General features: G+C 32.1%; 2 protein-coding genes and 1 long non-coding RNA gene across 4 annotated transcripts; 1 reads left to right on the top strand and 2 right to left on the bottom strand.

Annotated features, from left to right (window-relative positions):
- Window positions 1-19,912: 19,912 nt before the first annotated feature.
- Window positions 19,913-55,402, top strand: LOC134238395 (prion-like-(Q/N-rich) domain-bearing protein 25). Its single transcript, XM_062720526.1, has 7 exons — window positions 19,913-20,005; window positions 20,821-21,039; window positions 25,262-25,402; window positions 25,524-25,655; window positions 32,103-32,243; window positions 32,345-32,476; window positions 55,289-55,402. Exons 3-7 carry the CDS (start codon window positions 25,279-25,281, stop codon window positions 55,360-55,362), a joined length of 603 nt encoding a protein of 200 aa, XP_062576510.1. The 5' UTR covers window positions 19,913-20,005; window positions 20,821-21,039; window positions 25,262-25,278; the 3' UTR covers window positions 55,363-55,402.
- On the bottom strand, window positions 48,213-50,636 carry LOC134238394 (uncharacterized). Of its 2 annotated transcripts, none has more exons than XR_009986006.1 (4): window positions 50,586-50,636; window positions 49,191-49,296; window positions 48,423-48,505; window positions 48,213-48,346 (listed from the first exon to the last, which is right to left on the bottom strand). It is a non-coding gene; the product is annotated as an uncharacterized LOC134238394 (long non-coding RNA). The 2 variants fall into 2 exon arrangements; XR_009986005.1 differs by lacking the exon at window positions 50,586-50,636 and adding an exon at window positions 50,322-50,565 and having other exon boundaries at window positions 48,214-48,346.
- LOC134238396 (uncharacterized) lies at window positions 52,252-54,918 on the bottom strand. Its single transcript, XM_062720527.1, has 4 exons — window positions 54,878-54,918; window positions 54,513-54,781; window positions 53,870-54,014; window positions 52,252-52,483 (listed from the first exon to the last, which is right to left on the bottom strand). Exons 1-4 carry the CDS (start codon window positions 54,916-54,918, stop codon window positions 52,252-52,254), a joined length of 687 nt encoding a protein of 228 aa, XP_062576511.1.
- Window positions 55,403-55,832: the final 430 nt, after the last annotated feature.

Below are 55,832 nucleotides of genomic sequence, written 5' to 3'. Positions count from 1 at the left end.
CATCTTGCTTTGCATTTTTGAAATTGTGAATCCCGAAAGAAAAACGGACGATGCAGATGATTCGATTCCCGTTTCAACTATAACTGTTGGGAATCATCACCATTTTTACAGATGCGTTATGGAAAAATCAAGTAGGGTTTATCTCTAAAAATATTTATTTAGACTTTAACATTTCTATTTCAACAGTTTATTCTCAAAACATTGTTTCTAAGGTTAATTGTTATAAACCGAGATACCTTTTTTATAATCCACTTTCTTCTTTTGTTTTGCTTGTATACACGGCGTGTAATTTAAATTACTTCCCTTTTTGTTGCCAGATTACAACGACAGATTTTAGTGCGAAATTTTTGTTTTGTTTTTTGTTATAACATTTATTAAGAAACATTCTGTATTTCAAAAATTCGCGAAACATTAAAAATATTAATTTTAAAAGAAAGAAATTGAGAAGTATTTTGTACGCAACAAAAACATGCTTTGATTCATGCATTTCAATTCTTGGGTTACATATGAAAAAACGGTTTCGTTTTACAATGTCGTAGGAAATTTACACTCAGGTAACATCCTGTGTATATAGGTAGCTATTATTTACACCTTTAATTCAAGTACCCAGTTTCGTGTTTTCTAAGGAAACAATATATCACTATGCCTTACATGAGTTGCCTTTATATAAGATGCAAATTGTTTTCAATTACACATCCTTTCTCACTATCTACATAAATGTTGTAACTACTGTTCATATTACTAAGGTAATATCAAAAGTATTTAATCATTTAAAATCGGCACATCACAAATTCTATGTATGATTCAATGATCTTTGTTGACTATTTTGGATGTAATACAAATTGTAATGTCAGTTTACTTATTACAGTGCTTATACGATTTAGACATAAGGATCACGGCTGGTCTTATCAATTTCCGGGGATGTCTGATCCACTATGACACCGGATCAAACCTCTGATCTTTTTGGAGTATGTGTTTCCTCTTCTCTTAATTTGAAAGTGTATTTTTGAACGTGACCAATTAGCGTTATTTGAGCACATAAACGCAACAATATGCCATATGGTGAATGCGATATGAATTAAAATCAGTGAAATATATACGTTATCAATTTGCCAAAAAATATCCGAGTTTCAAGATTTACAAGTACAAATATTGAAACAATTTAAGTTTTCAACTAATAAATGGTTGATTAATATTAAGCTTTCTCTTTGTTAATTCAGATCTAAGGAAAATGTCTAAAACAACCCATATTTCATACTAATGTTATCATTGCGTTAATATGAACTTGTATTTTACGATCGATAAAAAAAAGTGAAAATCGAAGTTTTATGCAGGGTCATTGCTGAAACCAGGAACAAAATAAAACCCCATGTTCACAGATATTGTGTATAGTAGAGTGTGTCTTACTATAAGATTTTCTATTTCATATAAAAGTTTTTTAAAAATGAGACTAAGTGAGTAACAATAATGAAACATTCTTTATATATTAGGTACATTTAATTATGAAAACTACAGTCATTACAAAAAGGTTTTTCATTTCTTAGTTTTATATCGATCCATCTTGTTTTATTAGCAAAGAAATGTCATTACCCGATGAAACAGAATCTATATTATGCATAATCAAAATTAAAATTTGCTTTAAGATTACGTATTTTATAAATGACTCAAATGTTTAAAAATTGAACTCCAATTCTTGTACACAAGTATGAATGATTATTAATGCCAACATATAAGTTAAACACACTCCAAATGATAATTTTTTTCCGATTTCAACATATTAAAAGAGATGAAGTACAATGAAGCGCATCGAAGTGGTAAAATTTTCCATTTGGACGAAACGGTCTAAGTTTTGTTTTGGACGTCAATTATAACACAACGACACGCCCATTTTCTTAGAAACGAGAAAGGAATATTCGTCGTAATGTTTTAGGACACTACACTTTCCGCGAAAAGCAACATGAGTTACACTGAAATGAAGATTTTTAAATAAGAAAGAGCTATGTATAGAGTTCCCGCTTATGTAAAACACGCATTGCAATGGATTTGTACATAATTATGATGTTATCATGATGATCTGAGTTACTATAACACATGTATCAGTCGAACACTTGCATACTCGGTGTTTAAGTAGACCGTCAATTTCATTGGCTAATATATTTATGAAATACCTGTTCTACAGGTATTCGATTGAATCATTTGACCGAATTTTCCTTTCTAAAGAAATGGGCGTGTCTAAAGAAAGCTCAAAACGTTCAATCCAAACAGAAAATTTTACCACTTCAATGCGCTTCATTGTAAGTTTGTATATTTATTCAAATGTACACGCCTTTCAACATATCCCTATCACATGCATATGGGGTTTATGTCTCACGTGATTCGATACTCAAAATCTTGCTCTTCGTGCGAACAATTTATAGAGTAAGCCAAGCTATTGACAAAAACAAAAATAAATTGATGAAAAAGAATATCAACTGTATTGGTAAGAGTCTTCATTTCGCAAGGTCTATGGTCGATACAATTATTTGTTAGCTAAAACAATCCATCATTAAATTTATTCCAGACAGACATGTTTTATTAGTTGTTAGAGCATTATTTATATAGTAATTGGTCAACAGATTTTTTAGTTGACCCGATCATGACGACAATCAATTGACAGGGGATCCTTACTTCCCCATGACACCTGATCCCATGCAACACTGATGGTCTATTATGGCACTATGGCACTTTTCCCGATTTGTTTGGTTTAAAAAGGACTTTAATAGCTTGGTAACAGTTCATTATCTCTTTATTTCTAGTACAGGGGTAATTTAAACAATACATATACAATATTCCTCTTCATCATGTTTTTTAAAAAGTAAATTTCAATCCATTTCCATATGTTACAAAAATTTCAATGTGTGTACATGTATTTAATTTTATTTAATAAGAATAAATTAAGGAATTCATGACATCTCGCTTAACCCAAAATTAAAGTGTTTTAATAAATCTTATCATACAATTTCAAAACTGTCAACAGCAACAGGATAAGGGCAGGAAGTGGAATTGATAACTGGAAATATTTTTGTCAGTGGGAAGTTAAACGTATTGATCATATTTTGATAATTGAGAAGTGTAATTTCCATATTTTGTAAACAGAGTAAAAAGTGAATTTTTCAATTTTGTAAAGTGGTTTTCCTTTCATAATATTGTCTACCCTTAATGCAACAATGTTGTCTTCACTCAAGCCTAGACATTGGTAGAAAGGCATAAATGTCTACGAACTTTTTGAATGACCTTCGTTCAATTGCAAAGTAGTGTTCAATTATTATAATCAACATTTAAGATATAATATGAATATGACAATTTTTTTTATATTTATCACTTCCTGTTCAACGGGTTATCATTCAGTGTTTAATTCTTTTTCATTAAAGACATACACAATATATCTTATCTGCTGAAATTATTTCTAGGTATTATTAATTTGAAATTATAGAATCATCTCATCTTCGTTGATAAAATTAAGCGTACATTACCACGGGTTTGAAAAGAAAATCTGACTGAAATAATTCCAAACGTACTCTGTAATCCATCAAGTTACAGAACGAGAAACTCGCATAACTATAACATACCCAAATAGCAGATTTCATGCTTAAAAATCAACTTTCGTTCCCTTTGTTAATGATAAACGGAACTCATTACCTCTTGATGTAAAAATTTCTTTATCGATATCATTTACTTCAATAAATGACAATTTTTCACTTTCACTACTGTTGTTATTTTAATTTTAATCCATCAAAAAACTAGCTCAGTTGACTTGGCTTCGGTCTTGCATAATAACAGAGAAACATAAATAAGTTATTATTATTACAATAATAATATCCTTTATGTGACAGAGTTATATTAACTATAATTGTTTTATTTGTTATAATTTATTTCTAAGGTATCATGTTTTACTTGGTAATTGTAAAGTTGTTTCATATTTATAACTTTTTAGATCGGGATCAATTACCTAATTTTAATCTATGACACTATTGTCTTTATTTACAGCCAATCAGCGTGGCTTCTCCTAATCACGTGACCATTGTTTTATTTTTTACCAAAGGAGAAAGCCACACAAATTTACAAGGAAATTTTTTATCGAAAACCCCTCCATCCATCCCCCTCTCTTCCACCGTCTTATATTATATTTGTTATATACTTATATTAGTGTTCATATTTATTTGTTTGGCGTTTATTTTCTTTTTACCCACGCTTTTTTGATGACAGGCATATCAGTGCCTGCTTTATGATATATGTAATTTTAGGGGGTCAGATTGCATAATATGTTACCAAAGATTTTTGTATTCTTTCAAAGTTTGTTCTAGTCTTGTCTGACCCCCTTATTATATGTTTATGTTTTGTTTTGCGTCATTTACTTCAATAAATGACAATTTTTCACTTTCACCACTGTTGTTATTTTAATTTTAATCCATCAAAAAACTAGCTCAGTTGACTTGGCTTCGGTCTTGCATAATAACAGAGGAACATAAAGTCTATTTCTTACAATAAACAAATGCCACCCTCTTACTTCATGCAGTTACAGAATTCGACGCTTAAACATAATACATACAAGGCTTCGGCACAATTGTGTGCTTTATAGCGATCATTTTCCATGTATTGTAATTTTGAGTCCCCTGTGTTCTTGTGGCAGAGTGGAGGATCCCATCAATATTTCTTCTCATGCAAAAAATATAAAGAAGCTAGAAAAGATTTTTTGACAAATTTTTGCGAATGGGTAAATTACATACTGTCGATACTCACACTTTACTGTAGGGAGATGAAACCTAAAATAATGTTGAAAATGAATACATAATTTCTATTGTATAAACTTTTAATAAGAATTCAGGAGGATTAGGTTGATACATTAATTATTTCTTGTAAATATTATACAACATGTGTATTACATAAGGAATTTATTCTATTGAATGTGTGTTGCTCTGATTTTATATTATTCTCTTCTGTGTTATTCATTTAAGATGAAATCCATGTATGTAAATATGTTTGGTATATTGCATATGTAGGAAAGTTAAAAACTTTTGTCCAATCCCGATTGAAAAGTACATACTAGTAGACAATAAAAATATGTCAAATCAAAGGAAAGCAATTGACGAAAATTCTTTTTTTATTCAAATAAAAATACACAAAATTACTTAACAGCCCGAGGGTTGTTAGAGGGCTCATACAGGATTTGAAGTGGGAAAGGGTATGTTTTCTCATGTATATTACATACATTTAGTAATAAAATACAGTACACATCAACTGGATTCCCACGGTTTCGGTATTTTCTATTTTTATTTCGAATGTGTCCGATCCATAGTTTGAAACAATGTGTTGTCAATAAGATGATCCACACAATCAAATTATAAAAATTAAGAGAATATTTACCAAAAATTGTGCTTTATCACAAGTACTGATTTTGAGGTTTAGTTTAGTAAAATTGTGATAATGAGGTTTAGTTTAGTAAAATTGTGATATTGATCCCTATCAACCCTACAGTTCCATAAACCTGTAGGGCTGGCACGCCTATTGTGACGTCAGAAAAATCATGTATTCATTACAAAGTATGCTATAATGTATTTTGGAAAAAAAAAATTAGTGATAATACAGAATTTCCACGAATCATAATATCAAGATTTTAAAGTCCTTAAAAACTTAATGATAGGACAAGGACGTTATATTATAAGTCGGGCACGTTATCCACAGTGATAAAAAAACCAGGAAGTTATATCTGTTCGAAAATGGCAATATGGAATTATGTATTCGTAATTCAGTGTAAGTAAATATTTTATATCTTCTTTTAGGTTATTTATTTTATATAAATTCAAATTTTAACAAATCAGACCCTTTAAGTTCTAGAACTATTTAATGTGAATCTTTTATTTGGTTGGTAGATACCGTGTATATAATAAAATCCACAAGACGGTAGTGTTTACATTCTCGTGTAATTTGAATATTTTCACTTTCCTTACCTCACCATCGATCATCTACACGTGTTGAAAACATCGCTTTTATAACTTACAATTCTCACATTTTCATACTCTGTCATTGGTTTATAAAGCATATTGAGATCGTTGCTAGTGAAGACTGTCTGAAGTTAAATTCTAAGTTCGGTTGAGGATTAACTTTTTTGGTTTCATGATATGATCTATCTAGTGGTTTGCATGATAAATTGTATAAACGCCGAAGTAGATTTATGTAGAGATAAAGTCTTTTTACTATTTGTTATTTTATCCTGGACAAAGACGATGGAAATGTAAAAATTCTGCAACAAACGCGTTCATGAAAAGCAATTAAGATTTTATGTAAGAGATTCTTAAGCTCAAAATTCATAATCATTATTTTGGAGGAATTATCTACTGTATAAATGTGCGCAATCAAATTCATTAATTTCCTTCTATGTTTCTGTTCTTCCCAAATGAAAATAATTTGTTGGAAATTAACTACTCGTAGAATTATTCAAAAGAAACAAATTTTGCTAGTTTAAAATAATTTCAAATATCCTTTTTTGAAAAAAAGAGAAAATGAATGTTTTGTTCATTTTTTCACCACATAAATAGTTCCAAAATTCTTCTAATTTTTATGAATTAGTGAGACATAGGAACAAACGGATCGCAGCATACAAACCTTTTTGATATAACTTTGTATCATGTTTTAACAATGAAATGCTTTCTTGGTTGTCAATACGGAAATTAATTTCGCAGTAAGCGGATTAGGTAATTTTTCCTGCAATAACTGCGACGTCAATTCACGTTCTAACAAACAAAGATGACATTTTTCTGTTTTTATTAATATCTGTATAAATAATCAGTGTACTGTAGATTTTTTCATGCGAGTACTCTTGATGGTTATTATTGCCAGAATATTAATTCACACATTGCCAGTAATTCAAGAGATTTCATGTGCATTAAAAAAAACTGTTTTTATTCTCATACATATAGATAAGGTAGATAAAGATGGAATCTCCATCTTCATTAATCAGTAATATTTTATCATAAAATAACAAATTTAATATTTCATATTCAAGAAGAGTTTCTAGTTTATTTTTTTATTTCTACATTTTGGTCAGTGATGCAATTCTTTAAAATTCTTAATACTGGTCGATAATGCAAAAATCATTTAATTCTTGTGACTGAAATTGTCTCTACCCCTTTATATACATTGCCAATTTGTATGTTTTTATCATTAAACGTTGTATCTGTATGTCTGATATCTTTAAAAAAATCTTTTGAGCAAAAAACTTTAAAACCACCTGTTTTATTAATTTTCTCATGGGTTTGTTTGAATGCTGTTATTTGACGGGTCAAAAGGACTATTACTTTGTTTATTCTGTGTAATTCACGGTTATCGTTCTTGACTCCCTTATTTGGAAATCGTTCAAGGACTATGAGTGGTTTGCTTATACATGTTTTAATATATAATAATGTTTTATGTATTGAAGAAAATCCTGTAAAGTCGCATGCAAATGTTCCATGTCACAGGAATATATTAATCAACAGATAATTATAAGATATTTTAATAACAGATCAAGATTTCCAGTTTCAAATTGTTTCAATGAAAGGACCAGTTGGTTTGCGGCCGATTTTTGTCGCTTGCGTCAATATATGTTTCTTGTAGACATCTTGTACAGATAATTTCTGGCCAACTGTAAAATGTTCGAGATACGATACATTGACAATATCGTGTTTGCAGCACAAGGATTCTCAATTTGCGGAAATCATTTACGTAATTATTTGCACTGGAAAAAACAAACGTTTTTCAGTAACTGTGTTTTAACGTTCAGTAATTGTATTTCAACATTTAAGGAATGTTTTTAGGTTTTATTTGATTCACTGGTGTCTAAATCACATAGACCTGTCACATAGAGATAGGCGCTAGCGCGCTTCATGAAAAATATGCCTATGTGACAGGTCTTTGAGATTAACACACCAATGAATCACAAAAAAACATTCTATTTACATTCAAAATGTTTAAAAGCATAAAAATATACCCAATGTTTGAATTTCTGCTTGCCCTATGTTGTTGCATTTTAACTAACGTCGCTGTAGCCTTATTGTGACGTCACGTTAGCGCACGTATCTCTCTATATTTCTACGCGTGAGTATACATGATGATGGTTTTCATATCAATTTCACAGTTTTCTTAGTAGAAAACTCGGCGAATATAAATATTCACCTTTAAAACAAACATTATTTTACTGTGTATGCGATTTTTATCCACTCCTTAGAGAAAAACTCGCTGAAGTATTAAAGAGTAAAAGGATTAAAACATTTTTTAATAATTTGCTTATTTCAGGGTTGTTTATTTTCATGGTTTTACATTATTGTTGTCCAGAAGATTTTGTCAGGTATGTATTAAAATCGAAAGTCTATATACATGTATTAATTACAGTTCTCTATTCTTTGTTTTCTTGGCATTGAGAACAGATGATACAAGCAAACTTTTGTAAAAAAATTGAAATGAGCAACTTGAATCATGTTTTAATGAGTAAAATATAAAAGTTTCACCGCGTAATTTTCAATTCTTTATATATTTTTTTTTTTACAAAAATGGAATTTGGAGTGAAAAACATTTGACAATGTATATATTAATAAGGATGGTTTCAGTTAGGCAGAATTTTGAACATCAAAGAAGGTTTACAATTTCTTCATATTCTAGAAAGTTATTATTTGCATCATTTTCAATGAAATTTGACCAAACATCATATACCAATCCAGGCATTAATTGTTTGACTATATCATCTGTTCTTAAAATGTGACGGTTTTTCGTTACATGTTTAATAAACATACTGTTTATTTTTCTTCTTTATTGGTTAAATATTTGAAACAAAGTTTATATATATATCATATTATAGTTATAGTGATAACAAAGTCTGTGGCGTAATCGATAGCGCGTCAAACTGACAATATTTTGGGGTCGTGAGTTCGATCCCCAATATTTGCGTTGTCGGATTTTCTACAGATGTGGAAGCCGTGCACTACGCTATATAAAACCTTTGAACATTATGCGAGAATAGTTGGGTATGGGTTATATAGAGAGATATTCTTCCTGGCTGAGGATAGGATATCCTTAAAAAATATTTTGTGTAAAAAGTCCTCTTTAAAGAGTTATCTTTCCTTATCACCCAAAAATCAAAACACTAGCGAATGTTAAAACATTACATATAAAATTCAGAATAAAGCTGTAAACTTCCAGAACAGATATTTAAATCAATAAAGCAAATATATAAATCCACACCAACAAAGTAGATAGTGCAAGTAAATAACTTTTTTAAATTTCAACAGGACTGTAGATTTTAACTCAAATTTCCTCCATACAAACATGTCATTGGTTGATAGAGCTCACTGCTTCGCTATGAAATTGCACATAAGTCATTACTTGTTTGGCGAAGATTTGGCTGTTGTTTTCTTATGTTTGAGCCTAAAGTAATCCTTAGTTTATGCATAATGAGTCCTTAGAGGAAAATGGCCGAAACAACGGAGGTTTATTTTTTGTGTAGTACGTCACCAAAAAGTGCTGAATGAGCCTCCTAAATTAAGAGTGCTTTTGTGTACAATCAGAGTGTTTTTTTTAAATAATTCTGCAAATGACCAATTACAAGAAAATAAATTTATGATTTCCATTTTTAATTCAAAAGCAGTTGTCAATGATAACAAAAAGCCTACACTTCATCGTGGGGAATGGAAGTGTATGAAGTTGAAAAGTAAATTTTTAAAGAAGGACCCAACTATTACGGATCCAATTTTAATTTTATATACTATTGCCTATTATAAAACTCTGATTGTCACTTTTCCATTGGTTGGTTGGTTGATTGTATATTGTTTAACGTCACTATCGAAAAATTTTCTCTCATATGGAGACGCCACCACTTGCCGATTAAGAGCAGCAAATTTTATCCTATACTCAGCAATTACGGCCATTGAGCAGTGAGGGATCTTTACGTGCCAGCACTTACTGCCATAAGGTACCGAGGTTTATACAGTCTTATCCGAAGGTCCGGTCAACACGGTTCAGTGTGGGATTGGAACCCGCCACATTATTTTTGAATATCTTCAATTTTTTAAAAAATAAATTTTAATCTAAATCTAGCGTGTTTTATCCATTACGAGGGCTGATCAATAAATAATGTCCTCCATGCTTGGAGCGGAAAAAAAAGTAGAAGAAACTTTTCAATAATTTAGTCCTGATGATTTAACTTAATATTCTCTTTTAATTAAAACACATGTCCGTGTCATTTTTATCCAATTTCTGATTGTTTTTAGCTCACCTGAGCCAAAGGCTCAAGTGAGCTTTTCTGATCACAATTTGTCCGTTGTCTGTCGTCGTCTTTGTTGTCGTTGTTGTTGTTGTCGTCGTCGTTGTCGTCATCGTCGTTGTAAATTTTTCACATTTTCGACTTCTTCTCAAGAACCGCTGGGCCAATTTCAACCAAACTTGCCACAAAGCATCCTTTGGTAAAGGGGATTCAAGTTTGTTCAAATGAAGGGCAACGCCGTTATTCAAGGGGAGATAATTGGGAATTAATGAAAATTTGGTGGTATGTTTTAAAAATCTTCTTCTCAAGAACCACTGTGCCAGGAAAGATGAAACTTTTGGGGAAACATCTTCAGGTAGTGTAGATTCAAGTTTGTTCAAATCATGACTCCCGGGGGCAGGGCGGGGCCAAAATGGCCGACCAAAGTTTTACATTGAAATATATAGGAAAATTCTTAAAAAAATCTTCTTCTCAAGAATAACAAAGGCATGATTGATCATATTTATATTGAAGCATCCTCAGGTTGTGTAGATTCAAGTTTTTTTCAAATCATGACCCCTGGGGGTAGGGCGGGGCCACAATGGCCGACCAAATTTTTACATAGAAATATATAGGAAAATTCTTTAAAAATCATCTTATCAAGAATTGCAAAGCAATGATTGGTCTTGGGAATACTTCCGGATTTAATCTATTCAATAATAAATCAATTTCTACATTTTCTTAGCCACAGTGCTCAGGTGAGCGATGTGGACCACGGGCCTCTTGTTAGAAATTATTTTTGAGTATGACCCTTCGTATAGTGGAATATGGCAGATCGTATCATTTCCTGGATTTGTTCCTTCTTTCTGAAAGGTTTTTTTTTCAGTTTTGGAAAATTAAACAAGACAAAGGGTGACAGATATGGGGAATATGATTGTGTGGCAAAATATTACATTTCTGTTTATCCCAAAATCTCCTTTACTCTTCATGGCATGTTGGTTTGGGATCTGTCATGAAGAAATATAAAGAAGTTGATTCCTGATTATAGTTCCTTACTCTCAAAAACCTTTCGATTTTTTGCCCAAAAAAATTTGCTTTCTAGACTCCAATAGAAAATAAACTGCCTTCCCCTTGTCATATAACATATTGAACCTCGCGATATTTTAAACTCGGGTTGAAAATATCGCTGCGAAATATTGAACCCCTATAAAATATTGAACACAGGGTTCAAATATTATGGCCATAAAGTATCGAGACCCCCTGCCCTTCTTTTTTCAAAGAGAAGGGGGTTCAAAATATTATGGCCAAAAAATATCCAGTCCCCTGTCTCTTTATAATAAAACTGTATTTTTCACATTCATACAATTCTTAAAGAATGGGGGGTGGGGGTATGGTAATATAATTATAATATTAAAGTGTACAATTGTTACCAAGGAAATAAAAATAATTGTTTCTTTTTTCCTATTAAACCCACAATATTCTAAATCAAATAACTATAATTATACACATGTATCATGATGTCTGAGAGAAAATACAGATACTATACAATTATTGCTGTTTTTTGAGGTCAATACAATGATTTAGCCATCTGAGGAGTGCAATATTCACTGAGCCCGAAGGGCGAGGTGAATATTATACTTCGAAGATGGCTAAATCATTGTCTTGACCGAAAAAAACAGCAATAATTGATTTATGATATGATTCACTGATAAAATAATACATCTCATTACTTGTTTGCATTTAATTAAGTCCTAGCCAAATACAAGAGAGAAGCAGAATTAAAATGTGAATAAACCTTACCAGTCGTATCAATTTGAAATGGATTTTTTTTATCAATTTTAGTTGCCATGAAAAAATATATAATGTCAGTCTTTTTTATAGGATAGATTTTGAAAGGAAGGAGTATTATCAGGAAAAAATGACTGCCAAAAAATTTTAAAAAATTGTTGTTCAGTAAAAGTGTTGGAGGGGGGTCCCTGCATCCCCTCTTACCACCCTCACCCTAAAATATATATTTGTTTATGTTTTGTTCACATGAAAAAAAAAAACATAGTCGTTTAAATAGCTTTCCAAAATAATTTGTATCAATTTGGAATTTCCCAATTTATTTTTAGATCAATGTAGAGGAAATAAATCCTTGTATTGACCTGGAACGTCACGTGCAGGTCAATACAACCGTAGTATTTTTCTAACATAGTTGGATCTCAGCCAATCAGAGAAATGGAAATTATTCAATCATATAATAAATTATTTTATTTCTGTGTCTTTCATTGCATTCCATGAGGTATTTTTTTCTTTTTAAAGAAAAATGTATATACATGTAATTTACAATTTGATAAAAGAAAATTTAAGGAGCAATGCTATTGAAAAAGAAAGATATCTCTCCATTGAGGAGGTAACTTGGGTATAGCACCTGTGTATTGTGTGTACACAGGGAGGTGTCACGGGAGGTCAACAATCCCCCCTGTCTTGTTGCTTCCCCTTTATGGTTTCTATCACTATATTATGCAATACAAGTGTTTAAATAGAGATAATAAAAGTAATTGCAATCATTACAACATCATCCTCAAGAGGAGATGGAGGTGTAAATGTGTGTAAATCAATTTGAAGAAAATTTTGCCCCTAGACATGCAAATATATATAATCAATAGAGCCTTGCCCCATCATAATCCTGAGATAATATATCGACTAAGACAGGACAATAATATTAACTATTTTGGATGAGGCATCCTTTTTGCTTTCGCAAAAGCAAGGGAACATTAAATCTCATTCGTCTGTCCGTCAGTCTGTCCATCACAAAAACTTTAACCTTGCCTATAACTTTTGATTCATTGGAGCTATGACATATTTCACATGTGTATTTCTTGTAACAAGACCTTTCTTTGGGTACCACCAAATTAGACCTTTGACCTTGACCTTGGAGTTTGACCCACTTTAACACAAAAATTCAAAACTTTTACTTTGGCCTTAACTTATGACTTGTAGGTACTAGGACTTTCATATTTTCACATATGTATTCTTTGTGGTAAGACTTTGTTTTGAATACCAACAATCCTGACCTTTTGACCTTGATCTTGGAGGTTTACGTACTTATGAAAAAACTTCAACCTTGACCAAAATTTTTGAACGGTGAGGGCTAGGGCTTTTGTACATCACATATTTAATTCTAGTAAGAAGACCTTTCATCGGATACCAAGAACTTTTACGCTTTGACCTTGATCTTGGAGTTTTTACTACTATTAAAAAAATTAAACCTTGGTCACAACTTTTAAACATTAAATACTAGGACTTTCATATTTCGCATATGTATTCTTTGTGGCAAGACCTTTCAATGGATACCACCAACTTTGACCTTTTCACATTGACCTTGGAGATTTACGTAATTATGAAAAAACTTTAACCTTGGTCATAAGATTTGAACTGTAAGGGCTAGGGCTTTCATACTTCACATATGCAATCCTTGTGAGAAGACCTTACATTGGTTATCAACAACTTTGACTCTTTGATCTTTACCTTGGAGTTGACCTAGTTAAAAAACTTTAACTTTGGCCTAACTTTTTAATGATTAGGATTAGGGTTTTCATCCTTCACATATGTATTACTTGTGACAAGACCTTTTTTAAAAACACAACAATTCAGATACTTTCAAGTTGGAGTTTGACCTACATGTACCTTTCAAATGTTTATCTTCGACTATATTTTTTGAACAGGTGGTGCTAGGGATTTCGTATTTCACAATCATATTTCGTGTGAGAAAACCCTACTTTGGGTAATAATATATTTAATTTGCACTAAAAAAAATAATTTTTCGTTATGTTGCCATTCAGGGTCATAAGTGTTTCACAAACACATCTTATTCCTTATATTGAGAAGAGATAGGGTTTTCTATAATAAATGACATGTGCATTGCCTATGACAAGATAATTCCGAGTATGCTATGATTTCTTACCTCTTGACCTTGACCTTCACGATTGACCTTATTTAAAATAAAAATCAACTTCAATGATTATTTCTATATAAATGATACATATTAGACACAATATGTCATAAAAAATAACATCTCACCCATTAAGACACTGAAAGCGAGGGACCACAATTCTTTGAATTTTTGTAATAGCCATGCAATTAGTTTGTTACTAAGCACTCCTGAACATTGGATAAAGATTCTTTAAAAAAATAATTTATTTTCATTACATGTTCTATAAAGTCCCTGCCCTGGGGTACTCGATATTTTACGGCCCTAATATTTTGAACTCCCTCTCAGTAAAATTTAAAGGACAGGTGCACTCAAAATTATATGGCCATAATATTTTGAAACTCTACCTCTTAAATGAAAAAGGTAGGGGTTCAATATTTTAAAAGGGGGTTCAATATATCGCAGCAATAATGTGAATCCGGGTTCAAAATATTTATAAGAGTGTTGTGTCTTGCGTACACTATGCCTAAATAGTCGTCAGGGTTTGGCACATGGTGCACGAGCCGGAGGCGACTGCACTATGTGTCAAACCCTATTTAGGGATTAATGCACGCAAAACAAAACACTATCGTTATTATTATGCTGACTGTTTTTACTGTATAAAAACGGCAATATTTTTTCCATTCCTAACGTTTCATCACCTTTTACATTCGTCGACTCTATTATGACGTCACTTTGTGCAATATGTACGTCATAATCTTTTTCTTTAATTTTGAACCATGCTATACGTAAATCTACAGATAGTTTAATTAAGGGAATAATATTTGAGTGAAGGAAGGGGGGTTGCAAGAAACTATTTTAGAAGAATTATTTTGTTTATTTGAAATCTTAGGTGTAAAATATTTGAAACTAAGTATATATCATAGTACAATACTTTAGATAACGGTGTCTTTGGCACAATCGGTAACGCGTCAGACAGGTAATCTCGGGGTCGTGAGTTCGGTCCCCGGTATTGGCGTTGTCGGATTTTCTTCAAAAATGGACGCCGTGCACTATTTCGGCATATTATGCTTACGCTATATAAATCCTTAGAACACCATGCGAGAATAGTAGGGTATGAGCTGTATAGAGACAAACTGACAGGAAGTATAATAATATTCAATATATTGAACCAGGGTTCAAAATATAAAGCTACACCGGATATTTGAACAACAAGACCACTAATATTTGATAAAATGGCATATTAAACTGTCTTTGTGCTCTGGTAATGCTTTGCTCTTTTCAGACATTTGCTACTTTTTTCAATTGCATCTTACTGTAATAATGTTTTGAGGGTAATAAAGTAATGTATACATGTTTCATTATCTGTTTGCATTTCAGACAAACATGGATAAGTACAATTTTTGATTTTTAAACATAATTGTTAAGATATTCTCACACGATGTCGTTTTCACTCATTTTTCAAAACATAGGATGACCATTGAGTACTTAGCTTTTTTACTGTCAAGTATTTCTTTACAATGGTGTGAACTATCCCCAAATTGATGCCTTTTAAATTTGTAAAGTGTTTTAAAGTCAATCAAACATCATAGGTTATTAATTTTGAATTTTAGCAAATGGAACATAGGTTGTTGTAAGTCCTTGTTGCCAAGGACGGTACCCATTTTTGATACCCATTATATTATTATTGTTCATTGAAATTCATCTGCACATGTGTCTATGAAACAGGCATTTCACAAATGGCAATGCATATATCTTTGTGATTCTTATAAAGTTCTTAAGCAGCTATATAAGCATTCAATTTTACTCTGCTTTATTGATTCTTTACCGTTCATTTTTAATGCAGTGTCTCGAATACCCTTGATTGACAGCTTTTCACAATTTATGAGATGAAAAGTGGTCACATTATCTCAAATACATTTATTAAAGATTAAATCATGAGAGAAAATCAACCATTATGTCATAAGATATCTGTGTTGTATGTCATAGAGTTCAGGACATTATTTATTGAACAGCCCTTGAACTATAATATATGATAGTTAACTGTTAAATATCTGATATTTAATAATATATACATTTGTGGTATCTTTCCATTATATAAACATACAGAGAGAAAATATCTTCAATTCTGTATGAAGTTTGTCAGAGGTCAGAGGTCAATACGTGACCTTATCACACGGCGCAATAATATCTACCGGTACATAAATTATAAAATGACCTGCTCTACTTGCTTTTCATGTATAAAAAATGAACAAAATAAGCAAGTAATATGATAATTATATTATTTACATTGTAAACAAGTATTTCATACATGCAGTTTGTTGGCTATCGATTCAACCTGCGTACATAGAGAAAACCCCGTAGCGTTTGTTTACATTTTTTCTCACTTTTGTCAGATCAGCTGCACAGTCTCTAACGTTCATCCTTATTTTTTGGGTAGAACCTTTCATTAAATTTTCATGATAAACTATAAATTATCTTTAAATTCTACTCACGATAAATGTGCATGTGCAAATCTGTTGGAAAATGTATTATTGCATAATGCCATAAACAGCTGCCAAACTCCTCGGCGTTTTCGTATTTCAATGTAAAGCTGTCGCCAGTGTCTCCGTGTTTATCAGTGTTTTACGATAAGTTAAAGTATGCCTTTAGTTACTGAAATCGTAGAATGTTTTTTTTTTAATGAAATTGCAAATTAACTGGCACGGAAAAGTGTCTCAATCCATCGGATCCATCCATCCCTTTCCGGCGACCGAAATTCCTCCAACTTTTTATCATCAAACTTCGGACGTTTTTCCTGTGTCTTTTCAGCACCGATTATCAATTTTCACAAATAAAAATATTCCCAGACAACAATCTGTTCACTATCACTGATCACAAGTAGTCCTTCACAAAATATTTCCTGCAAAATAGATTCCTTAGCCAAGTAAATTCGAAGCGTAGCCGCCATGCAAGCCGATTTACACCCTTGCGTCATTTTTCAAAATCTACGACGGACAGTTAGTGCAATAATTAAATTCGAAAATATTCAATTGTCTGTCTCAAATGTATATATAAGTATAAAATAACAAGTTTATAAACTTCAATGGGAATTGAAGTGGCTCGGTACGTGATCAAATCTTCTGAGAAGGCCTTCGGCCTTCACAGGATTTGATCACGTGACCGACCCACTTCAATTCCCATGGAAGTTTATAAACTTGTTAATTATATCTTAATTGAAGGTCTATGCACTCTGAGTCATGTTGTATGAAAAAAGCATACAAAGGTATGTCTTTTATCGGCGTTTTAGTTAGTTTATGAGTTATTTAAGGTATTCCAATGAAAAAAGTATGAGTTTGACAGAATGTTTTAAAAGCCCTGATCTACATCAGATCTGTAAAAAGGTCAAGAATATTAGCATCCGTAAATACCCTATCTCTCATTCGTTAGAGGGGAAAGGTATATACGAGGGTTGATCCAAAAGTAATGTCACAACTTCTATAAAATTACTACTAGTCAACGTAAGTTAACAAAATTATACATGATGGTAGCTACGTATATTTCAAATCAGTCCTGAAAAATTCAAATTGAAATGATTTATACTTTTCAAAATATCGAATTATATACAAAATGCAATTATGGTAGTCGCCGCACCCCAATAACGTCATGTGACGGATATGCGCCATGACACAATTTCAAAAACTCTTCCCTCTCGTTTCATTAAAATAATTGATATTCAAAAACACATTCACACATTTTACTTTATTTAAGAATTATTGTCACTTATTGTACACTCTATCAGTAATATAGTCCTTCATAAAAAATCTTTGAATAGTACCATAAGTCAAACTTAAAAGTTTCTCTTACAATGTATCACTCAAACCGCGTTACACGAATCTCTTTTTTTTGACACCATCGACGTCATTGGACGTTTCCATCCGACCTCATATCTTTCGGTCTTTCTGTCCTCAGCTGATCAGTTTTTTACCCACGACCCGCCCAAAATGTTTGAAACCATCTATGAACAAGTCTCGTTTTCACATTATTTCCTCTGCGTGTCTGATTTACCTTTGTAACTGTCTCTACTGGCGATTTCCTGATTTTATAGGAAAAAGCGTTAAAACTCAGGCGTTTTATTCCATTTCGACATTTCCTTTTTTCAATACATCAGATATAAACAACAATGTTTATGATAAAAAAAAAACAATGTCGCCATTTTATTTTCAAATATTTACATTTCAAATGTCTTTGTCCGAGATAAAATTACCAATAGAAAATGTAATTTTTTCCTCATGAATGTCTTGGCGCGGTACCAAAAAAACCACGTGCAGGGCGGGACAACACCTAGAGGGAAGCAGGCTTGGACCCCGTGGATTTGTGGAATCAAAGCATGTAAATATAAGGAATAACTGTCAGATTTTTCGAATTCATGAAGATGATCAATGGATTGGCTTGTGTGATAATTTTATGCATAAACGCCTTCGGCATTTATGCAAATTATCACACAAGCCAATCCATTGATCACTTCATGAATTCGAAAAATAAGACAGTTATTCCTAAAATAAAGACTAGAAATTGTCGTCAATTTTGTCTTTTTTAAAATATTGTGCGATTAGACGCTTTTTTATGCTTTTTTTTTTAAACGTGTTTGTCTTTTTTATTCAACAATATACACTTTAAAACGTGACGTTTAGTTTGACGCGGCGACACCCCCTATGTTTAATGTTTTAAACGTCTATAAAATGAATTCCATTTAACATTATCAAATAAAACTTTCAATTTTGATTAGATTTCTTTTTCTGCATCTTTTGGTGCATTATATTTGATAAAGTGACGCCAAATATAAATATATGGACACAGTGACATTACTTTTGGATCAACCCTCGTATTTTAATCACTTTTTGTAATCATTTGGGTAACTATGTTCTTCATCATATTAAAGATTGAAAACATTGACAAGACTTCGAAAAAATATTTACAAATGTAGGTTGTAAAATTGACTTTAAAAAATAGACTTCATTTGCCTATTTTTCTTTAAATGTGGACTTATCTTTTATGTCAATTGAATAAAAATATAATTATTGTTGAGAAATATTGTTTAATATTGTTCAGTTAGTAAAGTCTATAAACGATGATGTTTGAGGAGTTATTTTTGTGATCTTTCTTTTTCTCTTCTTGATAAGTACCCCTAAAATGTGAAGTCGCAGTATGTGATTACCATACCATGTTTCACAGGCTATACTAGATTTAAAAACAAGAAAACATATCATGATATTTTAACTGATTGATAAGCAAATACCAATTTATCATTTTGAAAAGTTTGAGACTTTTCCAACATAGGTTCTACCTTAAATATAAAACCCGGAAAATCCCTTCGGGACACATGAATTCACACAGAATTCAATGATAATTAATAAAAATATGCAATTTAGTTCGCATTTAGATCACATAAATTCCTTTATATACATAGATACACTCTCGACTAGAAGAATTAAATCCAAGTTTTTCTAAAATAATTTTATATTATGTACCTTACAAAGACAATGTTGTTATCTGCTTTGTCCTAAGGGACCAGTACAATTGTACATACTGACCATGTATTATAATAGTATCTAATTCTTTTACACTTCAGGATTATTGAATACAGAAAGATAGATGGTTTTCAATCGCTTAATGCACGGTTTTAACACACTTCTGACACATTTAATCCATTCTTACAGAGTGTCAAGTAAAGAAGTTTTATTTATAAAAATGTCTTTTGATTTTTAGTAATGTTTGCTTGGAAACGGCGATCGATTTTGCATGGAGGAAAATTGCGTGCGGGTTTACATTAGAAAATGCAAAATCATGGCTTGAGTCTGGTAATTTTATATAAAAATATCTACATATTTAAAAAAAAAATCTGTTAATTTTGCTATTATTTTGTATTTACTTGTTACATAACATTTACGTTCAATAAGACTAGTTTGTTTGTTAATTTACGTCCCTCTTGAGAATTTTACAGTGACGTCATTAAATATCAGAAAATGAAACTCTTGAGAGGATATGGCTGCAGGCACCTGATCAAACTTCTGATGTGTGTAGAGGCCAATGTTTGCTCTCCTGTAGCTAACTGTTGTTTTAATTTAAAGCTTGATACCTGTTTGATATCCGAACATCCCATGCCTACTCCTACTTGAGACCTACTACAAGTTCTGAAATTCTTTTTCAAAATAGGCCAATTCAAAATAACTAGAAGATCATAAAATACTGGTGTATTAAATATGCTGATATTCCATGTATTGTATTTTCAAAATGCAAATGATTATCTTATTCAGATATCAATTTTGTATTTTCATTAAAGACTGAAGTACGTATTCGACAATTTATTTCATTGTCCAATAATCACAATTGTTCGCCTTTGAAATAAACAGTTTTTTTATGATCTTTCATGACATAAAGTTAGCTATATGCCAATCTAAACTCCAGATTTTTTCCATCTAATATTCAATTCAATTTTGAAATAATGAGAATAAATAGTATGTCCCTTTTCAAGAATAGTTTATGTGAAAAAAAATACAGAAGGAGTTATAATTCTAGTCCACTCTTGATATAATTGTCATTGTAAAATTTGGAATTGATGGTATGTATGGTTCCCGATTTCTAAAAAATCGTCCCTATTTATTTTTTTTCTCAGAAACACCTACCTGTTCACAGACATGTCAAGGAAAAATAAATGACTTAGAGGAAGCAACTTGGAGTTATCGATACGGGTATCAACCTAAGTATCGACTTAAATCCTTAATTCTTCGATTTGATGGTTTAATAAAAAATCTGAGGACGATCAACATAAGGTGTGATAACTCAAATCAAGAGAGATCTTTAGTAATCATCTGCAAAACGGACTTTGAGAACGGTAAGTTATCATGACGCACGAAGGTTTTAAAATATGTTGTAAACTATTTTTTGCTTTTGTTTCACCATATCTACATGTATAGTGGCACATAAATACAAAAAAAGATTCATTATGAAATTGTCATTCTGTATCATATCTTTTTATGAATCTTTCAGACTAACCATGCATGCTTTTCTTAAAAGCATAGACAATTACATAATGACCCTTTAAGTTCTAGTTTAAATTCAGAATTTAAAACAAATATTTTTTTTTGTTTTTTATTATACTCATGATCAGTTTCAGTGTTTATATATATACGAGGTCTGTTCTGAAATTATTGAATTATTGTGTATATATTTCATTTTAGTAAACATATTTTGGTGAAAATTTGCATACACATTTAACAAACATAAAGAATTCATAAAAGTAAGAAAAGTTTTACAAATGATAAATATAAAATATTTCACAAATATTGAATTTCTTCTCTTCAATTGTGTTTAAAAGCGTCAATAGCAGAGGAACCAAATCAAATATTGAAAATATGTAACTCCAACGTTGGGACTCCTTTCGGACCCGTAAAAAGAGCAAAAATAATTCAATTTATGTGTATAATTTTTCAATTTAATTTTGTCTTGCGAGTTTGCAAAAACTAGACATGAGTTTCAATATCTCATAACTGTTACAAAATTTACCAAGTTTCTGATAAAAATTAGAAATCAATGTAACAAACGAAAACAAAATAATTTAATTATGATTTTATTTTAGTCTCTCATTAGTTGATTACCAAAAAGGAACTGGAACGCAAATTATTTCTTAAAAACCTGGTTTGGTATGGGGACACACCCCCTTGACGACTAGCTGAATCATCTGTATCCATACAATCCCCCACATTAGACGAATTTTCACATTGTGAAATTATCTCCCGTTGTCGATGTTACATTCAGTTATTGAAGATCCAGAATTTATTTTTTCGGGAGGAGGGTTCACACCTCAGACAAAAAAAAAATCCAGCCCAGAATTTCCTGACAAGCAAGGAAAAAAAAAACTGAAAACAAATATACAAAAGAAAAACAATGATCGTGGGGTCAATGTTTTTATTAAGGGGGAGGATGTCCAAGTCATTTTTATTTGCTTCAGTATATAGTCTTATTTAATTACATAACAAAGCAGATTCCAAGGGGGCAGGGGTCCAATCTCCCTAGCCATTCCCTGTCCCTGAAGTTACAAATGATTTTGTGACTCCAAAATAGTAGAATTTTTTTTTCAATTTGACTTTGTACATATTTTGTTTCTTGTGTTTATATAATGTCTGTTTGTCAGCAGAAACTTAAACCTTGCCCATAAGTTTTAAGTGGGATGGGCTATAAACATGGCTTCCACATTCCATAGTTAACAAGACAAGACCTTTTATTTGGCTACCACCGATTTTGACGTTTTGATCTATTGACCTTAGATTTTTATCCATTTTTACAAGAAAAATACGAAGATGTTTTCACATCCCTCCCTTGAATCAGAAATGATGATATTAATGTTTCAAAAATAATTATTACAAGAGTTGAAAAGGTTGTGCATCATAAATTTGAGTAGGTTTTGTGGTTGCATTAGCTATAAAAGTTTTCTAGCTTTATTTTGATACTCAGAATATCTTGATTAACTATTTTCAATCATACTGTTTTCTAAAATGTTAAGATTTATCAACAGTGGATACATGTCATACATTTTCAGCTTCTCAAAACATTGCACGGGATAAAAAGCTTTTCAAACATAGTAACCATTATAGTAACCCTTTCAAAATACTTTTGAATCATACTTTTTAGCTCATTTGAGCTTTTCTGATTTCCTGATCACATTACATCTGTCGTCCATCTGTTTGTCTGGAAACAGACCTTTTATATTTTTAATTTTTTCTCTATAACCACTAGACCAATTTTAACCGATTCACATAAAAATATGTAAGTTTACATTTGAATGTCAGTCTGTCCATCTGGTTGTTTTTACCTTGAAGTTTAACCTACTTCCAAAAAATTACACTGTTTTACGTTCATCATTTTGAAAGAGAAAAGTTAGGGCATTCATTTAATACATGCATGTGTATTATTACCTGTGATAAGACTATTCCAAATAAATCATGACTTTTGACTCTGTGACCTTGACCTTGAAGCTTAACCCCATTTTCAAAAACGTTGCATTTGCTTCTAACTTGAGAACAGATATGACTTTCACATTTGACATGTATATGTACATTACTCGTAAGAATTCAAGATGTTTCCCAGCATGCTATGACTTTTTACCCCTCATTGTTCATCGCAGTTATGATAAGGCTGTGTGAAGGCTTAAAATGCCTTAACAATATACATTTTATCTTAAGCTAGATTTTATTTTTGATATGTAATCCTTGTTTAAAATTGAAGTCAACTTGACATAAAAGTTTAATCAGGTATTAAAATAAAGCATTTTTGTTACGTCACATGACTGTGTTGATCACTTAACAGAGATTAATGATATTCCTAAATGTTGCACAAAAATCGCTTCGGCACAAGTGCAAAACAAAAATATTGTGCAAAGTTTGTTACAAAGACCAATTCATCGCGATCTCTGGTACATCGAAAATGCCGGGGGCAGGTCTAATTCTTACTTCTTAAGAAAATATTTTACGAGAAATTCAACTTACCAACATAAGAGGGGGTATTTTCCACTCTTTATCGGGATTTATACAAAAATGGATGAACTACACACAATCCCCCAGCAAAATTCAGTTAGACGACATACTTCTTTTGTAGATTCACATAGAATATCTTCAATCTATGCTTGTTTATCACTTGTGCCAGTCCAATATAAACACAATTGTAAAATTCTAACTCTATCCACAGACGTGTAAGGGGAACGTTTCACGTATGATTTTTCTTTTTTATTTGAATATGTGCATATTGGACGAGCAAAAGGAATAGGAATATTTAAATTTCAAATGTTCAACTTCATAACAGCTCATTGGAGCTTAAAACATTCCTAACACTTTAAATAAACAACAATGCCCCAAAATAAGTCTACATGCAATGTACAAATTATGACACTTCCCCCCTCGTGTTATCTCAAGTATGCAGTGACTTGACGTCATATTCTTTTATGACGTCATATCTAGATAGTTCAAAGAAGTTACTACAGTCTGCACAGTTTGATATTTTACGGACAGCCTTATCCTAGCTGCGATGTTTTACCTAATTTTCAAGTATTTAACTCTTCTTAAAGATGATTAAGCCACTGTGTAAAATGTAGGAGGAATTCAGGGAAGACGGGGTTTTTTGTATAAAAACATCATTTTTCGACCCCCATTTGACTCCCCAGGGCAAAATAAAAATTCGAAAACCTTACTGCACATCTACATGACACCACCAACCATCTCCCTAAAGATGATAAGGCTACTGGGTAAAATGTAGGAGGAGTTCATGGAAGACGGGGCTTTTCGCATAAAAACGCCCTTTTTTCGACCCTCAATTGATCCTCCGGGGCAAAATCAAAATTCGCAAACCTTACTGCAAATCTACAAGACACCACCAGCCATCTCCCTAAAGATGATTGTGCTACTTTTAAAAATGACAGACGGACATGAGTAACAACAAAATACGTGAACTTTCTTTAGAAAGTGCGTGTATAAAAATCATTGTAAAATATGTATTGTACCTCATTTCACTTTACTGATCAAAAGAAACGAGGTTCGCGGATATGTCAAGGAAGCATGTAAGTCATTTTTGGGAAATGTAGACTTTTTAAAGAATATTAAGTTTGATAATTTACCAAAACCGCCGATAAACGTAAACTATGATTATCTATTGTATACAGATAAAAGAGTGTCTAACACAACGACGTGCACCACCACCAGGGCATCACATGACTTCTATTAATAGCAAAATTTTCCTTAATAAAAAAGCTAAGGGAACAACAATACCCCGGAGTTTAATAATTTCTTTGAGTAAATAATGTAGTTGAAAAACATCTATTTTGCCTAAAAATGCTCATAGAATCCGACTCTCCCATCAGTAAAATAATTAAACCATACATTCGCACGAAACCTTACCCGATGATTTGAACTTTTTTTTACATATGAACCAAGATTTATCGTAAAACCATGCTTAATTCGGGATTCCATGAATAATTATGAATTTTTTGGAAATAATATAAAATTATTTATTGAAATTTTGTTTCCTTTGTTTCCTTTTTATTTATATGAAACGTTTTCTTTCCTCAGAAAACATCATAAAAGATATGTGCACATCAACTAAGAATTGTGAAGATCCATCCAAGTCATGTTCGCGATCGTATAGAGAAGAAATCGGCGTTTGTAAATGCAGAGATGGATATATAAGATTCGGAAGCAATTGTTTTAAGGGTAAATGATATAGCACGATTCTACTTTAAAATATTTCAATCACTTTCAGTCATACTTGGATCGTTTACAGGCCAGAAACATTTGAATATATAGATAAAAAAAATTTCATTGTGTTTATCAGGAAATTTACAACTAAACGAAAGCTGTCAGCGAAATGTGCAGTGTTCAGGGACAGTTGGTTCGGTCTGTCAGAACAATAAATGTGTCTGTGGGTCAGGATACATCCCACTCAATGATTCCAGCTGTTTTTCACGTAGGTTCATTAAGATATATTATCTTATATGCGTAAATGTATCACTGTATACAAAGTGCTAATCGAAAATCTACTTGATTTGGATCACTTGCTATATTGCTTTGGGTAGTTAAATGCATAATGGGTCAAAAAGAAATTTTAACTGGAAAAATATAGGGTTAATAGTAATTTTAAGAAATAGGAATCTCTTAAACCTTTATAGAATCATTGTAATTTTATTTGAGTATTCTTTTAAATGGAAAACTGTTCGAAATTCGATATCTTTTTCATTTACTAAGTTAATATGGGATTTTCGCTTTTTCGGTTTTTATTTTATTTCAAATGTTCTTAATTTTTTTCAACTATATTCTGTTGTGAAAGTGATTTTCCTGTTATTTCCCGATCATGACAAGGAGCACACGGCGGGTGTGACCGGTTGGCAGAGGATGTTCACTCCTTCATGGCATCTGATCCCACCTCTGATTTTTGGGAGGTCCGTGTTTGCTCTGCTCCAATTTTGTATTGTTTAATTGGCTTTTGAGATTGAATACTGTTTGTTATATACTGGGTATTTCATTAAGAAGATTCATGTTAGTTCACAATGCATGTGAATGAAAAAATAACGAAACATCATCTAAAATCACAACATAAAAAAATTCTTACGGACAACAGGGCGAGTTCCAGTAAATGTTTTATAAAACCAAACCTCTCTCTTTCCTCCTCACTGAAATATACATGTACACTGTAGTATCAAAACCACTCAAAGAAAAAAAACTTCACGGGTACTGTAATACCGCTCAAACAACCCTTTTGTTCATTTTAAAAACAAATAGATCTATGTCAAGTTGAAGTTCAAACCGTAACTCTTACAAAAATATGCATTGACGATTGCTTCGAACTTTTTTATTATTCATGGAATGAACTGAATAGCAACCCAAATTATAATGTATAACCTGGTTTGGGGCAGTTTACGCTTTATAAACCTCGAAGAGGTTTATGATGAAGAGGCCCAGGGGCCACATTGCTCACCTGAGCAAATCGGCTAGGAAAAAGCACAAATCAGATCTATCAGAAATGAAAAGTTTACTGAAGGGGGGGGGGGGGGGCGGCTTGAATTTTAATACTACTTGAGAATGCCTTCATATTAATACAGTGTGACTTTGCTGTTCTTATAAAAAGATTTTTTAAAAACGTTTTCTTCATATATATATATAACTTTAATAATTTGAATTTGATTCCCCATTGTTTCCCTCCCTACCCCAAAAGGGCCATGATTTGAATAAATTTATATCTTCAATACATGAGGATGCATACATGTCAATATGACTAAACATAACTTTTTCTTTCTTGCTATTTTCCCTTTATTTTTCTATGTAAAACTTTGAATCCATAATTGTGGCACACACCCTACCCTAAAATATTATGATTTTTACAAATTTAATTTACACTACCCGAAAATGCTTCCATATAAAAATTAGTATCACTAATCATGGCTTTACTATTCTTGAAAGAAGATTTCTTTCCTAAATATATTTTAATGCAAATTTAAACTTGGATCCCCCATTGTGACCCCATCCTATCTCTTGGGGTTATGATTTGAACAAACTAGAGTCTACACTACATGAGAATGATTCCATATAAATATCACTAATCATGGCTTTGAAATAATTGAGAAGACGATTTTAAAAGATTTCCCTATCTAGTCCTATGTAAAAATTTGATCACCGCAGAATCCCCATCAACAAGGGATGCCTAGAAATTTTTTCCAGAATGGGGGGGGGGGGTTCAGACTCCAAAAAAAAAGACTAATTTTACAACCCAGAAATTTGACACGCAAAAAAAAAAAAAACTTAACAAGTCCAAACTCAAAAATCCTATTTCGTGGGGGCCAATTTATATAAACATGATTTTCCACTAATTCTTTAAAACTCTTTAATTTTCATACCGATTTAACACAAATTTGCGTCAAAATGTGATGGGGGGGGTTACTGACAACATTATTTTTTAAAATAAAACTTTTCTGTCACAGGGTGGGTGGGTCTAAGGTAACTCTCTCTCTCTCTCTCTCTCTCTCTCTCTCTCTCTCTCTCTCTCTCTCTCTCTCTCTCTCTCTCTTATAAAACTATAGCAAGGAGATTCTCATATTTTACCTATTTTCACACTCATCAGATACCAGAACCTAAAATTTAGATTCTGAAACAGAATCTATGAAGGTTAAAGTTTATTTAAAATTTGGCATTATTCTACCTTAGGATGATTTCACATGAGTTTCATCTCTCCTGGCCCAGTGGTTCTTGAGAAGATTTTTTTTTTTTATTCACTATATATTCCTATGTAAAGCTTATAAAAATAACCATTGTGGCCCCACCCCCTCCCAGGGGTCACATTTGAAGAAACTTGAATCTACAATAAAAGGACAAATTCAAAAACTTTCTGGGTTAAGTGGTTTATTTTTTTTAAAAGTGCCATTAATTTTTCATAAAAAAAATCATCTCCCCTTGGAAGAGGGCGTGGCCCTTCTTGTTATTACAAACTTGAAAACTTTTCACCTAAGGATCTCTTGTGGCAAGTTTGGCTGAATTGAAAATTGTAAATGAATGAAGAAGATAAAAATGTGAAAATGCGTGAAAAGTTTATTTCATTTTCCAAAAACATTTAAAAATTTTAGTATATTATAATTCACTATATATTTACAAAACCATGTGTGTATATAAAATCTAAACTGTTGAAACCCAGGTCTTTATAATTGGATTATAGATTTTAAATTTGGCTTGCTATTCATTACTTTGGCATATAACTTTTGTTACAATGGACACATCATAAATTGATAGGAAAATGAAAATATGTAAAATATGAGGACTTATTGTTGGTCCACAAAGTTCCCCCAAATAAAGTAGGTTTTTGTGTTGGCATTATAAAATTTCAAAAATTAATGAACTCTGTCAAAGATTACTCCAGACAAAATATAAAAAAGAAGATATAGACACTGTCAGAGTGGATTAAATGTATCAGATAAATGTTGAAATGCAGAATAGAAACAAGAATTAGATTGATTACACGACACGTACCTAAAAGTGCCAAGCATTTGGCGAAGGATAAGAGGACATTTTAGAAAATTGGAAATTACAAATCTGACCAAAATCAATAATATCAAAACGTACGACTTTTTTACTCTTTGTACAACCGTTCACCACGATATCTACTTTATAAATTAACAAATTTTGCAAATGAACTCCGAAACGGCTGCACAAAAGTTCTTACTTAAGCTTGTAGGAATACACTAGGTATAAGATGATGTCCGTAAACTACATTCAGATTTCAATTGCATAATAATAATCGTAAATTTAATTAAAAGTCTACCTTCATTTTCAGTTAAAAGCCTCGAAATAGCACTTGGCATTTAAAAAAAAAACTTACGACAAGCAAGCGCTTATCTATTTCATAAAACGTCACTAATGAATTATTGAATCAAAACTTGATTTAAGTGATATAAAAGAAATTAGCTCTCATCATTGATTAAAAAACAAAATGTCAAAATCCCTTCCGTTTATGTCCCATCTCGCTATTTGTTGAAAGTTCTAGAAAGTCAGGTGGCATCGAACCCGATTTTAAAAAGAAAATCGAGTAAATTATTTATGAAATTGGTAATACAATGAGTTTGTGAATATATCTTAGTAAAGTTGTGCTAATGTTTAAAAAAAATTGATGAATGGCCATGTTTATTTGTTTAGACATATAAAATAGTACAATTTTGATTTTCAAATATTTCTTTGATGAGTACATTTCAGTGGGTTTTCTACATACGGTATTTTTAAAACACTTATTTATACTTTTATGCCCGTGTGTACATACGGGATGAAATCAAAGCTTTTTTAAAAAATATTTTAGAATGCTGACAAATTTATAGTTAAATTGTTACATTCATTCTCTTATCCATTATGTAAATGGAAACAGATCATCTGAAGTATAATCAGCAATGATTGGTTCAAAATATATTAAAATAAAATTTCTAACATATGATGAAGAGAAAATGCCAATAAGCACCTGTAGTACATAATGTGTAACATAGTACAACCAATTTGAGCGCGGATCCATATTTTTCTTTTACCAAGGGGGGGGGGGGGGAGGGTGTTCCACCCCAGTAAAAAATTCAATTCCAGAAATTTCTTAACAAGCAAAAAAAAAAAAAAAAAAAAACATTGGATGACTTTCAATGATTCTAATGACTTTTCATACCAATACCACATAGATCCGTGTTTTCGAGGAAGGGTTGCTATTTTCTGGGAGGGGTATACAAGATCACTTTAAATTGTTTAGTATATATATGAAATATCTCTGCAAATTCCACGGGGGAGGGGTCGATCCGGACACCCTCTATATCCGTGTATGTACAACGGAATAAAGTTGCTTTATAACATGTACATTGTAAGAAGAAAAGGCCTTTAATGAAAATGATATTTGTAGAAGTAAAGAAAATCAACAAAATATAAAGGAGTGTATTTCTAATGATAATTTATTTCTCCTCCTAAACTAATTGTGGGACTTTGAAGTATTTCGTCATGCTATATAAGCCTATTCCTGTGTAATAAATCTCAGATAGTTTTTAGAAAATAGTTGTGTTATTAGTAAAAAAAAAATGAAATTCCCTCGCGCTTGCGCGGGATTTCAGCTAGAGCATAGATGAATACATATGTATCACACTGAGCATTAAACGCTCAAGATCAGCATACGGCCAATGGACCTTCTATGGACTGGGTCAATGGTGATATGTAAGAGGTGTCTGGGAAAGAAAATATTGTACAAGACTGTTGTGAACACAAAGTACCATGAATCGTATAATCATTTTACTAACTGGTATAAATGCTATATATACATGTACATGTATGTATACTCAAAAAAAGTATAGCTTTCAGGTAGATGCATATTTGATGTAATTGTCAAGATATAAAGAAGATCTTGTGGAGAAATTTGATAGCTTTCGTTTGATAAAGATTCATATCAAACAACAATAAAAGTTTTATTTCAATAAAAGTCAACAGTCTATGCAAGTGAGTGATTTGTCGAAAAATGACCATCAAATGTGTGGAAAAACACATGGTTTCGATGTTTATAGAAGGGCAGATGACACAAAAATATGGTTATCCTTAAATTTATCAAAGAGGGTCTCATATTAGTTGACGCAGTTTTATTATTAGTAAGAAAACGTATATAAATGCAATTTTTCGTCTAAATGTGCAGACTGAAATTTCCAATGACACGATAAAATCTAGCTAGTAATCCATGGCAAATCAAGCAGAATTTCGATTAGCACTTTGTATACAATGTGTATGTTTAATTATTATTTTACATTTACAATAAGTATACTGATGAAGCAATAAAGAGTGGGAATTCATTGGTTAATTTGTATTACATATACTTTGCATGTTATGATATTATCTTTGCTAATTAGAAGAGAAAATCTTCTTTTGTTGAACAACTGTTGAGCCTATAGAAAATTATAATCACAAAGTCGGGGAAAAATAACAAAACATTCACTGCCTGTATGGCAGGTAAAGCGATGCTTTATTCGATAATCTTATGATGTTTATTCAAAATCTTGTGATGTTTATTCAAAATTTAGTGAAGTATGCTCTATAATCTTTCGAAGTATGTTCACAATCTTGTGATGTTTATGCAAAATCTTGTGATGTATGTTCTATAATTTACATACATCACAAGATTATAGAACTATAATTTACAATCGTGAACTATAATTAAGAGTTATTCGTCATAGCTACACAAATCGTGAAACTATATTTATCAGATTGTTAACTATAGTTAAATGTTGTTAACCACAGTTTACAAATCGTGAAACTGTACTGATCAGATAATCTATAGCTATGTTTTGCAATCGCAAATCACTTTTTAGACATATGAGAAATTAAATATTACCCACAATGCAATTATTGCATATGTATGTCACGCCAAATTAAAAAAAATGAGCTAAACAGAGTTTCATGGTCGATAATCTAGGTTTATCGATTAGAAACTGTAGTTCACGGACTGTAAACTAAAATTAACAACGTTAATTTATATTTTACCTCTGCAAACCATAGATATTGCGATAATTTATATGGTTCAGAACCGTAAACTATACCTAATACTGAAAGCAATTATTTGCGATTGCAAAACATAGCTATAGATTATCTGATCAGTACAGTTTCACGATTTGTAAACTGTGGTTAACAACATTTAACTATAGTTAACAATCTGATAAATATAGTTTCACGATTTGTGTAGCTATGATGAATAACTCTTAATTATAGTTCACGATTGTAAATTATAGTTTCCTTGCATACGGGAAACGTCAATATCTTTTGGTGTTTCCGTGTATTTTCATTGTTTCGATTTAAAATAATTTAAAATTATTCATTTAAATTTTGTTTCTTTTGTTCCTTTTTATTTATTTGACACATTTTCTTTCCTCAGAAAACATCATAAAAGATATGTGCACATCAACTAAGAATTGTGAAGATCCATCCAAGTCATGTTCGCGATCGTATAGAGAAGAAATCGGCGTTTGTAAATGCAGAGATGGGTATATAAGATTCGGAAGCAATTGTTTTAAGGGTAAATGTTAAAATATTTCAATCACTTTCAGTCATACTTGAACCGTTTACAGGCCAGAAACATTTGAATATATAGACAAAAAATGTCATTGTGTTTATCAGGAAATTTGCAACTAAACGAAAGCTGTCAGCGAAATGTGCAGTGTTCAGGGACAGTTGGTTCGGTCTGTCAGAACAATAAATGTGTCTGTGGGTCAGGATACATCCCACTCATTGATTCCAGCTGTTTTTCACGTAGGTTCTTAAGATATATTATCTTATATGCGTATATGTATAATTGTATACAAAGTGCTAATCGTAAATCTACTTGATTTGGATCACTTGCTATATTGCTTTGGGTAGTTTAATGCATTATGGGTAAAAAAAATTTCAACAGGAAAAATATGGGTAAAAGTAATTTTAAGAAAAGGAAACCTCTTAAACCTTTATAGAATTATTGTACTTTTATTTGAGGATTCTTTTAGATGGAAAACTTTTCGAAATTCGATATCTTTTTCATATACAAAGTTAATATGGGATTTTCGCTTTTTCAATTTTTATTTTATTTCAAATGTTCTTAATTTTTTTCAACTATATTCTGTTGTGAAAGTGATTGAATCTAAGTTTTCTACCCAACTTATCCACGAAACATCATTTGATTTTTATAAATTACACTTTTTGACAAATATTGAGATATCCTTGTTTTGAGTGAATGCTATTATATGTTTGCAACACATTTTTGCAATGGCTACTTTTTTTTCGGATCCCTTTTGTGAGTTGCATGAAAGTAAAATTTGTTTGTTTTTTCTTTAAACTATTGCGATTTAAACATTTTAGAAAAACACATTGGCATACATAATCACAAGAGAAGCATTTAGTATGCAAAAGATGTTAAAAAGAAATAAATAACAAATAATCATAGAATTTGATGAAATGTGCTATCATTGCTGATGTTTGTGCGATACTTCATTTGCATTTTGTCGCGACTGGTTAGAAAATACTAAGTGATTTTTAGCTCTACTGGCCAGAGGCCGGAAGAGCTTATGCGTTAGTGATGTGTCCATCGTCCGTCCGTCTATCTGTAAACTTTTTTTAAATGCTACTCCTCTTACAGTTTTGGTCTGATTTCAATATAACTTGGCACACAACTAGACTACACTAAAATATTTACTTCGGTGTATCAGTTTTTGATTTCATTAAAAGGTGTTGCCGTGGTTACTAAAAATAGAGATTTCTGTGAAATACTTTCAAAATGCAACTTTTCTCTTCCTTTGTTTTATGTATAAACAAGTAGAGCTACAGTCTCGACAGATACTTTCGTTGTTTTTATTTTGGCTTACTTCTTCATCCAATTGTTAGGCCTTTGTTTCTATACTAAATTTGATTAGGGAATGCTCAGTTACCAGATCAATATATAGGGGTCACCGCAGATTTGACCGACCAACAAGGGATTCCTAGAATTTAAATAGAGTCGCTTCAGACTCCATTTGAAAAACACACTATTGATTTTACATTTATGTTTCCGCCATTTAAATGCACAACTAAGAAAAGAAACCTGATCCATTCAAAAATGAATTCTTATGGCTAGATCCAATTAATATAAACGTGCCCATTTCCCACTAAGTATGTTTTAAAACAATTTTAAATCAATTCGTCATCTAGTAAAATAAATGAATCAAAATGTGATGAAGATGGCATTACTGACATTTTTTTTATTAAAACTTTTCTGCCATAAAGTGGTTGATTGTTCTCGCATTAAACGCTCTCTCTCTCTCTCTCTCTCTGTCTCTCTTATAAAACTATAGTAAGGAGATTCTCTTATTTGATCTATTTTCACACTCATCATATACCAGAACCTAAAATTTAGAATCTGACACAGAATCTATGAAGGTTAAAGTTTATTTAAAATTTGGCATTATCCCCATAGACAGATCCATTAAAGTCGAAATACCAGTAGGTCATGTGGGATCAAGACCTGGTAATTTTTTTTTTAAATCACTAGAATTATTAAGAATATTAAATTGATTTTCAGCGATATGCTTTGACTTCTATGAAAAAAAACCCCATTGCACTTCCAGAAATATGATTTGTTTTCTTTTTATTACAAAAAAACTTTTTTAATGGAATCTTTCAATGGAAAAGCTTAGACGGTTGAATTGAAAATTGTAAATGAATGAAGCGACATTAAGCGTTGAAATTGAATGCGTTTTAATTATTTTATTTTCCTATTAAAACATTTTAATGAATATTAGTATATTATATATCACTATATATTTACAAAACCATGTGTGTATATATAAAGTCTAAGAGTTGAAACATGTCTTAAAATTGAATTAAGATTTTTAATGATTAATTGGTTAGCTTTTGTTGAATGACAGTCATAAGTTGATAGGAAAATGAAAATATGGAAGAAGGTATACGTAGCTAGTCCACCAAAATCGCCCTCTCCCCAACCATAAAGTAGGTTTTCGTGTTCGGATCTTTTATTGTTATGTCCACCAATGTAACACCCTCTCCTTTCCCGATGAAATCCTTACTGGATTTCTCCTTTATTCCGAATTGAAAAAATGGAACTAAATAAAAAAGTAATTAGAGTTGCTTCCATTAGAAAAAAAATACATTCAAAAAGGTTCAGAATCTTTACACTCTCCTTCGTACCTCAGTAACTAACCAAGAAGTCACTTTAATTTTTCTATAATACATGTATATATAAATACATATGTATCACACCGAGCATTAAACGTTCACGATAAGCATATGACCAATGGACCTTCTGTCACGACAGCCGTCGTGCTCTGTCCAGTCAGATATAACAAGATTTTTTTTTCTATTTACAATTTTTTTTTATCTATAAATAAAATCAATAAAAACAATATTTACAACATATTTTTACAGCTATTATTTACAATACACAGAAATTAAAGTCTCTATTAATCCTCAATATCGTTGACTCTAAACCACGTCTATCCAGACACGACCCGTTTCACGACGGACTCCCGCCAACTGGCTCCCAGTGGGTATCCCGGTCTGGTAAGTTCATTGCCAACACACACATGGATAGATTAACATTGGATAACATCAGGAACCTTTGAATTAAATAACATTTTTTTAAGTCACAAGCCACGTATACAAAAGGAAAACTCAAGTCACCATTGACTACAATTGCACTTATGGCACACCATACAATCAGTCCCGGTAATTTTAACCGAACACTATTATAATAAGAAAAACGTTAAGAATACACAACATCTTAACAAAAGTGGTTTTAACTATTAAACCCACAACACCGACTTTATAAGCGGCAAAACAAAATAGCCTACGTGCGTATATAACTCAGTACATTGCACAAAAATAGAACAATAAACGCATGAGTAACTCTACCCAGCAAAACCTGTATACGTAAATAGTAACAAAAACATTAATTAACTCAAGTTCTTAAATAGTTCTACGTTTTAAATGCATTACTCAAAAACTTACATATGAAATAAAAAACAAACTTACCCCTTTGGAGAAATGGTTACCGTTGAAAGAAAAAATTTAGCCACTCATCTTGGACTGTATGTCAACCATTTAAAAGCTATGAAAACGTGGACCCTGGTTACCTGGTCAGCTATGCAGCGATTTAAATACCCCAAAATACAATAGGTCGTAACTGACCAATACCTGCAAAACTTAACTGAGGTTCAATAAGGTAACAAAAGTATAGAGGTCCAGTAAAAGGGTAAATAAAATAAAAACCATTAACATAATGTAAATGCAATTAAAATTAAATATTGATTGTGACAATATCTCCCCAACATAAGAAAGTTCAACGAACTTTTGAAAAAACCACAATCAATAATAGCATAAAATCGACTATACATAATTATATACATATCTAAATTCTGCTAAGACAATCAGCTCCTACATTTTCAGAACCCTTGATGGAAATAATGCGAAACCTGTAGGGTTGCAGAAGTAATGCCCAGCGCATCAGACGTGCATTAGACACCTTGGCTTTGGTAAGATATACTAGTGGTTGATGATCTGTCTCTAGTAGGAATTCCTTACCATACAAATACCTGCGGAACTTTTGAACTGCCCAGATTATCGCATAGCACTCTTTCTCGATTGTAGAGTAATTTACCTGACATTTGGAAAGTTTCTTGCTAGCGTATGCGACAGGTTTCTTCACACCATCTTCGTACTGCATCAAAACTGCCCCAACACCACGATCTGACGCATCTGTCTGTAAAACAAAGCTTTCATTTAAATCAGGTAGTTTGAGAACTGGTGTTACCGTTAAAGCTGTCTTGAGAGTGATGAACGCATTTTCCTGCGGTCCTTTCCAAATCACTTTGTTCGGCTGGCCTTTCTTGGTAAGATCTGATAAAGGCGAAGCAATAGCTGAAAAATTCGGAATGAATTTGCGATAAAATCCTACCAGACCTAAAAATGATCGCACTTGCTTCTTCGTTGAAGGTTGGGTAAAGTTGTGAATGGCGGAAACTTTGTCAGGAAGAGGTCTAAGTTCTTCATTTCCTGCAATATGTCCGAGACACTCAAGACTCCGGTAACCAATAAAACACTTACTTGGTTTCACAGTCAAATTCGCAGCACGAAGTCTTAGCAGAAGTTCCCGAATTACATTAACATGTTCCTGAAATGTTCGAGTGTACACAATCACATCGTCTATAAAGTTATCCACACACTGCATTCCGTCTAAGAGCTTACGCATCAGGCGACTGAAACTTGCGGAAGCGTTTATCAAGCCAAAGGGCATCACCCTGAATTGAAACAAACCAAGTGGCGTTTGGAAAGCGGTGATCTCCTTCGCTGCATCATCCAAAGGTAACTGCCAGTATCCCTTAGATAGATCAAATTTGGACACATATTTACATCCAGATAATTGTACATAAATATCATCAGCACTTGGAATGGTTTCTGCATCGAAAACAGTTACTTTATTAATTGCACGAAAATCGATACAAAACCTGTTCGAACCGTCCTTCTTTTTCACGATGACTATCGGGGAACTGTATGGACTCGTCGAAGGCTCGATCACTTCGGCTTCCACCATCTTTCTTACCTCGTCACAAACAACGTCTTTTGAAGTAAACGGCAGAGGATAAGGCTTGGTGCGAATAGGCTGGTCACTAGTCAACTTGATATGATGAACTCCGAGATTCGTCAAACCAGGTACATCTGATAAAACATCTGAAAAATTCTCTAGTAATGTCTTGACTTCTGCTTTTTCATTCTCAGTTAGTTCATCACTTACTTTCACATCTGCCGGTCCCTCATTTTTCGTTTCTCCTAGAGAATCACACAACAGCTCATCGTCGCTCTCTCCATCATCATCTAGATCGAGTACTGCGGCGCCTACAACACCTAGAACACCTGTCTCATCAATACTCTCGTTTTCTCTGTCAATGTACAACTTCAACATATTTGCATGAAATGTTTTGATTTTTCCATTCACGTTAATTCTGTAATCAACTTTTCCTAGTCTCTCTATAATTTCATATGGACCTTTCCATTTCTGTGCTGCAGCGTACCTTTCAAAACGTCTCAAATAAGAATCAATATCATCCTTAACTTCATCGAATACAGGCATTTTTGGAAACTTTGCATTACTAGAATTTTCTGATTTCGTTTCTGACTCCTTTACAGCTAACTTTTGCTCTAAGGTTTGAATAGTTTGCATGAATTTACTCTCAATCTCTTCCATACCTTTCTTTTCCTGTAGTTTGAGTTTCTCAATTTCAAGTGCTTCTCTACTGAGATGATACTCCCTGTCCTGCTTCTCTTTCTCCCTTTCCGCCGCTCGTAGCTCACGCTGATGTGCCTGTTGTTGCTGTATAAACTGCTGCAAGTCCGCACCAGTCAAGTTCAGACTCTGTCCATATTCTGCAAGTTCTTTCAATGTCGACATTGTAATAGAACTTAACACTAACTGACTAAATATGAAAAATATTACTACAATCCAGTAGAACAACATTGATTTTCAAAACAAAAATGAAATGTGGAAAATCTTTCTCAAAAATGTGTATACTTGTATCTCAACAGATAAATTAAGTATACAAACTCAATTCATACGAAACAAAGCAACGGTAACATAGCTTTCTCCATTTGGGGCTCCATCAATAAACCAAGTACTCACACCCTGAGACTGTCAAAAATCTACAAACTCTTTGACTGCAAAATACAACAAAAATGATTAAAGAAAAAAAAACATAAGTGTAATATACAAAAATACTCCTGACTGAACAGACTAATCCCACTTCTGACACCAATTTGTCACGACAGCCGTCGTGCTCTGTCCAGTCAGATATAACAAGATTTTTTTTTCTATTTACAATTTTTTTTTATCTATAAATAAAATCAATAAAAACAATATTTACAACATATTTTTACAGCTATTATTTACAATACACAGAAATTAAAGTCTCTATTAATCCTCAATATCGTTGACTCTAAACCACGTCTATCCAGACACGACCCGTTTCACGACGGACTCCCGCCAACTGGCTCCCAGTGGGTATCCCGGTCTGGTAAGTTCATTGCCAACACACACATGGATAGATTAACATTGGATAACATCAGGAACCTTTGAATTAAATAACATTTTTTTAAGTCACAAGCCACGTATACAAAAGGAAAACTCAAGTCACCATTGACTACAATTGCACTTATGGCACACCATACAATCAGTCCCGGTAATTTTAACCGAACACTATTATAATAAGAAAAACGTTAAGAATACACAACATCTTAACAAAAGTGGTTTTAACTATTAAACCCACAACACCGACTTTATAAGCGGCAAAACAAAATAGCCTACGTGCGTATATAACTCAGTACATTGCACAAAAATAGAACAATAAACGCATGAGTAACTCTACCCAGCAAAACCTGTATACGTAAATAGTAACAAAAACATTAATTAACTCAAGTTCTTAAATAGTTCTACGTTTTAAATGCATTACTCAAAAACTTACATATGAAATAAAAAACAAACTTACCCCTTTGGAGAAATGGTTACCGTTGAAAGAAAAAATTTAGCCACTCATCTTGGACTGTATGTCAACCATTTAAAAGCTATGAAAACGTGGACCCTGGTTACCTGGTCAGCTATGCAGCGATTTAAATACCCCAAAATACAATAGGTCGTAACTGACCAATACCTGCAAAACTTAACTGAGGTTCAATAAGGTAACAAAAGTATAGAGGTCCAGTAAAAGGGTAAATAAAATAAAAACCATTAACATAATGTAAATGCAATTAAAATTAAATATTGATTGTGACACCTTCTATGGACTGGGTTAATGGTGATATGTAAGAGGAGTCTGGGGAAGAAAATATTGTACAAGTCTGTTGTGAACACAAAGTACCATCGTATAATCATTTTACTAACTGGTATAAATGCTATATATACATGTACATGTATGTATACTCGAAAAAAGTATAGCTTTCAGGTAGATCCATATTTGAGTTAATTGTCAAGATATAAAAAAAATCTTGTGGACAAATTTGATAGCTTTCGTTTGATAAAGATTCATATCAAACAACAATAAAAGTTTTATTTCAATAAAGTCAACACGCAGGGGTAATAAGGAAGCATATAAAATATTCTGCCTTGACTAAACCAGTGCTACATTATGAAGTCAAAGTAGGCGAGATGACGTCAATTTTAAAACACTAGTTTTAGTAATATTGGTATTTAGAGATGCAATCACTAGAAAATGATTAGATACGTGTAAACATTAACAAAAATAAAATGTTTTATTTTGTTATGCTGTGTCTATCATTTTGATTAAAATCTTCAACTGATGACGTCATATGTGTACATCAATAACTTGGGAATTGATCATGTCGTGTAAAGAGAATTTGGCTAAGACGGCATGTACTAAGATACGTTAAATGGAGTTTAAAAAGAAATATGAAGTTTAGTTAATTAAACAGGTATGCTAATTTATTTTCATCGATTTTATTCTCTATTCGCTATATACGTAGCCCGGTCGGCCTTTCCTCTGTCATTCGTGACAAAAATAATGTAACAGAACAACAATAAGCTAGATATTTCAAAACATAAAATTTGTACATATGGAAAGTTTGCCTTCTGACAAACCTGGAAAGTGCTGCTAGAATCCCGAGTTAAGAATGGTTTTACGAAAAATCTCGGTTCACATGTATAAAATTCAAAACATAGAGTAAGGTTTCGTGCGATTGTGTGTAATAATTATTTTGCTGTTAAGACAGTTGTATTCTAGCAGCACTTTTTAGACAAAATAGAGTTTTTTCAACTATATCATTCACTCAAAAACAGTATCAAACTCCGGGGTATTGTTGTTCTGTGAGCTTTTTTATTGGGGAAAATTTCGCTATCAGTAAAAGTCACATGATGCAGTGGTACTGGTGCACGTCTTTACTCTAGGCACTCTCTTATCTATATGCAATAGTTAATAAAAATTTACGTTAATCAACGGTGTTGGTAATTTATCAAAGATAATTATTTCTGTAAAAAGTCTAAATTTTCCGAGAAATGACATATATGCTTCCTTAACATACCCGCGCAGTCCATGCAAGTTAATGATTTGTCGAAAAATGACCATCAGATGCGTAAAGAACACATGGTTTCGATGTTTAAAGAAGGGAAGATGACAGAAAAATATGGTAATCTGAAAATTTATCAAGAAGAGGTCTCATATTAGTTGAAGCAGTTTTATTATTAGTAAGAAAACGTATATAAATGCAATTTTTCGTCTAAATGTGCCGACAGAAATTTTGAATGACCTGACAAAATATAGCTAGTGATCCAAAGCAAGCAGATTTTCGATTAGCACTTTGTATACAGTGTGTATGTTTAATTAATATTTTACACTTTGAACAAGTCTACAGATAAAGCAATAAAGAGTGGAAATTCAGTGGTTAATTTGTATCACATATACTTTGCATGTTATGATTACGATGGCCGATATGAGCCGTCAAAATACAAGTAAGAGTAGCTCTATTATGTACGTAGTTCTAATCAATGGCAAAACACAAGAAGTAGTAATAGTAATCTGTACATGTACAAATCTTGAGACAAAATACACTCGAGACTACTTAACATTCCTTAGATTTATTGGGAAGATTATCTGTAAACTTAGAAGGAACAAAATCAAAAACACGTGTTGCTGATTTTCCCTCTATGTTCTCCTATACCCCTCATTTTTAGTTGTTTAATAAATGGTGTGCACCTTATTTCATGCAGTTGATTGCCAAAATTCAGCAAGATTGTTTTTATTTTCGCCTTTGATCCGTCTGTGTTTTTTTTTAATTTTAGTCTCTGTTTTTTTTTATTTTAACTTTCACGACAACAAAATTATTAATCTTAACCTTCATTCGTAGGCCCCAAAATACTGATAAAAGATTAAAGAAACAATGAAGCTGCATTTTTATTATTTCTTTTCTAGCCCGATGAAAATCTGTTGCTTGATGATATGTGCAAGAAATGTGTTTATTTTTAATTTTATGCTCTGCCGTATCCATATTTTTTTTTTCTCGTTACGAATAAATAGAAAAAAAAGAATGTGGAAATACATAACGTTTTAAATAAAATGCAGCTCATTTACTATGAAATCTGAATAACGACTCTCATAAAATATGCCTTAATTAAATGATGGAAAAACCCGACAGATTAGATCGCTGACAATGTATGTAAAGGTAAAATCAGTGTTGCTGTTTTAAATATCATTAAAAGCATTGGCATATATCATTTACATGCATTTACCCATTCTCAATTAAAAAAAAAACCAGAAACTGGTGTTTTCCGTCTCTGCTTTCACAAATCTACGGAATGTTTCTTCGTTCCAATGAGAAAAAAAATAATGAAGAAAAAAGTAATATGGAAAGAGGGCAAGTATAGTATGAAACAGGGGAGGATCCAGCCATTTTTGAAAGGGGGTTCCAGGGTTGTCTCCCTCTAACCACCCCCCCTACAAACTCTCAAGCAAAGATTGACACACAATTATGGAAAGATCTAAGGTTGTGGTAAACATTATTTTTGTTTTACTTCCTTTCTCTCTTTGAAAACGTACCCCCATTCCAAATAGAAAATAAACACATTTCAAAAACTATTTTTCAAAGTCTTTTTCTTTGAAAAGATATCAAAATTCAAAAGTTAAAAAAATAATTTTTGTTAGGTCACACAAAAAATAATCCTATGTTGATCATTGTTGATATCGCGTGAAATCACCTTCAAAAGATTAAATTTATCGCTTACATGTTTATTTCATGAAGAACACACCCGAACATTTTTTTCACAACAAAGTACATATATTACCTGTACACGGACAATATTTTAGCTCCTTTAAAAAAATCATTTAAAATATCTGATTTTCCTTTATTCTTTTAATAGGCATATTAAAATAAAAATTACTATGGATTATATTCAATTAATTTCTTAAGTTTGAAAAGATGTATTATGACTAAGGCTTCTAATAATAGAGTAAAAAATACTCGGGTTTGAATTATCTTCATTATTAGATATATCCGATAAACTTATTTTTTTCAAAATTGACTTCACAACAGATATTAACTTCCGTCAGGAACTACTGTTTGTCAATAAAGTTTTTGATCTGCGTTTTCCATGTAAGGATTGTTGTAATAAACTATTAAATCAATCTTATAATTTATTTTTCTATATTATCTATGTAATGACGTACTTTTATTGTCTAAGATAATATGTGCCTCTTTCGGGTTAAGCGGCTATAAACATCGAATGTTACATATCATACATAAAATATATAAAAATAAGTAGAATATTTTCTACCATATTCTCTCATTAAAAAAACAACAGTGAAGGTGAATGGAGGAAACTAAATGTGTGAGAATCTATCCATTCAATACATAAGTTAGAAATATTGACTAGTATTCTCGGAAAACGTTCTCTCTCTCTCCACTTGACAAAAAATAAAAGGGACTTCCAACCCCTGGACACCACCCCTCTCTGGATCCGCCAATGTGAAAAAATAAACACATTTCTTACACAGATCACCAAGAAACAGATTCTCGTCTAGCGGCAAAAGAAATAAAAAAAGATGCAGATCTCTTGTTTCTGGAATTTTTAACCAGCATCTTGGGGCTTATGAATGAAGGTTAAGATTTTGTTGTCGTGAATGTCGTTGTCGTTGATTAGATCAAAGACAAAAATTGAAAAAAAAAACTCGCTGCATTTTGTGATCAATTGAAGAAAGGTACACAACATTTATTTAACAAAACAGAAGAAAATCAGCAACACGTGTTTTTGATTTTGTTCCTTCTAAGTTTACAGATAATCTTCCCAATTAATCTAAGGAATTTTAAGTAGTCTAGAGTGTATTTTGTCTCAAGATTTGTACATGTACAGATTACTATTACTACTTCTTGTGTTTTGCCATTGATTCTGCGTACATTATAGAGCTACTCTTACTTGTATTTTGACGGCTCATATCGGCCATCGTATATGATAGTATCTTTGCAAATTAGGAGAGAAAATATTCCTTTGTTGAACAACGGTTGAGCCTATAAAAAAAACAAACACAAAGTCGGGGAAAAATAAAAAAAAATTCACTGCCCGTATGGCATGTAAAGAGTTGCTTTATTCGATAATCTTGTGATGTATATTCAAAAATCTTGTGATGTTAATTCAAAATTAATCTTGTGATGTTTATACAAAATTTAGTGAAGTATGCTCTATAATCTTTTTATTATGTTCAAAATCTTGTGATGTTTATGCAAAATCTTGTGATGTATGTTGACTTCTAAAATCTTGTGACGTATGTACTACAATCTCATCATCTCAGATCTTTTCGTCAGAGGTCGGAAAAACAACCTCGAATGTATTAACATAACCGGATGTTAAAATTTTAAACATCTTCCTGTTTATTCAAATATAGGAAAGACGGAGATATAGGAACTTCTATGGTATATTTCATGTAATATTATTACATTGAATAAAGTTTAACTCCATATTCCACAGATGAAAGGTCTCCATGCATTCATTTCAAAGATCGTGAAAAGGGGGAGTTGTAATGGCGTCTTCCTAGTACATTTGAGGTCGTTTTTCCGCTATAGTCGGAATGGCCCGAGAAGTTGCGATTGGTATGTTCTATAATCTTGTGATGTATGTTAGATAATTCGATAAACTTGTGATGTTTGTGCAAAAATTGCATTGTGGATAATATGACTCAATTATGTTCTAGTAAAGTAAAGACAATTCTCATTGATTGGAAATAACGAAAATAGCAAAAGGGTGATGATACTTAGATAAATTAGACTTTAATACAAAGAAAAGAGAAATGAGATATGGATTATGTATGCAGATATATTGTGGAAGATATAAATGTAATAAATAAAGTGAAATCCACAAATCTTCCAGTCTCCTTTTCACAGCGTTCTGGTCTAGTTCTACTTTCACTTTTTAGACTCATAAGTAGTCTCGTTCAACCAGACGCTCGGCTGTCTCTGTAAACTCCGACCAGCAGAGAGTCTGGTAAAGAATCACGTAAGCGTTTGTAACCGTCAGAGGGTGCTATCTTGTTTTCATTTTGACGATCCTTTTTGAAAACAAATGTTATATGTGTTTCTTCTTCTGGTTTGTGACTTTATAATAATAAACTAATCTTTAATTTGTGACACCGAACGAGATATTCCAATATCAATCGAAAGAATGTGTATTACACAGGTAAGGCTACACTACTTTCACTTTTGCTTTCATACAGAATATTTGTAAGACATAATAAAACATACTTACCTACAGCTGGTGGGCATTTCTGTAAACAATTCCCCTCTAACGGTTTTAACTTTTAGAAACATAACTTTTACATCTTTAAGTTATTTTTCTGCTGATTTATCACATAATTGTTTAAATCTTGTAGGTGTGTTCTTTTCAGCCAATCAAAAACTTTACCAGAATTTCGGTAAGCCTCGTTATGGCGTTACAAACGATATTACGTATCTTTTCCAGACCCTCTTGCTGGTCGGAGATTTACGGAGACAGCCGATGGTTTGGTTGAACGAGACTAACTCATGGGAAATTAAATATTACCCACAATGCAATTATTGCATACGTATGTCACGCCAATTTAAAAAAAATGAGCTAAACAGAGTTTCATGGTCGATAATCTAGGTTTATCGATTGGAAACTGTAGTTCAAGGACTGTAAACTAACAACGTTAATTGTCTGACGTCACGGCGTCAGACAGTACTAGATTTAACCAGGGCTTATTTATGCAGTTGTTCCATGAAATGGTTTAGATAGTTCGATGCTGGAAATTTCGATACATGCATAATCTCCAAAGATGCATGTAGTTCATCCCAGGAGGAAATGAGCTTTTAATCGTTTATTTACACAATTACTGGATGATTTTGTCTTTAGTATATCTTCGAACATGTCCGCTTCAGTTCTCTAAAAAATGGTCTATTATTGGAAAACCAGTAAATACAGTGCCTGCGAAAAATGCAGTGAAAACAGAAAAAAATGTCTTATTCAAGTTCGCTTTTATTTCTTTATTGTGTAAATAAATTTGCATGTTTACTGAGGTGTTATTATTTACTCCTATATCCAACGATTATATTTTGGACGATATTACATAGTAAATTAGTTTGTATCTTCTTGTTTCACCTCAGAATTTCATCAATCAATTACGTAACGGTGTTCAGTAGAGAATAACATTGTACATCAGATGGTTTGAGAAGCAATGAAAACTCTCAAGAACAGCAGGGGAATGGTCAGCATGTGTAACGCTCTGCTAAGATTGTTATCGCTATTTATATGGGTCTATTAAATAATCAAAGATCTTCTCACTGATTTCATTTACAACCTCTATTTTATTCTGTTTGTTCAATAAAAAATCAGTTAGGTCATTCAACATAAAATACATTCCATAATTAATAAATATTATATCGGCGATTTAAAATTTGACTTAAGTCTTCCTGGAGACAGGAGCTTAAATTTAATGTTCTTTGTAAACAACATTGTCTAAGCATGGTCTTTGAAAGATATATTATCGAAAGAAAGAAATTATATAACATACGTAATTATATAACATATAAAATTGTATTATTTCTTTCCGCCTCATGAATTTAAGCAAACCACGTCAGACAAGCTTTTTAGGAAAGCTAATACTTGTTTATATTTTACTTCTGTAAACCATAGATAATGCGATAATTTATATGGATCAGAACCGTAAAATATACCTAATACTGAAAGCAATAATTTGCGATTGCAAAACATAGCTATAGATTATCTGATCAGTACAGTTTCACGATTTGTAAACTATGGTTTACGACTTTTAACTATAGTTAACAATCTGATAAATATAGGTTCATGATTTGTGTAACTATGATAAATAAGTCTTCATTATAGTTCTCGATTGTAAATTATAGTTTCCTTGCATACGAGAAGCGTCAATATCTTTTTGTGTTTCCGTTTATTTTAATTTTTTCGAGTTAGCGAAAACTAGACATGAGGTGTAATATTTCATAACTGTTACAAAATATACCCAGTTTCTTATTTAAAATAAAAAAATTATGTAACAAAGTAATAAAAAAAAGATTAAATAATTATCAATACGAAATAAATCTTTGATAACCTAGGGTTCAGGGGCGGGATTAATAAAGACTCTTAAAATGAGTTTAAGTGTAGAAATTTCTGAAACCAATAAAAAATACTTAAATAACATTAAGACTTTGTTTTTATCTTAATTTTTATTCATAAAACTTATAAAGTCTAAGAAAATTTTTAAATGGTTCTTAAAATTAAGAGTCCTCCATAGTATTCTTAAAGTGATAAGAAAAATTTAAGTACTGAATAAAAATGGCTGCCATTAGATTACATAGAAGGGTTTTTAGGGAACGAAAGGATTGTTTAGCAGCATACAGTGATGCTGAACTTGTTGAAAGATTTAGATTGGATTCTGCTGGCATTCTTTTTATAGAAAGGTTAATTGGACATGAAATTGTACGTAGTTCAAGGAGAAATCATGCTATATCCCCAGTGCAGAAAATTTTGCTGACTCTCAGATTCCTTGCCACCGGAAAAATGCAGCTATGCAATGGAGACGATTTGGGAATTTCACAGCCTACTGTGTCTAGGGCTATTACTGCAACCATTAAAAGTCTGTCTTCCCCGGAATTGTTGCACAATTCATTAAATTTCCACTGGATCATGGGGCCATACGTAAAAACCAAGAAGATTTTTTCTCAATTGCTGGATTCCCAGGCGTTGTAGGGGCCATCGACGGCACACACGTTCAGATTATTGCCCCACATGAGTATGAAAATGAATATGTAAACAGACACCACTTTCATAGCATTAACACTCAGGTTGTTTTTGATCCAAACTACAGAATTATTGATGTTGTTCTTAAATGGCCAGGGTCAACACACGATTCTCGCATCCTTAATGAGAGTGGTATCAAGGTGTTATTTGAGCATAATCATCTCCCTGTCCATACTCACTTACTCGGAGACAGTGGTTACCCTTCCAAACGCTGGCTATTAACTCCGTTTCTGCGACCAAATCAGGGCTCCCAGACGAATTACAACAGGTAATGAATATTATTTTCTATCCAATTTCCACAGCATTGTCATTGTTTTAGCTATTTAGAAGTTAAAAAAAATTAAAATTCACGAACAACTGTAACTTAGGCTACTTTCGTTTTAGTTCATATGGACAAACACCACCAAATGTTTTCCCATAGACTTCCATACAAACTTTAGCACCTCTCACAGATACATATATTGAATTTCGGGAAAATGGTCTTTTTGTCGTGAAAGTTCGAGATATTGGAAAACAAAAAATGCCAGAAAAAATATACCGTGCCGTTGCACTTTTACTTTCAATTTCCATTTGTTTACAACTAGGTGCGTTTGACACCAAATGAAAATCTCTAACCAAAGTGCATCCCTCCATTCAAATTTTTACCTGTAACTCCTATATACCTCAAAGAAACCCAAGTCTTGATATCAGATTTTTTTCAACTTTATTTCACTTGTCAAATACATAACAAGTCTTTTCTCTTATTGACCAATCACGCGCCAGCTAGCATTTTCTCCTCCGCACAACCTTGGGTGTCCAAAATGTCTGCGCCCATGTATTTGTTTATGTAGGGGTTTTTCCTATAGAGTAAAAGAAACATTTATAAAAAGTGGTCAATTTAGTAAATTTAGAACACATATTCATTGTTTATCTCACCTCTTGAATATTGGGACTGACAGTCTTAGCTTAAGTACACCATCGGCTGTTACATTTCACACCCCAGTCAATCAGACCCACATCTGTGAAACAGAAAAAATGTCTATAAATTGAAGCATTTCTCTATTTTTCTTTCAAACTTTTAAAATAAAATGATTAATTTCGCTTATGTTTTGCTTGTTTTTCTTATTATCTCTAATAATTTCTGAAGGTAGATCATGTTAATCATTCAGGGTAGCAGGTACCCGTTATTAATGAAAAATGAAGAAAATCAGCAGGTTTTTGTAAGAGAAAGCTGGGTTATGGAAAGAGTGAAAACTAATGTAGATAAAATAATCAGTGGAAAGAAAGAGAATTATATCTAGTTCAAATGTACATAAGATTTTTAAAAAAATCTATCAGCAGTGGGTTGCTGGCATCAGAGAATCAAATACATCCCCATTGAAAATTTTGTAATTTTGAAGGGGGGTGACCTACATTTTAGCCAATTTTCATGATCATTTCATGTAATTGATGTTAAATATGTATATTCTCATAAAAGGCAAATATATTTATTAGCATATTATTTCTTATCAATGACATAATTAATAAATTGATTAAATGCCAAGGGCAGATAAATCATATTGTCTGACTGAATACAGTGCTCAATTGTAAGCAAAGTGCTTAAATAACTGCAGTTCTGAGGAAATTTATTTTCTAATAATCTATAAAAAGTTCTTAATAACTTAAATATTAAGAGATTAACTAGATTTTTTAAGAAAACCATACCTTGAAACTCTTAATGAAAGCAAAAGGATCATCCCGAGAGTGTCCATGTTTTGTTCATTGTAAGAGGGTAGGGTTCATTAATCTCTTCCTTCTTGATAATGCATTGCTAAAATACATTTTATTTTATTAAAACATACTGATAAATGCATATAGCAGCTCATATCTTAATTTCTTATTATTTACACCATCTTTTGAATTTCTTTTAAGCATTTGTGATGTAATACCTTTAAAAAAATCATGTTAAATAGAATTTACTCAGATAATTATTTTTAAAAATATCAAAGAAATTGGAAAAAAATAACTGCAGATAAGCATGACTCTTGTTATTCAAATAAACCAAATTTAAACAAAATTCCTTCATTTTTCAGCATGATTAAAGCACAAAATTACCCCCCCCCTCCTTTCAGCAGAATATCAAGATTGGATATGGCAAGGAGGAGGGATATTCAGACACCTTTTTCATAATTTTTTCAGTTATAATTTTGCATATTTATTACATTTTCAATGTATTTTCAGCAAGAATATATTGTACTGTAATTTAAATTAAATTTCCTACTAGTAATCTCTAAGTTTCACCAATAGTATAACTCTTATTTCAAGCCAGCACTGATTACATGACTGAAACTAGCTTTTCTGCTGGATTATGCCCCTTATGTAAAAACAAAGTACTCTAATTAGCTAACAGCAGTCAAATTTTGTTATAAATTATTCAATCAACTCTGATTAACACAAATTTGAAAGAGGATTATTCAATCTGTTCCAATGTCTACACTCATAAAATACATGGATTTAAATGAATTTCTCAAACTGCGAGGGGGATATTCATATGTTTTGTGTATTGATGATGCCCATAAATATTGATATTGTATTATTTACAATATTCACAGTAAATTTCGGTATAAATATTTATTTAAAATTATTTACATGTACATTTATTGAAAATATGAGAGCTAGGGCAAAAAGTTTGGCATTTTTTCACTATGTGCAGTCCCCATTGTGAGCCCCAATTTAACCAGACCCTCTAATTTTTAAACAAATAGTCAAAACTAACTTAAATATAATCCCAATGCCGAAAAAATAGGAACTGATTGATTTTTTGGCTGTAATCAATTTTTATCCATGAAATCACACCTTTTCTATAGGACAAACACCACCAAATGTTTTCCCATAGACTTCCATACAAACTTTAGCACCTCTCACAGATACATATATTGAATTTCGGGAAAATGGTCTTTTTGTCGTGAAAGTTCGAGATATTGGAAAACAAAAAATGCCAGAAAAAATATACCGTGCCGTTGCACTTTTACTTTCAATTTCCATTTGTTTACAACTAGGTGCGTTTGACACCAAATGAAAATCTCTAACCAAAGTGCATCCCTCCATTCAAATTTTTACCTGTAACTCCTATATACCTCAAAGAAACCCAAGTCTTGATATCAGATTTTTTTTCAACTTTATTTCACTTGTCAAATACATAACAAGTCTTTTCTCTTATTGACCAATCACGCGCCAGCTAGCATTTTCTCCTCCGCACAACCTTGGGTGTCCAAAATGTCTGCGCCCATGTATTTGTTTATGTAGGGGTTTTTCCATATCGAGCGCCCTCTCTTGTCCAGCGCCCCCTTGTAGATAAATCTAGGAGGTGGATCCAAATATTTGCGCATCTATAATAAAATCATGGCTAACTAAAATGACAAGCTTTTCTCATTTTTTTTTAATATTAAAAATCTTTAAAAAAAAGTTTTGCCTCTTTTCATTCTTCTTTTTTGAAATTATTTATATTTAGATATAAAAAAATAATAAAAAATAATAAAATAAAATTTAAAAAACACTATTTTTACTTCTCTGCAGTATACATGCATGTACATGTAGTTTCTAAGTATCATAAATGACAGAAGCTTAGAAATATGTACATGTATACACCCCTCATAAAGATTTAAAAAAATAATTATGTTTAAATTGTTCCTGTTAGCATATGAAAAATAAAAATGGGATTTTACAAAGCAATCAGTAGTTAATTGACCTTTAAATTTTGAATGGGCCCTGTAATATTTCCAATTAAAATTTTATATTGATGAAAATAGGTAAGTTTGGAAATACTTGTGTCTTTATTTTACTAAGTTTTACTGTTGAGTTAAGAGCTACAATGATTTAGACTTATTCCTTAATTATAAACAATAATCTCAAAATTGAAGTTTTTTTGGAAGAAAAAAAAGAAAATCAAACACAAACTTAAAATTTAAGAACTATTACCTAATCATTATACTGAGAAATTGTTTTATTCCAAACTTTTTTCAATATTGGTTATTAAAACAGAGCCCACAAGAAGACGAGAAGTGTGGTGGAGAGAGGGATAGGGCAGCTGAAGAGGCGATTTCATGTCCTGCATGGTGAGATCCGCCTTTCACCAGAAAAGGCATGTCAGGTGATAATAGCCTGTTCCGTCCTTCACAACATCTGCAAGGACCGTAATATTGCATGCCCCCCGCCAGGTGATGAAGATGGGGAGGAGGATGATCATCAACAGATTGTAAATGCCAACAACAACAACAACTGCAATCATGATGGAACAAGATACAGAAAACTGTTTGCTTACACTCACTTTTGAATCTGTACTGGAGGTATATTATATCTTTTGGTTTTAAACCATCTCTTTTAGAATTATAAAAAGTTAAATAATTCATGTAATCAAAAAAAGTAATTTCAAACCTACCAAGAAGGATGGTGCATTCATTATTTTTTTAAATAAAAATTGCAACATTTTTAAAATTCTGAATTCATATTTCAAGTGATGGGTGTAAAGATCCAATTTTATGTATAATAATTTTTTGTGACATATATACATCAACAAAGTGTGCCAACAAGTCAAATACTTCAAGATAAATATTTATTTCATAATATTTTAAATGATATAGATAACAATTCTGGAAAATACATATGAAAAAAATAACATTAGATTACTTTACAAGTTAATTCTGCATTTTTCTCTTTCATATATTTTAGGCTTTTAAATTTGAAGTCCAATGCAAATAAGGGACAATCGCAGCTTATATTATGTGATTTACTCTTCCCCATTTGCCTTCTTGATTTTGAGCGCATAATATTCCACCTCGAGCTCCAACTTCCTCACAGTAAGTTCATCAATTTTTCTCTTTAGGTCTGTACTCCCAGTAGTGCTGGAGGTCCTCGAGACTAGGCGTGAAGTGGATGTGGATGTACTTGGCATAGGAGGTGGTGGTGGAGTCACAAAACATGACACTGTGTCGGATGGTCCTTCAATAACATGAATGCCCCTGAAAAAAATCAATTTTAATTTTTGTAATATTTCTCTATTTTCACGAAACATTTTTTCCTAATAAAGTTTGTGAACATTAAATAATATTAAATAATTTTGAATTGTGCCAGGAGACCAATTAAAAAACAGATTCCACCAGCTGGGGAGAAAAAAGGGATATAATTACTTTGTATAATCTATTTTGATCAAACTTGAATATTGTCCATCACCCATAATTGTTTATGATAATGTATTTGTGCTATAAGCTTAATTATTATTTAACATAAAATTTATGACAATTTTCTTATTTCATTCTTTGCTTTTTTTTTCATTTGAAAAAAAAATTATTTGTGGTCAAAGCTCTCTTAAGTCTTTCATTGGCTTGTCTGACCCAAAGGCTTAAGTGTGCAATTTTGAATATATTGCACAGCATTAGCCATAAATGCAGATCTGCTAAGAAAAAAAAATTGTTTCCACTCTCCTAATTCTAATTTGTGTAATCACTTATCAGTGCTTTTCTTTGGCAGTGAAGATCTTAGCTCTCAATTTTTTTAAGAAAAGATTTATGAAAATTTTACCCTAAAATTGTGTGCCTCATGAACTATTTAAAGCAATATTTTAATTAATTTGAATTCATTTTTAGCTCACCTGAGCCGAAGGCTCAAGTGAGCTTTTCTGATCACATTTTGTGCGTCGTCCGTCCGTCTGTAAACTTTTCACATTTTCAGAATCAATGGGCCAATTTTAACCAAACTTGCTACAAAGCATCCTTGGGTAAAGGGGAGTTTAAATTGTTAAAATGAAGGCCAAGTCTTCTTACAAGGGGAGATAACCAAGAAAAACAAAAATAGGGTGGGGTCACTTAAAAATCTTCTTCTCAAGAACCACTGGGCCAGGAAAGCTGAAACTTATATGGAAGCATCCTCAGGTAGTGTAGATTCAAGTTTGTTCAAATCTTGACCCCCAGGAGTAAGGCGGGGCCACAATGGGGAATCAAAGTTTTACATAGAAATATATAGAACAAATCTTTAAAAATCTTCTTCTCAAGAACCACTGGGCCAGGAAAGCTGAAACTTATATAAAAGTATAATATCCTTGGGTAGTGTAGATTCTAAAGTTTTAAAATCATAAAAGGGAGGGGCATGATAGGTATAGCAAGTGGGGGAATCTGGTAAAGAACTGCATCACCCAAGTCACTCATGTGAGTGATGTGGCCCATGGGCCTCTTGTTTTTCATTGGTGTAATCTAGATTTGTTTAAATCAGTTCAAAGATTAAAAAAAAGTTTAAAATTGCCCACCTACTTTCAATATTTTTTGTGAAGCCTGAATTAAGGTGGAAACAACATTTTTTCCTTCATCTATTGATGATTCTATTAAATCAGAATTTAAATCCTTTATACTTACAATGGTTCCTCTCCTAGAAGACCTAGCTGTATGAGTGTAGTGTCTGCACCTCCTCCAATACCAGTCAGGCAAGTGTTATTTTCCCCCACAACACTGGACACAGCCTCAGCAATTGCACTTAGTGCCTTTGGAGGAGGACCACCACCTTTAAAGTACAAATATTTGATTCAGCATAATTTCCCCCCACTCTTTATTTACCTTTCCAAATGTTTTAAGCATTACATGTATAAATAAAAACACTTTTCACCTTGATCTTAAATTGTCACTCAAAGTGAAGTGAGTTAATAAGTCTAACATTTTGAATGAAAAAAAGATGATCAGATATTACTTCTATTAATATTATCCTGCGGGGCACCCCAAAATAATGAAAATATTTTACTTTGGGTTATTCCCCTTTTATCTCTCCTTGGTTACATGTAAACTATATGAATGTACGCGGAAAAACCAAACTGCAGAAATTTCAATCCTTTCTGACCATTTGTAAATGGTTGAGTGTTATTTAATGTTAATTTAATGCATAGAAGGGTTAACATTGAGTTTTAAGATTATTGCTGAAGGATACATCAAAGTCTATAATACACAGGTCTACATGATTGAGTTGAACACGATCGCGGATCAAGTGAAAATGTGTGTAAAGACCAACCTGTCCCAGTCGTACCTATCCTATGATCGGATATTTCCGATTTCGATTTGGAAAAAATATTGTGCCATTTTTTTTCCACCTCTGCTGCTGTTCTAGCTGGACCAACGCCCATTGCAGTCAGCGTTTGTGCAATACTTTGCCACGTACGAGCCTTCATGTACGACGTCAGTGTTGGACCCAACTTCCCTCTAAGAATACGCTTATTTTCATCGATTAAATTAGTCAACGTAAGGGTTTCATCGGCATTCCAATTTGGCTTCCTTTTTTGTCTGCGATTCCATTTTCCCGTCTGCTAATAATACGTCACGTCTGTTGAATTTATTATCTCCTTCACTAGAGAGCGCGTTTGTTGTTGCAAAAAGTACGGCAAATCGCTAGTGTTGTCATAGTGCTTATACTTAAACATGATGTTTTTCTTAAAAAAAAATTAGTTAAGAATTTTGCTTAGGATCTTTATGAATTAAAACTTAAGAATTTTTCTTAGTTAAAATTTTTTTAATGTTTAAGTACAACTTTTAAGAAAAATCTAAAAGTCTTTATGAATTCCACTCCAAATCTCGACTGTATCAAAAGATGTTTTAAGAATAATGAAACTGTGTAAGTGAATTTTAGCGTTCGTTTGGAGTTAAATACATGAATGTGAATTCAATCAAAAATGTAATGAAGTGTATTTCCATGAATAATTTTGAATTTTTCTGACATAATTTAAAATTATTCATTTAAATTTAGTTTCTTTTGTTTCGTTTTTATATATATGAAACGTTTTCTTATCTCAGAAAACATCACAAAAGATCTGTGCACGTCAACTAAGAATTGTGAATCCATCCAAGTCATGTTCGCGATCGTATAGAGAAGAAATCGGCGTTTGTAAATGCAGAGATGGGTATATAGATTCGGAAGCAATTGTTTTAAGGGTAAATGATATAAAGCACGATTCTACTTTAAAATATTTCAATCACTTTCAGTCATACTTGAACCGTTTACAGACCAGAAACATTTGAATATATAGAAAAAAAATGTCATTGTGTTTATCAGGAAATTTGCAACTAAACGAAAGCTGCCAGCGAAATGTGCAGTGTTCAGGGACAGTTGGTTCGTGTGTCAGAACAATAAATGTGTCTGTAGGTCGGGATACATCCCACTCAATGATTCCAGCTGTTTTTCACGTAGGTTTATTTTATAATATATATTCATATATATAAAAGAAAATTTTCTTTTTTACATTTAAACTCCTGTAAATCAAAATGTTAACCAATGTTGTATTTGAATGTTTTAAATGTTTATATATCCCTTTTTCTGAATACGAGAAAGGAGAGAGAG

This window comes from Saccostrea cucullata, unplaced genomic scaffold, assembly GCF_032062105.1.
Source record: "Saccostrea cucullata isolate Sc308-1 unplaced genomic scaffold, CSIRO_AGI_Scuc_v1 ctg3393, whole genome shotgun sequence".
In the NCBI taxonomy this organism is placed as follows: Eukaryota; Metazoa; Mollusca; class Bivalvia; order Ostreida; family Ostreidae; genus Saccostrea; species Saccostrea cuccullata.
This window is presented reverse-complemented; position numbering and strand designations above follow the sequence as displayed.

Excerpts from the sequence above, each read along its gene's own strand:
- LOC134238395 (XM_062720526.1), top strand. The coding sequence starts at position 25,279 with ATGTGCACATCAACTAAGAATTGTGAAGATCCATCCAAGTCATGTTCG. Across the intron at positions 25,403-25,523 it reads CGGAAGCAATTGTTTTAAGG|GAAATTTACAACTAAACGAA; the intron begins GTAAATGATATA and ends TGTGTTTATCAG. Across the intron at positions 25,656-32,102 it reads TGATTCCAGCTGTTTTTCAC|AAAACATCATAAAAGATATG; the intron begins GTAGGTTCATTA and ends TTCTTTCCTCAG.
- LOC134238396 (XM_062720527.1), bottom strand. The coding sequence starts at position 54,918 with ATGTTTAAGTATAAGCACTATGACAACACTAGCGATTTGCC. Across the intron at positions 54,015-54,512 it reads GATAGGTACGACTGGGACAG|GTGGTGGTCCTCCTCCAAAG; the intron begins GTTGGTCTTTAC and ends TGTACTTTAAAG. Across the intron at positions 52,484-53,869 it reads CTTCTAGGAGAGGAACCATT|GGGCATTCATGTTATTGAAG; the intron begins GTAAGTATAAAG and ends GATTTTTTTCAG.